Raw genomic sequence first — 72,089 nt, 5'->3', positions numbered from 1 at the left:
AATCAAAAATATATAAATATGTAAGTATCTTTGAAATTGCTTGAGAATAATTCTCTCATACACCCTCAAACTGCGATCCTTGGAAATCAAGTGTTTCTAGAAATGTTAAGAACTCTTCTGTAAGAAAAACATTAAGTAAATTCATAAAACTCAATTAAAAATTCTAAAAATATATATATATTTATATAAATATATTAAACAAAAGTATACATTTTTAAAATACCCACATAATCTAATGGAGTATTTTTTGCTCTCTTCTTGAAGTGAATTAAATTCCTTGCCACTGACAATCAAATTTAACTCCATAGATGATTCTTGTTTAAAATAGTTAAAAGCAAACCTAAAGATCAGTTTTGGTTTTCCTTTTCTTACCCCCTTTTTTTACACTTACATTTGCCTGCGTCATTCATATGCTTTTAGAATCCAAAACAATAATTACAAACGTAATCATTTGGTTTTCAAAAGCTTTTTGCATCTCACAAAAGTTAATATAGAGTCTTACAAAACTTTTAGCTAATTCAAAAAAGAATCACACATATAAAATTGAAGAAAATATTGTTTGGTAGACTTCTTCAAACCACAGAAATTTCAGTTATGGCACAGTAGGTCTTTTGAAATGTTTCATTTTTTATATATGAAGATGCACAGAAAAAGTCTTTCTGCTCCAACTCACCTTTAATAAAGGCAGAATGTAACAAAAAAATCCAGTTTCAGCTTTCTACATATGGCTAGCCAGTTTTCCCAGCACCATTTATTACATAGGGAATCCTTTACCCATTGCTTGTTTTTCTCAGGTTTGTCAAAGATCAGATAGTTGTAGATATGTGGCGTTATTTCTGAGGGCTCTGTTCTGTTCCATTGATCTATATCTCTGTTTTGGTACCAGTACCATGCTGTTTTGGTTACTGTAGCCTTGTAGTATAGTTTGAAGTCAGGTAGTATGATGCCTCCAGCTTTGTTCTTTTGGCTTAGGATTGACTTGGTGATGCGGGCTCCTTTTTGGTTCCATATGAACTATAAAGTAGTTTTTTCCAATTCTGTGAAGAAAGTCATTGGTAGCTTGAAGGGGATGGCATTGAATCTATAAATTACCTAGGGCAGTATGGCCATTTTCATGATATTGATTCTTCCTACCCATGAGCATGGAATGTTCTTCCATTTGTTTGTATCCTCTTTTATTTCCTTGAGCAGTGGTTTGTAGTTCTCCTTGAAGAGGTCCTTCACGTCCCTTGTAAGTTGGATTCCTAAGTATTTTATTCTCTTTGAAGCAATTGTGAATGGGAGTTCACTCATGATTTGGCTCTCTGTCTGTTATTGGTGTATAAGAATGCTTGTGATTTTTGTACATTGATTTTGTATTCTGAGACTTTGATGAAGTTGCTTATCAGCTTATGGAGATTTTGGGCTGAGACAATGTGGTTTTCTAGATATACAATCATGTCTTCTGCAAACAGGGACAATTTGATTTCCTCTTTTCCTAATTGAATATCATTTATTTCCTTCTCCTGCCTAATTGCCCTGACCAGAACTTCCAACCATTGTGGGAGTCAGTGTGGCGATTCCTCAGGGATCTAGAACTAGAAATACCATTTAACCCAGCCATCCAATTACTGGGTATATACCCAAAGGACTATAAATCATGCTGCTATAAAGACACATGCACACATATGTTTATTGCTTCACTATTCACAATAGCAGAGACTTGGAACCAACCCAAATGTCCAACAATGATAGACTGGATTAAGAAAATGTGGCACATATACACCATGGAATACTATGCAGCCATAAAAAATGATGAGTTCACGTCCTTTGTAGGGACATGGATGAAATTGGAAATCATCATTCTCAGTAAACTATCGCAAGGACAAAAACCAAACACTGCATATTCTCACTCATAGATGGGAATTGAACAATGAGAACACATGGACACAGGAAGGGGAACATCACACTCTGGGGACCGTTGTGGGGTGGGGGGAGGGGGGAGGGATAGCATTAGGAGATATGCCTTATGTTAACTGGCAAGTTAATGGGTGCAGCACACCAGCATGGCACATGTATACATATGTAACTAACCTGCACATTGTGCACATGTACCCTAAAACTTAAAGTATAATAATAATAAAAAATTAATAAAATAAAAAAATCAAAATCTATAGGAAAATAACCTCTTTGTCTATATTAAAGCTATGAGATTTCCAGCCTAAATAAATTACAAGAACCAGTATAGAGGCCGGGCGCTGCGGCTCACACCTGCAATCCCAGCACTTTTGAGGGCTGAGGCAGGTGGATCAAGAGTTCCAGATATCAAGACCATCCTGGCTAACACAGTGAAATCCCATCTCTACTAAATATACAAAAAAAGAAATTAGGCAGTCACTGTGGTGGGTGCCTGTAGTCCCACTTACTCGGGAGGCTGAGGCAGGAGAATGGCCGGATCCTGGGAGGTGGAGTTTGCAGTGAGCCGAGATCACACCAGGGCACTCCAGCCTGGGAGATAGAGTGACACTCTGTCTCAAAAAAAAAAAAAAAAAAACCCCTGTAAAAATACTAATACAGTGAAATCTGGACTGATATGTAAAGAAAATAACCAACAGATTTTGTCCATGGCAGAAAATTCTTAGAAATTTTGAGATTTTTAGCCTTATAGACCTAACCAAATATTTATTAGTTTGAACAGTGAGCTACTGGGATATGCTGGGATTTGAGGTTATACACAAATCTAATTTTAGAAGTCAGAAAATGTTGTAAGCAATAGAAAAGAATATGTTTGATGATCAGCTTGGCAATTGTTGAACAAACTTCATTCAGCACTGTGAGGATGTAATTAAAGCAGTTGCCCTGCAATCTATTCACTCTCTTTATTGGTAAATGGCCCAGGAATAAGACTAGAAGGAAGATGAACTGGTTTAGTCTCTTTGTCAGCTGAACTTCTGGTGAAAGAGACTACAGATATTTTCTAGGATGTAGGGAACTTATCTCTGAAATACTCTTTGCAGGTTGTTCCTGGCTGAAACAAATTCACAGATTCTTTCTTCTTGATCAATTTTGTTGTCAGTTCTTCATTTTACATTCTTTATTTCATTTATTTTATTCTGTAGCTCCAGAATTTTAGTTTGGGTTCTATTTTTTCCATCTGTCTGTTGACAGATGATAATAATGATAATAATGATAATAATGATAAAGGGGTAAGTTGATTAAAGGGAAGAAACAATTATAAATAAATATGCATTTAACATTGAAGCACCTGAAAATATAAAGCAAACATTAATATCTAGAGGGAGAGATACGCAGCAATCAATAATTGAGGATATAGGTAACCTTATTGATACTCTTGCAATTATCAATACTCCAATTACAACAATGGATAGATCATTTAGATAGACCATCCGTTAGGAAAAAAGAATTAGACTTGATCTGCACTTTAGACCAAAAGGACCAAACAGATGTATGTTCACATTTCATCTAAAGTCGGAGAACAGGTGTTTTTCTCAAGCTAACAAGAAACATCCTCCAAAATAGAACACACTTGAAGTCACAAAATGTCTTAATATATTTAAGAAGATTGAAATTGTATCAAGTATCTTTTTTGACCACAATGGTATACAACTAGAAATCAGTAACAGGAGGAAAACTGGAAAATTCAAAAATAAGTTAACATAATGCAATCCTTAACAAAAAGTGGTTTAAAAAGGAAATGAAAAGGAAAATAAAAAAATCTTGATACAAAAATGAAAACACAATGCACCAAAACTTGTGGCATTCAGTAAGACTGTGCTAAGAAGAAAATTTGTATGACAAACACCTACCTTAAAGAAAAAAGATTGCAAATAAACAATCTATCATTGAACCTCAAGGAACTAGATAAAAAGAAGAGCAAACTAAGCCCAAAGCTAATAGAAGAAAGAAAATAAGAAAGATCAAAGCAAAATAAAGAAACAGAGAGTAGAAAAATAATAGAAGTTGAAAGACATTCTGTGTTCATCAATGGGAGAAATCAATACTGTCAAAATGCTATTGAACAAAACAATCTACAGATTCAATGTAATCCCTATCAAAAGTCCAGTGGCATTTTTCACAGAAACAGAAATAAATACTAAAATTTGTATGAAATTACAAAAGACTGTAAGTACCTAAACAGATCTTGTGCAAGAAGAACAAAGCAGGAGGTACTACACTTCTCACTTTCAAGTTATATTACAAAACTACAGTAAATTTTATATACACTGGCATGAAAACAGTGACATAGAATAATGGAACAGAATAGAAAGCCTAGAAATAAACCTACAACAAGATGGTCAAAGAATCTTCAATAACATGCCAAAAACACCTAATCGAGACAGGATACCCTCTTCAATAAATAGCATTGGAAAAACTGCAGGCCCACATGCAAAAGAATGAAATTTGACAGTTATAATATGCACAGGAATAAATTGAACATTGAATTTGAAAAGGAATTTAAACTTAACATCTGAAACCAAAGAATCCCTAGAAGAAACCAGGGGAAATCCTCCTTAAGATTGACCTTGGCATGATTTTTTGGCTATGAATCTCAAAATATAGGCCAGACAAACAAAAATAAACACACGGGACTACATCAAACTAAGAGGTTGCTGCACAGTTAAAAAAAAAATTAAAAAAAAATAAATAAAATAAAATGGTCACCCATGCAATGGTAGAAAATACTTGAAAACAATATATCTGACAATGGATTAATATCTGAAACATATAAGAAACTCATAAACAGAAAAAAAAACCAGATTAGAACTTGAGCAAGAGACCTGAACAGACCTTTTTTCCAAGGTAGACTTGCACATGGGCAACACATGAATGAAGAGGTGCACAAAATCACTAAACATATGGGAAATATAAACTGAAATGAAAATGAGATGTCACATTACATCTTTTAAAATGGCCAATATAAAAAGCCAAAAGATAAATAGTGTTGACAAGGATGTATCAAAAAGAGAACACTTATAGAGTTTTGGTGGGAATGTAAATTGGTATAACCATAATGGAATACAGCATGGAGGCTCCTCAAATAATTAAAGACTTACCATATGATACAGCAATTATACTTTTAGATACAAATTTATATACCTGTGTGTGTGTTGGCTCACACCTCTAATCCCAGCACTTTGAGAGGCTGAGGCAGGCAGATTACATGAGGTCAGGAGTTCAAGACCAGAGTTGCCAACATGGTGAATCCCCGTCTCTACTAAAAATGACAAAAATTAGCCAGGTGTGGTGGTGAGCACCTGAAATCCCAGCTACTTGGGAGGCTGCGGCACGGGGAATTGTTTGAACCTGGGAAGCAGAGGTTCCAGTGAGCCGAGATCTTGATACCATTTTATATAATTTTCCTTTCATATACAAAAGAAATAAAATCACTATCTTGAAGAGATATCTGCATTCCTGTGTTCATTGCAGCATTATTACCAAAAACTAAAATATGGAAACAACCTAAGTGTTGATAGATGAGTAGATATGTAAATTGTGATATCTATCATTTATCTATCTATCTATCTATCTATCTATCTATCTATCCATCTATCTATCTACAATGGAATATCATTGAGTTTTAAAAAGAATGAAATTTGGCCCTTTGAAACAAAATGAATGAACCTAGAGGATATTATGCTAATTGAAACAAGCCAGGCAGAGAAAGAAAAATACTACAGGTACAACCATGCAAACTTGCCATTATAAGATGAATAAGTTATGGAAATCTAATGTACAATATGGTAACAATAGATAATAATAATGTAAGCTTTAAGTTCACTGAGTGTAGATCTTAAGTATTATCCTTTCCCAACACATGATAACTATGTGAAGACACGAATATGTTAATTAGCTTGATAGTTAAAATCATTTTAATATATTCTTGATGGATACAGGGTGAGAGGAGAGTGAGGTCCAAAACACTACCTGCTGGGGACTATGCTCACTAACTCGGTGATGAAATCATTTGTACACCAAACCCCAGCAACATACAATTACCCACGTAACAAACCTACACATGTACCTCCTGAACCTAAAATAGAAGTTGAGAAAAGAAAAAGAAGATATCAGTTTCCTATAGAGAGCTCCAGGTTTGTTCCAAACAGTAGAGAGGATCCAAACAGATCAAGGATGAAATATATACAAGAGTAGGCACAACTTAAACAACATGTGTAAGGCAATCAATTCTATATAACTCAGCAACTCCTAGGGTTCTTATCAAATAAAATCACTGATGTGTCATAAGTTCTAAACTAAAAACAACACAAATGCCCATCCACAGTAGAATGAATAAATAAATTACTTTTGCTTCCCACAGTGGAATACCACACAGCAATGAAACAATGATCTGCTGCTACACAAAACATAGATGATTCTCACAAATTTCAACTGAGTGAAAGCAGTCAGACTCAAAAGAATACATATAGCAAGTTTGCATTTACATGAAATTGAGGAGCAGGGAAATCCATCATAATAGAGTTCACGATAATGATGACCTTTGGTGAGTAACTGGTTGAGAAAGTGCAAGAAAGAGGGGTGTGGGAGCTGGAAATACTCCATATTTTGCTTGATTTGAGTGGTGATGGTGGGGATATATACACTTATAAAAATTATAATGCTATATGCTTAAGATTTATATATTTTTCTATTTGTAAGATATATATTAGTTGAAAAAATGCTGCAGTGTAAAGGAAACCAGTAAAAATATGCTACCTAGAATTGTAGATTTAACAAACAAGCATTTGCGTAGTCTATTAATTGGTAGTTATCAAGTTTATATTAAGCAGCATTGTCCTGAATACTTTTTAATATGTACCAGTAAGCATTTGCCTTTCTCAACTAGGGCTAATTAAAAAAAAAATTCAAAACGTCACGTTGTACACACTGAATATATATAGTTTTAACTTGTGAATTATACCACCATAAAACTAAAAATCTAATTAAAATGAGTTTGAATAAATTTTAGGAAAATAGGATAAAGAAAATTAGGAGCTTCAGAATATGCATAGGTAAAAAATAAACTGTTGATAAAAATTTTACTCTTATATTTCAGAAAATCATATAAAAAGCTGTGCTAAAAGTTTCCAGAGAGAGAGTAAATAGTTCCCCTGTAGTGGATTAAAATGAGATTAGCATTGGAGTAGTAGTGTAAAACCACAGATAGATTCTGGAGTCAGATCTCGGAAATACAATATGTTTGCTAAGTAATGTGAGATAAGCTATTTAAATTTTTAGGACCTAAACATCCAGTCTGTAAGTTTGTTGAAAAAAATAAATAGGCTAATAGAGACCTTAATTTACAGGCAGTGCTAAATTATTACCTGTTATTGGAAAACATAATAGCAGTGACATTAAAAGCTTGAGTGCTGTCGAACAATAATTTAAAAATCATTTTTTGAAGTTATATACATATTTATATTACTTTAATAATTTGTACAATATAGGAAGAAAAGCTTGCTTTGCACAGGCAACATTTTGCTAAATAATCTCTAAATTATCATGAATTCTCAATTAGTCAGATTAACAATAATAAAATTTTATTGTAGAAGAGGAACATTTTTTCATTAATATATTTGTACATACACTTAGTTTATATGTAATATTTTGTTACTTGCCTGGACTTTACAATGATCAATTCAAAGTATCAGGGTTGTCCATAACCTCAAGTATTATTTCCATATGTTAAGAACATTTCAAGTCCTTTAGCTATTTTGGAAAATACAACATATTGCTGTTTACATGTAGTCACCTCATTCTGCTATGAAATATTAGAACTTATGTCTTCCAAATAACTGTAGGTTTGGACCAATTAACAAACTTTTCTTTATTCCTCCCACCCACAGAAACTCTTTCCAGCCTCTGATATCTATGTATTATTCTATTCTTTACTTCCATGAGATTAATATTTTTAGCTTTCATGTAAGAATAAGAACATGTGATACTTGTCTTTCTGTGCCTGGCTTATTTCACCTAACGCAATGACTTCCAGTTCCATCCAACTTGCGTAAATGATACAGTTTCTTCTTTTTTGTGGACAAAAAGTCTTCTACTGTGTGTATGTATACCACGTTGCTTTTATTCATTCATCCATTGATGGACACAGGTTGATTTCATATCTTTGCTATTGTGAATAGTGCAATAAATATGAGAGTGTGGTTATCTCTTTGATATACTCATATACTATTTATAAATAGGTTGTACCTCTAGTCTCAGCTACTTGGGAGACTAAGGCAAGAGGATCACTTGAGCCCCCGAGGTTGAGGTTGCAGTGAGCTGTGATCACACCACTGCATTCCAGCCTGGTTGAAAGAGTGAGACCCTCTCCCTCCTAAAAAAAATCCTTAAGAAATATGTTGATACCTGGTTCCCTTATTTAGAATTTTGATTTAATATGTTGAGAGTGTAGCACAGATGTTGGAATAAACCTCTCAACCTGATTGTAATGTGCAAGTAAGGTTGGGAACCACCAAGAAGAGCTTTTATGCATAAAGATTCCTGTACTCTATCCTAGAACTAATACATGTGAATCTCTGGGAATGGAGTATAAGACTCAGATTTGAAAAGGTATCCTTAGTTATTCTAAGGACTGACCAGTTTGGATACTGGTTTGTTAGAGTAAAATGGTTAGGTACCTAGTATCAACACAGGCACCCAACCTTATATTAATAACTAGGAAAATAAAGGTTTGGAGCCTCTGTGTTTCTTTGTTGAAAAATCTGCTACTATTCTTAGTTCTATGAAAACAATTCAAAATTTGATTATTATCACCTTAAAAGTACAAAACCTATAGATATTGAAAATGCAATTATTTTTCTATAGGCATAGATAAAATGATTTTGTATATGTTATAAATCAGTTGCTTTATAAGTGGTTTATTTAGATACATTTTGTTATACTGGCATGATTCTCTAATTTTCTAAATATAAATGGTTCAGCCCTCAGTTATTTTTAAACTAATGAGCTGTGTTATACTTATTATTTTCAATGGGCTTTTATGATGTTTTAGGTTGCTTTTGAATCCCGTGTCCTTCAAGTGCTTTCCAACTTTGAGAGGAAGAAATTGACCACCCGGACTATGGAACTGTGTGTAACAGCTTTGAAAGTGTATTTAAGAATTAAATCTGTGTACCTTTATTTCAGTGAATTGAAAATATGTATTTTAATGACTTTCCTCAAATACAATAAATTGTTTTCTTTCCAATGGAATAGTGTTTGCATTTTTTCTTTACCTGGTTCAACACATATAGGAGAACATAACTAGATGATTACATAAATTTGTTTTTTTTGGTTTTATTATTATTATACTTAAAGTTTTAGGGTACATGTGCACAATGTGCAGGGTAGTTACATATGTATACATGTGCCATGCTGGTGCGCTGCACCCATCAACTCATCTTTTGGCATTAGGTATATCTCCTAAAGCAATCCCTCCCTCTTCCCCCCATCCCAAAACAGTCCCCAAAGTGTGATGTTCCCCTTCCTGTGTCCATGTGTTCTCATTGTTCAATTCCCACCTATGAGTGAGAATATGCGGTGTTTGGTTTTTTGTTCTTGCGATAGTTTACTGAGAATGATGATTTCCAATTTCATCCATGTCCCTACAAAGGGCATGAACTCATCATTTTTTATGGCTGCTTAGTATTCCATGGTGTATATGTGCCACATTTTCTTAGTCCAGTCTATCATTGTTGGACATTTGGGTTGGTTCCGAGTCTTTGCTATTATGAATAGTGCTGCAATAAACATACGTGTGCATGTGTCTTTACAGCAGCATGATTTATAGTCTTTGGGTATATACCCAGTAATGGGATGGCTGGGTCAAATGGTATTTCTAGTTCTAGAACCCTGAGGGATCGCCACACTGACTTCCAAAATGGTCGAACTAGTTTACAGTCCCAGCAACAGTGTAAAAGTGTTCCTATTTTTCCACATCCTCTCAAGCACCTGTTGTTTCCTGACTTTTTAATGATTGCCATTCTAACTGGTGTGAGATGGTATCTCATTGTGCTTTTGATTTGCATTTCTCTGATGGCCAGTGATGGTGAGCATTTTTTCATGTGTTTTTTGGCTGCATAAATGTCTTCTTTTGAGAAGTGTCTGTTCATGTCCTTCACCCACTTTTTATGGGGTTGTTTGTTTTTTCTTTTTAAGGCAATTTTATAATTTTTTTTTTATGATTACAAAAACTGCCTTTTAAAAATTCTTACCTGGATATCAATGCAGTTTCACATTTTTTAAATTGTAATCTTGTTGTTTTTAGTTATTTTATATTTGTCTGGCTTTGAGTTTTACAGGGTTTTAGTTTTTGGAAGTGTGAGATTTATCCCAATTTAGAAATTTGTATCCTTGCCATAATACAGTCTTTCACTTTTGTTCTCCCAGATCTTTCATCTGTCAGAACATCACTTAAAGGTGAAAATATTTCCCACATAAAATTATTCTGTTCCTTTAATGAAATTAGTTCCAGCTGTATATACTTAGGAAAACATTCTTTTTCTTATTTGATTCATTCCTATAGATACTTTCCTGAGTCTCTGATGACACCTTTACCTTAGAGGCACTGCCCAAAAACACTCCACTCTTTTGTAAAAATGCTGTTGTGGATCATAGCTTCTTACATTTTACAGCATCGTGAGGTAGAGAGAGTAAGAACATTAGAGACAGGAATTAGAAGCACGGAGAAGTGTACTCTGGAGCATCCCAATGGTGAGATATCAAATAGTTCAAGAACTATTAAAGAAGGCTAAGGAGGAATAGCGAGAAGCTAAATGAAGAAAGTATCTCAAACAGGAAGGAGTGATCAAATATTTTAGCTGTGTTGATGAGTTAGGAAAGATGAGATTTTGTGATTAACCATTGGGTAGAGCAAGCTTTGGGACCTTGATGTCGACCAACTTGGTGGATATCAGGAGTAAGAAGAGTTATTCAAGAGACTGTTGGAGAGGAATTTAATATAGTGAGTATTGAAGACAACACTTCAGGAGTCTTGCTTTCAAGGGGATGTGAGAAATGGGATGTTAATGGAGGGTAATGTAGTATCAAAAAGGTGTTTATTTTAAGTTTGATGATATAGCAGGTTTGTATGCTAATGGGACTGATTCTGTAGACAGAAAAAGCATAATGCAGGAAACAGGGGGATATTGCTGAAGCCACAGACCTGGTAAACAAATAGAAGGGTTGGTTTTAAAGATAGGCACACAAAGAGCTCATTAGTAACAGTAGGATAAGGGCAGATTATGGAGGCCCAGATGTTTGTAGTTCAGTAGATAGGAGGATCATGTCAAATTTTTGTGATATTTTCTCAGTGAAATAGGAACAAAGCTCATAAAGAGGGAGGAAGTCACGAAGGATTAAGGAAGGAAAAGGAGATGTAAAATGAATAGCTAGTAACATACGAAAGTAAACATACACGGGGAGGAGCCAAGATGGCCGAATAGGAACAGCTCCGGTCTACCGCTCCCAGCGTGAGCGACGCAGATGACGGGTGATTTCTGCATTTCCATCTGAGGTACCGTGTTCATCTCACTAGGGAGTGCCAGACAGTAGGCGCCGGTCAGTGGGTGAGTGCACTGTGCACCAGCCGAAGCAGGGGTGAGGCATTGCCTCACTCTGGAAGCACAAGGGGTCAGGGAGTTCCCTTTCCAGGGGTGACAGACAGCACCTGGAAAATCGGGCCACTCCCACCCGAATACTGTGCTTTTCCGACGGGCTTAGGAAACGGTGCCCCAGGAGAGTATAGCCCGCACCTGGCTCAGAGGGTCCTATGCCCAGGGAGTCTCGCTGATTGCCAGCACAGCAGTCAGAGATCAAACAGCAAGTCGGCAGCGAGGCTGGGGGAGGGGCGCCCGCCATTGCCCAGGCTCGCTTCCATAAACAAAGCAGCTGGGAAGCTTGAACTGGGTGGAGCCCACCACAGCTCAAGGAGGCCTGCCTGCCTCTGTAGGCTCCACCTCTGGGGGCAGGGCACAGACAAACAAAAAGACAGCAGTAACCTCTGCAGACTTAAATGTCCCTGTCTGACAGCTTTGAGGAGAGCAGTGGTTCTCCCAGCACGCAGCTGGAGATCTGAGAACGGGCAGACTGCCTCCTCAAGTGGGTCCCTGACCCCTGACCCCCGAGCAGCCTAACTGGGAGGCACCCCCCAGCAGGGGCAGACTGACACCTCACACGGCCGGCCAGGTACTCCAACAGACCTGCAGCTGAGGGTCCTGTCTGTTAGAAGGAAAACTAACAGAAAGGACATCCACACCAAAAACCCATCTGTACATCACCATCATCAAAGACAAAAAGTAGACAAAACCACACAGATGGGGAAAAAACAGAGCAGAAAAACTGGAAACTCTAAAAGCAGAGTACCTCTCCTCCTCCAAAGGAGCACAGTTCCTCACCAGCAACGGAACAAAGCTGGACGGAGAATGACTTTGACGAGCTGAGAGAAGAAGGCTTCAGATGATCAAATTACCTTGAGCTACGGGAGGATATACAAACCAAAGGCAAAGAAGTTCAAAACTTTGAAAAAAATTTAGAAGAATGTATAACTAGAACAACCAATACAGAGAAGTGCTTAAAGGAGCTGATGGAGCTGAAAACCAAGGCTCGAGAACTACGTTAAGAATGCAGAAGCCTCAGGAGCCGATGCGATCAAATGGAAGAAAGGGTATCAGCCCTGGAAGATGAAATGAATGAAATGAAGTGAGAAGGGAAATTTAGAGAAAAAAGAATAAAAAGAAACGAGCAAAGACTCTAAGAAATGTGGGACTATGTGAAAAGACCAAATCTATGTCTGATTTGTGTACCTGAAAGTGATGGGGAGAATGGAACCAAGTTGGAAAACACTCTGCAGGATATTATCCAGGAGAACTTCCCCAATCTAGCAAGGCAGGCCAACATTCAGGTTCAGGAAATACAGAGAACGCCACAAAAATAATCCTAGAGAAGAGCAACTCCAAGACACATAATTGTCAGATTCACCAAAGTTGAAATGAAGGAAAAAATGTTAAGGACAGCCAGAGAGAAAGGTCGGGTTACCATCAAAGGGAAGGCCATCAGAATAACAGCGGATCTCTCCACAGAAACCCTACAAGCCAGAAGAGAGTGGGGGCCAATATTCAACATTCTTAAAGAATAGAATTTTCAACCCAGAATTTCATATCCTGCCAAACTAAGCTTCATAAGTGAAGGAGAAATAAAATACTTTACAGACAAGCAAATGCTCAGAGATTTTGTCACCACCAGGCCTGCCCTAAAAGAGCTCCTGAAGGAAGCGCTAAACATGGAAAGGTACAACAGGTACCAGCCACTGCAAAACCATGCCAAAATGTAAAGACCATCGAGACTAGGAAGAAACTGCATCAACTAATGAGCAAAATAACCAGCTAACATCATAATGACAGGATCAAATTCACACATAAGAATATTAACTTTAAATGTAAATGGACTAAATGCTCCAATTAAAAGACACAGACTGGCAAATTGGATAAATACTCAAGACCCATCAGTGTGCTGTATTCAGGAAACCCATCTCATGTGCAGAGACACATATAGGCTCAAAATAAAAGGATGGAGGAAGATCTACCAAGCAAATGGAAAACAAAAAAAGGCAGGGGTTGCAATCCTAGTCTCTGATAAAACAGACTTTAAACCAACAAAGATCAAAAGAGACAAAGAAGGCCATTACATAATGGTAAAGGGATTAATTCAACAAGAAGAGCTAACTATCCTAAATATATATGCACCCAATACAGGAGCACCCAGATTCATAAAGCAAGTCCTGAGTGACTTACAAAGAGACTTAGACTCCCACACATTAATAATGGGAGACTTTAACACCCCACTGTCAACATTAGACAGATCAATGAGACAGAAAGTCAACAAGGATACCCAGGAATTGAACTCAGCTCTGCACGAAGCAGACCTAATAGACATCTACAGAACTCTCCACCCCAAATCAACAGAATATACTTTTTCTTCAGCACCACACCACACCTATTCAAAAATTGACCACATACTTGGAAGTAAAGCTCTCCTCAATAAATGTAAAAGAACAGAAATTATAACAAACTATCTCTCAGATCACAGTGCAATCAAGCTAGAACTCAGGATTAAGAATCTCACTCAAAACCACTCAACTACATGGAAACTGAACAACCTGCTCCTGAATGACTACTGGGTATATAACAAAATGAAGGCAGAAATAAAGATGTTCTTTGAAACCAACGAGAACCAAGACACAACATACCAGAATCTCTGGGATGCATTCAAAGCAGTGTGTAGAGGGAAATTTATAGCACTAAATGCCCACAAGAGAAAGCAGGAAAGATCCAAAATTGACACCCTAACATCACAATTAAAAGAACTAGAAAAGCAAGAGCAAACACATTCAAAAGCTAGCAGAAGGCAAGAAATAACTAAAATCAGAGCAGAACTGAAGGAAATAGAGACACAAAAAACCCTTCAAAAAATAAATGAATCCAGGAGCTGGTTTTCTGAAAGGATCAAAAAAATTGATAGACCGCTAGTAAGATTAATAAAGAAAAAAAGAGAGAAGAATCAAATAGATGCAATAAAAAATGATAAAGGGGATATCAGCACCGATCCCACAGAAATACAAACTACCATCAGAGAACATTACAAACACCTCTACGCAAATAAACTAGAAAATCTAGAAGAAATGAATAAATTCCTGGACACATACACCCTCCCAAGACTAAACCAGGAAGAAGTTGAATCTCTGAATAGACCAATAACAGGAGCTGAAATTGTGGCAATAATCAATAGCTTACCAACCAAAAAAAGTCCAGGACCAGATGGGTTCACAGCCGAATTCTACCAGAGGTACAAGGAGGAGCTGGTACCATTCCTTCTGAAACTATTCCAATAAATAGAAAAAGAGGGAATCCTCCCTAACTCATTTTATGAGGCCAGCATCATCCTGATACCAAAGCCTGGCAGAGACACAACCAAAAAAGAGAATTTTAGACCAATATCCTTGATGAACATTGATGCAAAAATCCTCAATAAAATACTGGCAAACAGAATCCAGCAGCACATCAAAAAGCTTATCCACCATGATCAAGTGGGCTTCATCCCTGTGATGCAAGGCTGGTTCAATATATGCAAATCAATAAATGTAATCCAGCATATAAACAGAACCAAAGACAAAAACCACATGATTATCTCAATAGATGCAGAAAAGGCCTTTGGCAAAATTCAACAACGCTTCATGGTAAAAACTCTCAATAAATTAGGTATTGATAGGATGTATCTCAAAATAATAAGAGCTATCTATGACAAACCCACAGCAATATCATACTGAATGGGCAAAAACTGGAAGCATTCCCTTTGAAAATTGGCACAAGACAGGGATGCCCTCTCTCACCACTCCTATTCAACATAGTGTTGGAAGTTCTGGCCAGGGCAATTAGGCAGGAGAAGGAAATAAAGGGTATTCAATTAGGAAAAGAGGAAGTCAAATTGTCCCTGTTTGCAGATGACATGATAGTATATCTAGAAAACCCCATTGTCTCAGCCCAAAATCTCCTTAAGCTGATAAGCAACTTCAGCAAAGACTCAGGATACAAAATCAATGTACAAAAATCACAAGCATTCTTATACATCAATAACAGACAAAGAGAGAGCCAAATCATGAGTGAACTCCCATTCACAATTGCTTCAAAGAGAATAGAATACCTAGGAATCCAACTTACAAGGGATGTGAAGGACCTCTTCAAGGAGAACTACAAACCACTGCTCAAGGAAATAAAAGAGGATACAAACAAATGGAAGAACATTCCATGCTCATAGGTAGGAAGAATCAATATCGTGAAAATGGCAATCCTTCCCAAGGTAATTTACAGATTGAATGCCATCCCCATCAAGCTACCAATGACTTTCTTCACAGAATTGGAAAAAACTACTTTAAAGTTCATATGGAACCAAAAAAGAGCCCACATCGCCAAGTCAATCCTCAGCCAAAAGAACAAAGCTGGAGGCATCACACTACCTGACTTCAAACTATACTACAAGGCTACAGTAACCAAAACAGCATGGTACTGGTACCAAAACAGAGATATAGATCAATGGAACAGAACAGAGCCCTCAGAAATAATGCCACTGATTTACAAGTATCTGATCTTTGACAAACCTGACAAAAATAAGAAATGGGGAAAGGATTCCCTATTTAATAAATGGTGTTGGGAAAACTGGCTAGCCATATGTAGAAAGCTGAAACTGGATCCCTTCCTTACACCTTATACAAAAATCAATTCAAGATGGATTAAAGACTTAAATGTTAGACCTAAAACCATAAAAACCCTAGAAGAAAACCTAGGCAATACCATTCAGGACATAGGCATGGGCAAGGACTTCATGTCTAAAACACCAAAAGCAATGGCAACAAAAGCCAAAATTGACAAATGGGATCTAATGAAACTAAAGAGCTTCTGCACAGCAAAGGAAACTACCATCAGAGTGAACAGGCAACCTAAAAAATGGGAGAAAATTTTTGCAACCTACATCTGACAAAGGGCTAATATCCAGAATCTACAATGAACTCCAACAAATTTTCAAGAAAAAAACAAACAACCCCATCAAAAAGTGGGCGAAGGACGTGAACAGACCTTCTCAAAAGAAGACATTTATGCAGCCAAAAAACTCAAGAAAAAATGCTCACCATCACTGGCCATCAGAGAAATGCAAATCAAAACCACAATGAGATACCATCTCACACCAGTTAGAATGGCAATCATTAAAAAGTCAGGAAACAACAGGTGCTTGAGAGGATGTGGAGAAATAGGAACACTTTTACACTGTTGGTGGGACTGTAAACTAGTTCAACCCTTGTGGAAGTCAGTGTGGCAATTCCTCAGGGATCTAGAACTAGAAATTCCATTCGATCCAGTCATCCCATTACTGGGTATATCAAAGGACTATAAATCATGCTGCTATAAAGACACATGCACACATATGTTTATTGCAGCATTATTCACAATTGCAAAGACTTGGAACCAACCCAAATGTCCAACAATGATAGACTGGATTAAGAAAATATGGCACATATACACCATGGAATACTATGCAGCCATAAAAAATGATGAGTTCATGTCCTTTGTAGGGACATGGATGAAATTGGAAATCATCATTCTCAGTAAACTATCGCAAGAACAAAAAACGAAACACCACATATTCTCACTCATAGGTGGGAATTGAACAATGAGAACACATGGACACAGGAAGGGGAACATCACACTTCGGGGACTGTTGTGGGGTGGGGGGAGGGGGGAGGCATAGCTTTGTGAGATATACCTAATGCTAGATGACGAGTTAGTGGGTGCAGCGCACCAGCATGGCACATGTATACATATGTAATTTACCTGCACATTGCGTACATGTACCATAAAACGTGAAGTATAATAATAATAATAATAATAATAATAATAAAATCAAATAAAATAAATTAAAAAAAATAAAATGATTTGTTTTATAAAAAAAAAAAAAAAAGAAAGTAAACATACCCTTAGGCAATCTGTGGTTTATTTAAGTGGTATCAGTCAATGTGGTTTTTTGTTCTTTTCCAGTTGAGTTCAGCATAGGTGCTATCACTGAATAAGTACAGAATTCAGTTTAACTGTAGGTGAGATTTCTCTATGTGAATAAAAGAGTCAGTGATGAGATGTTCATACATTTAGGAGAATGATTATAAAAGAGGGTATGGAAAGTAATCTGGGTTCAGGAGTGAAGTGAGAAAATAAAGAAGGTTGAGACAGTGGAAAATGGTATGATCAATTGTAGATTGCAGTGTGGTTGATGATGCAACAGACTTCTCGAGGTAGGAATTAGAAATATGGGAGATTTAGATTATAGTGGGTTGATTGAAATTGAAAGTGTTAGAGGATAATAGTATATAGTAGTACTAAGTATAGTATACTAAGTACAGTAGAATAGTACTAAATACATACTACCTAGTGAGTATAAGTTTTAGGATGTGAAGATGAGAGTAGCGTAGAGGCAAAGTGATGGAAGGAGATGAGTTAAAGGATTTGAGAACCCAGGAGATTGAAAGCATTATCTAAATGAATTTTGAAATCTCAACAAGAGCTGTGCTGAGTGCTTGTAGTCATTATTTTATCTTTACTACTCTGTGAGAAGACAGCACTTCCTTTTGTGAGTAATGGAAAGTTCTTTAATGTGTCAATTGTAAGATACTTTATTAGGTTTCATTATCTTTAGTAATGCATACAAAAAATAATGAGCTCATTAGGATTATTCAGTAGATATGTGAGCTAACCCCCTGTGTCAGACACCTGAGTGGTAGAACTGATGGTTTTCAAGAGGAATAGTGACTTCTCATCCCAAGTGCTTAAGCTGTGAAATATCCCACCCTATGTTTTCTGAAAACAAACGTTATATAGTGCATCCCCATAAAAGCTAACAGGAAATCACACACACACGTACACACACACACACACACACACACCATTGAAAAAGCTTCAGGAAAGATATACCCTGTACCCAACATGCACAAGGTCAAAGCAATGAAGAAAAAGTTAGGAAATCAAATAAGTCTAGAACAACTGTGACTAATATATAAAGATTTGAGGTGGTTATATCCATTTAAATGGTATCAATTAGAAAGCAAAAAAAGAGGCCAGGCTCAGTGGCCCATGCCTGTAATCCCAGCACTTTGGGAGGCCAACACAGGCAGATCAATGTGTGGTCAGGGGTTTGAGACCAGCCTGGCCAACACGGTGAGACCCCATCTCTACTAAAAACACAAAAAATATTTACTAGGCTTGGTGGTGCGTGCCTGTGGTCCCAGCTACTTGGGAGGCTGAGGCAGAAGAATCGTTTTAACCCGGAGGGGGAGATTGCAGTGAGCTGAGATTGTGCCATTGCATTCCAGCCTGGGTGATGGAGTAACATTCAAAAAAAGGTATTTTACATAAGAAATTTTATTTTATTTTTCTGTAGATTATAAAATAGTACTTAATATGGAATTTATATATGAGAATTTTTGAATATCCAAAATTTAAGAAGATGTGAGCAATTTTATGAAACTTTTCAAAGCTTAGAAAAAGGTAACTACATAAAATACCATTCTATGTTATTTATGGGAACATTAGATGAAGTAAGTCACAAAAACATGCATAGAAATTATCATATAAACTTGGAAGAAATTGAATGTCTTGCTATTGAAGGAAAGGATGGAGGTGTAAGAGATTGAGGTTGAGTGTGAGAAGCTCTGTATATATTGTATTTTTCTTAAAAATATATATCTAAATTCACATTTCTTGTTTTTCAAATGTTCACTCCAATGAAAATTCTTTTATTTTTCCTGTAAGAGTTTTTATTTCTGCTCTCACATATGCAGTGTACTATTTTTCAGAAATATTAGTGATCCTCCTTGCAAATGAAATACTCCCATCCTGTTGAATTTTGGAATGTCAAAGTGATTTGCTTTGGCTGTGAAATGTAAGCAGAAAGAGTGTTTTATTTTGGGGACTTCCGGATTGCAAAACAACATAGTATCGTAACTTTTGACATAGCATTTACGTTGTATTAGTTATTATAAGTAATCTGAGATGATGTAAAAGTTATATGGAAATACTATGTTTTATATAAAGGACTCGAGTAGTTATTGCTTTAAGTATCCATGGTGGGTCCTGGAACCAATTCCTTATGGATATGGAGGTGCAAGGAACCACTGTACTTAAACAAATAATCACTTTAAAACTTAAAACCTTTTGCATGGTGAATACAGTCATGCACCACATATATGATGGTGGTCTAGTTAATTTTATTTTGCCATACTTTTATTGGAAGTTTCCTATGTTTAAATGTATTGAGATACACAAATACACTGTGTTACAGTTGCCTACAGTATTCAGTACAATAACATGCTTTACAGGTTTGTAGCCTAGGAGGAATAAGCTATGCAATCTAGGTTAATGAAGTCCATTCTATGCCATTTGCACAGTGGCTGAATTACCTAAGGGCTTTCTCTTCAGAAAATACTCCTGTCATTAAGGAATGCATGAGTGTAGTTGGACAAATAATAATAATACAGGCATACCTTTGGCACTGTCCTAGTTCTTACCAGCATCCATGATTGCTTAAATTTGCACTGGAAAGACTTCAAAAAACAGTGATATATTAGGACAATATATTTTCAATACATGACAAACGATAACAACATAAGAAATCAAAACATTCAATAAGAAACAAATATAATAATTGAAGCAAAACTAGATGGGAAAAGGAAGAAGCAAATTTCAAGAGAAAACTCAAAAGGCCAAAAAGTGTGAAATGATGTTCAGCCTTGCTTGTAATTGGGAAAAACACAAATCTTTTTTTTCTTTTTTTTTTTTTTTTGAGAGGGAGTCTCCCTCTGTCACCCAGGCTGGAGTGCATTGGCGTGATCTGGGCTCACTGCAAGCTCCGCCTCCCAAGTTCACACCCCCATGCTCCTGCCTCAGCCTCCAGAGTAGCTGGGACTACAGGCGCCTGCCACAACACCCGGCTAATTTTTTGTGTTTTTAGTTGGGACAGGATTTCACCATGTTAGCCAGGATGGTCTCCATCTCCTGACCTCATGATCTGCCTGCCTCAGCTTCCCAATGTTCTGGGATTACAGCTGTGAGCCACCGTGCCCAGCCCAAATCATTTTTAATCTATTAGGCAACAATTAGAGCTATGATAATATTAACTTTTTGTGGGAGTGTGGCAAAAGGTACTATAACAGAATGTTACTAGAGAGTAAACTTTGACACATTTGTAAGGGCAATTTTGCATAATATGAAAATTTAAAAATATGCTTCGTTTCACATACGTTTATCTAGCATACAGAATTACCCATGTGTAAACTTGTATACAAATGTTCATTATAACACTTTGAATAAGAGCAAAAAATTTGGAAATAATTATTCATATTAACAAACGCATACATATGATCTTAATCCAGTTAGAATATTCTGTTTTATTTCAATCCTTTAAAAGACTCAACTTCTGATTCCATATAAACAATTCAAAAAAGAATGTGTTCTCCCTTTAAGCATTTGGACAAGTAAATTAAAAAATACACCTCATACTAGCCTCACCAAACTGGAATAAGCCTTTGGAAAGAAGTTGTCCTTGAAGCTTGTATCTGACATTGTAGCAGGATGAGCTACAGACAAAACCTCTCAGACCCCGAGTTATAGAAGGAAGGGCTTTATTCAGCTGAGAGCATCGGCCAGATACTGTCTCAAAATATGAGCTCCTCGAGTGCACAATTTCTGTCCTTTTTAAGGGCTCACAACACTAAAGATTTCACATGAAAGGTTTGTGATTAATTTGAGCATGTGAGGGATATGTGACAAGGACTACATGGTGGTCAGGGAGAAACAGAACAGTGCAGGGAGTTTCACAATGTTCTTCTATACAATGTCTGGAATCTGTGAATCACATCAGCTTCTAAATCATACGTTGGTATTCAACTACTGGGTTTAGGCCAACCAGGCCCAGGTCTGGTTGCTGGCCTGGTGCCAGGCTGCCTGTCTTTGGTTTTACTTCCTTGTTGTTTTTACTGAATAGAAAACAATGTAAAACAAGAGGAGAAGGTCTTTCTCTCTTCTCATTTTCTTTCTTTGAGACTTTTACTCATTTTTATTAGTGGGAGCTCTCACTTTAATGATTTATGTTCTTCTGTGCAATAGATTGATAGTCATTTATATAGGATGCTTGTGCTGAAGACTTTTGGTGAACTAAGGGAGAGACGAAGTTTTTTATGATTTGGAGAAATACAGGTATCAGACAAGGGAGCAGTATGCAGGTTCCTATTACTATTATTACCTCTACTATAAGAGTTTTAAATCCTCCTATTTCTGGGAAATACTTTCTAAACATGGTTCCTGGATTGAGTCTGTGCCAGCCTTGCACGGGTACATGTGCCAGTTTTGATATATCCTTAACTATATGCTCAACTGCTTGTCCTTTGTCATCTATGTGTAGACAGCATGTTTCATCAGATTCTCTTGCCGGGCAAGAACAGTCAAGGTTTGACTGGTTTTATTAGTAATAATTTCTAAAACAGCTTGTATCCATATGATTTGGTTGAGCATGTAGATGGGGGTCCGATATCCTCATGAGCCATCTTGTGCCTAAGTGGCGGGTCCATAGTATTGTATGATTCTTTCAGGGGGCTATTCATCATCTTTCTAACCAGTTATGGCTATGCTTCATTTTACCTGGGAAGCAAAGACTGGGAAGCATTGAAGTTCACCTGTTCTTATGGGCAGTAAGAAGAAAGATGGCTTCTTGGTGCCAATTACACACCCACATGCCCACTGGTCAGGCAGCTTAGCATTAGCTTTGTTTCTACATATCTAGCATAACCTGGTGGGGGCCATCCAGTCCTGTTGGAATTCTGGATGGAACTAAACAGTCTGCAACTTTGGAAATTTGCTGAATGGATTTCTTTCTGTGTAATTGGAACTCTACTATGTAACTGTTTTTGGGGCACCATTATACAGGTTTTGCCTAAGACAAATAAGCCACCTTACGGAATGAGAAAATATTTTTCTTTCTCTAGCTATGCATTACTGTCTAATAATTAAGACTTTTAGAACCTGAAAATTGTCAGGGTGGTTCTTTTGGGATGGGGATTCATCAGGAACTCGGTCTGTGGGAACTAGTTCTCAGGCTTCTTATGGCCATTGATGTCCTGTTACAGTCCTTCCACAAACATAATATGAAGTGACTTGTAGAGACTGGGCTACATCTTTGGCTAATTGCAAAAACAAATTTTTAGTTTTTTTCTGGAATTTCAGGTATGGGCACATTGAATTCATCATAGAAAGTGTGAAATATTGGTTCTGGTGAGCGTTTCTGAACTTCTTGTATTAGGATGCTTACACTAGAATCTAGTCCTTTTCTATCAATGCCTAATGTTATATATTTTCTTTTATTCCACTTCGGGTCTGAGGGGTTTTTGATGATCAATTTTAAAGGGTTGCAGCTCCCACTTGTGCAGGAGGGGCTGACTTTTCTTTTTTGGAGCCAAACAGGATCTAATTTGTCTGTCTTCTCAGTAGCCTAACTGTTGCAATACCAGTATTGACACATCGAACATAAATACGGTTCTTGACAGATGTATTTATTTTCTGCTGTGTAATTTTTTTCCGAATTTAGGGAACTGCACCTTATCCTCTGCTGTTTAGTATTAATAGTCGCACAAGCGTCAAATTTTAAAGTTACATTTGTGGGGACTCTTCTTTCTTCTGTTCTAGCTATCACTTTACTTGTGTCACTTAGAGAATGACCAGTACTTAGTCTTACTTCAAAGACTGTGATCATGAGGGATTTGGAGGTGTCATAGCACACATCGGGCTGGTCACTTCCTGGATTACATACTGAGTACTGGGTGTTATCATACAAACAGGTTCTTTTTGGAGTTCTTAGGCATTCATAACAGTTGTAAAATAAAAAGATCATCTTAACTTGTCCTACTTCAGTGACATGATGTATGTACTGAAGGCAGTCCTCTGTGTGGGAAGAAGTAGTGGAAGCTTTTACCACACAGGTCCATGTTATAAGGACAATAAGTCCTATGATAATTTTCCTCATGCTTTGGCCATGAGTAGGCTAGTCATCTTCCTGGTGTGACTGGAGCAGGGCTTGTAGTTGTCTTCAAGGTCACTTTACAGGGATTGTCCAGGCTTGGTTTGGTCTCCTAGGTCTCAGCGGCTGCAGGCTTCATGAGGCTGTGGTGAATCTAGGCTGGGATTTCTTTGACCTTGATAGCTGTGAGAGTGGTGAGGGTAATGTTCTAGGTCCTTTCCACTGTGGCTGCAGCGGAGCCACATTCCAGTCCTTGATCCACACATGGTCACCTGGAGATAAAGGGTGAACTGGGGAGAATCAGCTGACTGGGCACCTCTCATTTACTCAAGTTAAGATAGTCTGAGTAATTTTCCCAATGGCCTGTAGCTACCACTGTAATTCAATCTCACCTAACTCTTGGGGAGTACCTGGAAGTCCTCCCAGTATGGGAGGAGGCCTATGATACAGAATTTCAAAGGGGGAGTATGCTGTTATCTTAGAAGGGATACACTTAATTTTAAACAATACTATAGGAAGGACTGGTATCTATTTTAATCCTGTTTCTTGAGATACTTTCCTGAAACTATTTTTGAAAGTTCGATTCATTTGCTCCACATTTTCGGATCTCTAAGGTCAGTAGGCGGCATGTAACTTCTATGAGATTCTTAGTTCCTTTGCAGTCTTCCATACCAAGTCAGCCACAAATGCTGGCCTATTATTTGAGCCGATTTGTAGAGGCAGTCCAAACCTAGAGATGGAATCTCAAAAAAGCACACAGTTTACTTCAGGAGCTTTTTCAGTTCATGTTGGTTAAGCCTCCACCTACTTAGAGTAAGTACACACTAGAACCAGTAAATACTTGTTACTTCCACATTTAGGCATCTCTGTGAAGTCCACTTGAAGATCTTCAAAGGGAGCCACTCCATAGCCTTGTATTCCATGAGGAACAGAGCCCTTGCTTTGCATTGTGCTGTCAACAGGTAACTCATCACTGTGCTACTGTTGTAGCAAGAGCCAGCAAGTGTGAGATGTAGAAATACTGGCCTAACAGCTTTTCAAGTGATTCTTGGCTTCAATGGGTAGTTTCACATATAGTCAGCACTACTGTGGCTCCTAGCAGTGGTGGCACAGCTATTCTTCCATCTGGTAACTTTATGTATCTTTCCTTTATTGTTTGTCCTCTCTCTGTCTGAAAAAAATCTTTTTCCTCTTTAGAATAAGTTGCCACCAGATGAAGCGTTTGAGGGAGTAGCAGGGCTGTGACTGATGCCTGGTAAGAGTAGATGCTGCTTTTTGTGCCTCTGTGTCTGCTCGGGACTTTCCTCGGCTCACTGAGGTGGAAACTCGCTGGTATCCCCTGCAATGCATGAATGCCACCTTTTGGGGTTTCTACACTGCTTCTAAGAATTGTAGAATTTCTTGTAGATATTTTATGTTTTTTCCTCTAGAATTTAACAGGCCTTTTTCTTTATACAATGCTCCATGTACCTGAAGGGTTAGAAAGGCATATTGAGAATCAGTATAGATGTTTACAGTCTTACCTTCACTAGTTCCAGAGCCCGAGTTAGAGGAATGAGTTCTGCTTTTTGGGCCGAAGTGCTCTGAGGCAATGGCTTAGCTTCAACAACATCATCTAAGTTTACTACCGCATATCCTGCACACTTTTCTCCTTGTGGGTTGATGAAGCTGCTTCTGTCCATGTAGAACTCCTAATCTACCAATGCCTATGGCTGTTCTCGAAGATCTGGTCTGCTAGAATAGACATAGTCCAATACCTCTACACAGTTATGTTTAACAGGGCTGTCTGATACTGGGAGTAAAGTGGCAGGATTTAAAGTGTTACAGACTTCTATGGTTATGAGGGAGTTCTCACATAACAAGCTTTGATGTTTAGTTAATGTAGCATTTGTTAGCCAATGGTGTCTTTTGTTGTTCATTAGATTTACCACCGCATGGGGGGCTTTTATATTTATGTTCTGTCTAACGGTCAGCTTATCTGCTTCTTGTGTTAATATTGCCGGTGCTGCCAAGGCTCTCAGTCATGGAGGCCAGCCTTTAGAAACCCCGTCTAGTTGTTTTGAGAGGTAGGCCACTGGTCTTGTCCAGGGACCTACAGTTTGAGTTAAAACTCCTACTGCCATTTTTCTCTTTCTGACACATAGAGTGTGAAGGGCTTTGTCAAATCTGGTAATCTTAAAGCTGGGGCTGACATAAGTTTTTCTTTTAACTTATAAAAGGCTTTTCATTGTAGAGGCCTCAACTTAAAAGGCTCTCGGTCACCTCCCTTTGTTACTCCATTCAATGCTTTGGCTAGCACCGCAAAGCTTGGAATCTACAGTCTGCAAAATCTCACAGCTCCTAAATGTTCTCTTACTTGCCTCCTGGTTTTACATTCTGGTAGGCTGCAGATGACCTCTTTTCTTGCTGACCTTAGGCTGCACTCCCCTTTTCGAATAGTGAATCCTAGGTAGCTTACCTGCTGTCTGCAGATCTGAGCTTTCTTTTTGGACACTTTATATCCACAGTCCTCCAGGTGTCAAAGCAGGGCAAATGTCCTTTTTGAACACCCGACTGCCATGGAGTGTCCTAGCAGAAGGTCATCCACATACTGGAGCAAGACACAGCATAGGTGTTTAGCAGGAAACTTTTGGAGATCTCCAGCCAGTGCCTCACAAAATATGTTGGGGAAATATTTGAACCTTTGGGGAAGTCAAGTCTAAGTGTACTGAGTGCTGTTATCTGACTCCAGATGTTCCTACTGAAAGGCAAAGAGCTTTTGACTCTCAGGAACCAGCCAGATGTAAAGAAGGCATCTTTCAAGTACTGTATAGGTTGATAGTCTTTGGTCATTGGTTTAGGGACAGGTAGGAGGCAGGTGTTCCATGGAGACTGGCAAGAAACTAGAATTCTAAAGGCTTTTAAGGGTATAAGATGAGTCTCTATTCCTTTAAAGGCTTCACTTGGAACAGGATACTGCTTTTGTCTGACTGGCTGGGTCTTAGGCTTAACTTCTATGAGTACAGGGGTTTGATGGATTGCCAGCCTTGGAGGATTGTCCTCTGCCTCTACCTGGGGCCATCGCTCAGCTGGAGCCACTTTTATTTCCTGACCTGGCTCAGTTAGAAAAATATCCACTCTTCTTCCTGGGGGACTGTAAGGGCCATGATGACTCCTGTTTCTGGCAACTGCAGCTCTAAAGAGCCTTGTTTTGTCAAGGAAATGGTGGCTCTTAACTTGCTAAGCAAGTGTCTTCTTAACAAAGGCAAGGGGCAGTCAGACATATACAGAAATGGATAAATCACTTTGTGTCCTCCCACTGAGCAGGCATGCGGTAGGCAGAAATCCTGCTTGGCGGAGACTCCTGTTGTTCTAATTGTATCAATGGTCTTTTTAGATAAGCGGACCACTGGAGTGGTTACTACTGCGTGTTCAGCTCTGGTATCCACTAAAAAACTTAATGTCCTTGCCCTTTATTGTGATCCTCACTGTGGGTTCCTTGGGGGTGTTTGAGCCCATTCCCCTTCATAATAGTAGCCCCTCAGCTGGATTGAACAAAATCCTTTCATCTTGGTTTGAGGTCTTTGGTTCTGCATCACTCTGTTTTTCTTTGAGTTGGGGACATTTATCTTTCTAATGTCCTATTTCCTTACAGTAGGCACATTAGTCACACTGCAGACGTGAGTGATTGGACTGGGCATTCCTCCCAGAATTCCATTTTTTCTGCATTTTTGGGGGAATTCCTCTAAATGTCGCAGCCAGCAAACCAGCGTTTCACCTGGCCTGGCGTTCGTCCTGCTTAAGGCTTTCTCGGTGGCTTGTTGCATCTCTATTTACAAATACTTGATTAGCTCTTTCTAGTAACTGCGAGGTATTCATTCCTGCAAACCTAGCCTGTTTTTGCAATTTTCTCCTGATATCTTCCACACTCTGATTAACTAAGGCCATATTAATCATGCGCTGATTTTCAGGACTCTCCGGATTAGAAGGAGTGTACATACGATAGGCCTCACATGGTCTTTCATAGAACTGGGCTTGAGTTTCCTCCTATCCTTGGATGACTTCAGAAACTTTATTTACATTGGTAACCTTTTAAGCCCCTTTTCTCAACCTTTCAATTAATGCCTCTCGGTACTGTCTTAGCCTCTCTATATCTGATCCTTCATTTGGATCCTATTGAGGGTCCGTTCCTGGCAGCTGAATTCTTATGTATTCTTGGGGATTTTGATAATCAGCTGGGATGTGCTCCTCCAGCCATTTAGCTGCTGCCTGCAGCACAGTTTGCGTTTCATCTGTGTTAAAGAGGTACATGAGTAGCTGGTGGCAATCAGCTTAAGTAGGATTCTCAGTCTGGATAATTGTTTGAAGCAAGTCAATTAGGGCTTGAAGCTTTTCAGTGTAAGATGGAGTGTTATTTTTCCAATTGAGTAGGTCAGCAGAGGTAAAAGGGTGATACACAAAGGCATGCCTTTCTACCATGTGTCACACCTCGTCTGTCCTAGTATATTGCTCTTGCTGCTTCTCAGGGGTATTTGAATTCCCATCTTGGGCCTTAAGTGGGTCACTAGGGAAGGAGTTTTTCCTGTGGTTTCACTTTCCTTCTTGTCTACCCTGGGTGGTCTAGGGGCTGTGGGCTCAGGAGAACGGGGCCTTCCCCATTGATAAGAGGTGGGGGCACTATTGGTGTCATCTCCTGCCTTGAGTCCTCGGGCTCTGGGTCAAATAGAACTTTAGGTGCTGGCTTCCAGTGGCCGGTGGCATGAAAATTTTCCTTAACTAACTGTCCCTTTGCTACTACTACTGCTGCTGCCTGTCCTTTTAACCACTGTGGAGGATGTAAAACTAGCTGTAACTAGGAATCTCTGTATAGAAATTGATCTGGGTGCAGGCACACCATGGGTGATCAGGCCACGCTTCCAATCAGGTGGAATGGGGCAAGTTGAAAAGACTTGTCTTACTAAGTTTCAGATATCCATACTCCAAGTGCCACTTCCTTCCCGGTGTTCAGCCCCTGTGTTAATCCTCCACAGGGGACTGCTACACACTGCTCTGGCAAGGCATTCCACTGGGGCAATTTCCTACCCATGAGAGCTCTTTGGATCCCATCAATCAGGCTGGCCAGAGTCCCCCGCAGTGATCCTCCACAGGGCAGGCCTAGACTGCCTAAGGAGCTGCCTCGGCCGTCCATCAGTTATCTCACTTCCTGGTCAGGGAACCAAGAAACGTAGCAGGAGGAGTGGCAGACAAAACCTCTCAGACACCTAGAAGGAAGGGTGTTATTCAGCTGGGAGGATCGGCCAGCTACTGTCCTAAAATCCAAGCTCCCTGATTGCACAATTCCTGTCCCTTTTAAGGGCTCACAACACTAAAGTTTTTACATGAAACAGTCATGATTCACTTGAGCAAGCAAGGGATAGGTGACAAGGACTACATGCACCGGTGGTTAGGGAGAAACAGAACAGGGCAGGGAGTTTCACAATGTTCTTCTATACAATGTCTGGAATCTATGAATAACATCAGCTTCCAAATCATAAGTTGATTTGTATTTACTGGGTTTAGGCCAATCAGGCCCAGGCCTGGTTTCATGCCTTTGGTTTTACTTCCTTGTTGTTTTTACTGAATAGAAAACAATATAAAAGAAGAGGAGAAGGTCTTTCTCTCCTCTCAATATCAGCACTGGCTTGTAGAATTTGTTGCTGATTTTGACCTTGGTATTCAAGTTAACTGTTCCCTTGGTATGTGTACATATCTTTGATGTCAGTGTTTAGTACATGTGGCTTGGTCACTTCATGGCTAAAATCGTGCTTGTGGAAGACAAGTCTGGCTTGGTGAGTCTCTGTGGCCGGCAGTCTCTGATCTCTGCAGGGTATTAATGTGTCAGGGCTGAGTGTTCTGGGATTTGTGTAGAGGCTGGTAAGGGCTCCTGAACCAGTTGTTTCTGTCCTGTCGGTCTGTCAGGGTTGGAAAGACAAAGCCATAGGGCCCAGTTTCCTTTCTTAGCTTATGTTGTCTCCCAGGACACCGTGGGCTGTTACATGGCTTGAGTTGGAAGCAGTTGGCATTTATACCTGTAAATGTATTCATCATTTTAATTTATGTAAAGTTTTTTAGTATGCAGTTCTCGATCTTTAAAGAGATGGCAACAAATTTTGGTTTTCTACTTATGTGAGAACATTAGGCCCCAACAACATGTCATATTGTAAGGAAAAATAAAACTGCTGCCATATGCAAAAAAAAAAAAAAAAAAAAAAGAAACATTAATGTCTAAGAGGTCACTTAGATGATTTCCATGAGAGACTTTTTGATGTTCTTCACCAGTTAGGGTTATTATTGATAATCCTTTTCAGATTATGAATAAACAGTTTGCCCTCAAGTATTTATTCATGCTAATATTTACTTTGTAAAATGTGCTTCTTACAGGAATATAAATAGTTTCTGGAAAGGACACTGACAACTTCAAAGCAAAATGTTCTTTCAGTTGCTTTTCACCATTGGGTTCTGCTGGGCTCAGTATTCCCCAAATACACAACAAGGATGAACATCTATTGTTCATCTGTTTGAATGGCGATGGGTTGATATTGCTCTTGAATGTGAGCGATATTTAGATCCCAAGGGATTTGGAGGGGTTCAAGTGGGTATGATTCACAGTATCAATTGCAGAATTCACCGTGCTTGTAGTAAACAGTATTCTGATATTATCTGTGCAGCTTGGGCAACATTTTACTTCACAGGTAAATATTCTAAGTAAAAGAGTTTTCTGGGAAAAAAGAATACAGTATTCTTGGCAACTTTATATTTTGTTTCTGGGATAATCTTTCTTCAACAAGAGCCCTCCTATATGCTGTTAATATTTTCAAGAGATAGCTGCCTATACCAAGATTCAAGAATGTTTTATATTATTGATTAGATTCTAGAACATTCAATGATACACAATAAGACAGAATTTGGTACTTATGAAGACTGTTTAATTTTTATGTCTCTCCACCAAGTGAAAATGCTACAATTCACAACCCTTTCAGATCTTGGTGGGAAAGATACCAACCAGTTAGCTAAACATTATACACAAGATCTGGAAATGAAGATGAATTTAGAAACATGGTGACTAGATGAAACAATGTTGGGGAAAGTGAACTCTAGTTTCCTTTAAAAATAACAGATAGGAAAAAGATTTCTCTCTTTTCTTTTTTGCTCCTTTTGAGCAGAAAGTTTTCCATATTTTTTTAAAATTTACTTCATACTTTAAAAAATTAACTGTTGCCTTATGTTCAACTTTTGTAAATATTTGTGTATGTCCTCTCTATCTACTAAAGAGATAAGTTAAAGTTTATAGCAGAGTATACTTCTAAAGCAAAATATGGATTTTTAACACTTATAACTATCCATATTTCCTGGAAAGAGTTTTCTGGTGAGGAATTGTAATTCCAGTTACAATATTTGCTCTCATTTTTAGGTGACTTTTGTCTCCATCCCTAATTTTTGGGTTTTTTGTGGTGAATAGCTTGCTTCTCAATTTAATGAGGAGTAGAATTTCAGATGAAAAGCTACTTTATTTGTCTTCAAAAGCTTAGTAGAGAGTACAGGCTTTCTCCTGGTGATCGACTGAAATTTCCAAAACATTAACTTTTCCAGTCTCATCTGAGTTTTGTCTCCCCAAAATGGGCTTTTTGCATTTCCTCCTATTTATGATATTTTCTGGTTCTCTCAGTTTATCATTCCTATAAATATTTGACCAAGTGTCTAGACTGAATGTAGGTGTTTAGTTCACATTACTTTCCTTTCACAGTTGATTTTTGATCTTGTAGGAAAATAGTTATAAGATATCGTGAAATATTTTGGAGTTGTATTAACACACTATAAATTTAATCAATAATTCTTTAAATTTCTACCTCTCTGTAAGTCACCCTGAAGTAGAAACTTTGCTTTCTAGGTTGGTATTTATGTGGATGCTGTAATTAATCATATGTGTGGTAATGCTGTGAGTGCAGGAACAAGCAGTACCTGTGGAAGTTACTTCAACCCTGGAAGTAGGGACTTTCCAGCAGTCCCATATTCGGGATGGGATTTTAATGATGGTAAATGTAAAACTGGAAGTGGAGATATCCAGAAGTATAATGGTGATATTCAGGTAATTTTTTTTTGTGAGAATGATCTGAATAAGGATTGATACATGCTTTTTCTTGTAGGCATGCAGCCAATTGAACTTCACTTTAAATACAAATTTAGATCTCTTAGGGACACAGGTTAACAAGTTTGACTACTTTAAGAAACTCAAATCCATATTTTAAAACCTTTAAATATTGATTTAAGATTTTAATCAATACACATTTGCCCACTTTTAAAAAGCTCCTAACCCATTGAAAAGCTCATCGACTTTATTTCCTAAGTTCCCTATTTCCCATTAGAAAATATTTCCCAGATACATCTATAGTAGAATGTGAGCATCCCCAGTGCCCAAAGCAAGGAAGTCACTATAGAATATCTATTGAGGAATCACGGAATAAATGAATAATCAAATGGATTCTCAGGTGAAAAATGACATTTTATGAATCAATCATAACATTTTTACCTCAACAGGTCAGAGATTGTCGTCTGTCTGGTCTTCTTGATCTTGCAATGGAGAAAGATTATGTGCCTTCCAAGATTGACGCATATATGAACCATCGCATTGACATTGGTGTTGCAGGGTTCAGACTTGATGCTTCCAAGCACATGTGGCCTGGAGACATAAAGGCAATTTTGGACAAACTTCATCATCTAAACAGTAGCTGGTTCCCCGAAGGAAGTAAAGCTTTCATTTATCAGGAGGTACATCAATACATATATGCATATAAAATATCATCTTATTCATTAGAAAATTCATGGCAGATTCAAGTAAAAATGCAATTCCTGTAGGATAAGGACTGAGTCATTTCCTTAATACAGTGTTCTTTAACCTCCTCTTCTTCACATGCAGCATATATAATTTTTTATCACAACAGGTTTTATGTAGGTACACAGAATGTAGCATACTCATAATAGTTATGTCTTCATTTCCTTTGGAAAATGAAATGAGATAATATTTATCAAGAAATGTCAGTCAGATAGTAAATGTTGTATTTATGTGAGCTGTTATTATTATCACTGATGTGCAAGACTAAAAATTACATAAGTATTCTCACAGGACAACAGGTAACTTTGACATTATATTTCTTTCAATATTATAGTGTATTCTTTATCAAAAAAAGAACATAAGAATATTACCTGTTGAGATAATAAGAACAAGAAAACTGTTTTGAGCGTTTCATATAACAAATAGGACCAGGCATGGTGGCTGGTGCAGGTAATCTCAGCACTTTGGGAGGGTGAGGCAGGAGGATTGCTTGAGGCCTGGAGTTTGGGACCATCCTGGACGACATAGCAAGACCCTGTCTCTAAAGAACAAAACACAACAAGACTAAAACAAATCAGAAATAGCTGAAAGCTATTTTTTATATAATATTAACTTATTGGTTAAAATGCTTTAAAGTCCTTATGCAAAATGTTATTTTTTCCTAAATTTTTACTAGGTAAATTATCTGGGTGGTGAGCCAATTAAAAGCAGTGACTACTTTGGAAATGGCCGGGTGACAGAATTCAAGTATGGTGCAAAACTCGGCACAGTTATTCGCAAGTGGAATGGAGAGAAGATGTCTTAAAGTAAATAAATACAACTTTTCTCCTGAATGCTTTCATACATCTATTAGTCATACTACCCCAGTGTGAGTTATCTTCTGGAACATTCTTATTCAGACAACTATCAAGGAGTCAGTTGTTAATGATAAGTATTCTAGTGCCCTAAACTCTAATCAATCATCTTTTGTATTTAGAGTGTCTGTCACAAGACTGTATGCCTAGGAACGCTAAACATACCCTAGGAGTTTTTGTCTAAGTACCAGATGAATATACTGAATTTGACTGATGTTTGCATATAATCTTTTAAAGCCGGGTTATTATTAAAATGATCCTATCATTTATAAAGTATGTACAAAGTGTCCATACTATAGAATTTACATATATTATATGAATTGAAAATATTAAATTTTTTATAGTTCAATAACAATACAGTATTGAAGCCTTATTTTAATCTAGTTTGACATTCTGTATAATGTGATATGGATATTGATCCTTCTGGAGTGCCTCTAAATTATAATGTGCTGAAACCTCTGAAAGGAACTGTTTTAATAACAAAAATCTTAGATTTCTAATATGAATATAAGTATTCCATACATGTATAAACAAATGTGGACTATATATGTAGATTACACACATGTGAGTGTATGGGGTGTGTGTATATATATGTGAGCGTGTGTTTGTGTGTGTACATATGTATATATATCTTACACAATAAACATCAAATTAGAGAAAGAATTTAATCTTCAGATGCCATGCCATACAGAAAGAGATGCACAGTTAAGTTGCTCTCAAACTATTGCGAAATGATACATCAACGTATATCTTATTTTTCAAAAATAGGAACAGGGGAGAAGGTTAGGGTTTCATGCCTTCTGAGAGAGTGCTTGTGTTTGTGGATAACCCTGACAATCAACAAGGACATGGGGCTGGAGGAGCCTCTATTCTTACGTTCTGGGATGCTAGGTAGAAAACCAAGTTCTCTATTTTTTTAACACATCTTTTAATGATGGTAAGAATATTCTGATATTCTATGACAATATAATTATGTAACTTTCAGACTGTATAAAATGGCTGTTGGATTTATGCTTGCTCATCCTTATGGAATTACACGAGTAATGTCAAGCTACCATTGTCCAAGACATTTTGAAAACGGAAAAGTAAGTTTTAGAGTTGTTCAAAATATCCTTTTCTCAAGAAAAAGGAGGCAATCTTCTTCTAACTTAATATGACAACTATTAAGTATTTATTTATTCAACAAATATTTAATTAATTGTAAACCTGATACAGGGCTGTGATTTTAGTAATGAAGGTTATATTAAAGGCATACACTTTATATTCTCCGTTGACAAAGAGTATGCAAGCTTTTTCAGAGATATGAGAAACATGCCCCTAGACTGCAAGGAAAAAAAAACCTTAAAAATAGGAGCTAGACACGGGGAGTAAAATATATACTTTGAATAAGTACCTACCTCAGGGTTCATAGGAAGTTCATGCATGTCAAAACTTGTAGAGAATTTAAAACATCATCTGCCCATAGTGAAAACAACATAAATGTTTGTTAAATACTTTTAAAAAGTTATATGGAATACCAAGTAATGATTCAGTTGAGCTGAGTCAAATAGGGAAAATAACTTATAAGAGGAAGGAAATGATATGTACTAAAGAATAGAAATTTAGAGAGTATTACAAGAAAGGTAAGAATGAGAATAATATTTGGGAGTATCATAAAGACATCAATCTGATGAGTAGTTTCAAAAACAAACAGAGAAATAACATTGTAAAGATATTTGGAAAGCTAGTAGAAGGTTTTCTTTTAAACTAAAGGGTTCAGAAACAGCATCATACAGAGATTTCATATCCAAAGCAGAAATTCCTCCTTCCTATGAGACACATGGATATCTAGCTAGCTTTTTTAAAATTCCTTTCAGTTTGAGAAGTGTGCTACTTTGTATAGCAACTGATTATATGGTTAAAGAGCTTTAATATGGGATGGCTGGGTCAAATGGAATTTCTAGTTCTAGATCCCTGAGGAATCGCCACACTGACTTCCACAAGGGTTGAACTAGTTTACAGTCCCACCAACAGTGTAAAAGTGTTTTACTGGGTATATACCCAAAGGACTATAAATCATGCTGCTATAAAGACACATGCACACGTATGTTTATTGCGGCATTATTCACAATAGCAAAGACTTGGAACCAACCCAAATGTCCAACAATGATAGACTGGATTAAGAAAATGTGGCACATATACACCATGGGATACTATGCAGCCATAAAAAATGATGAGTTCACGTCCTTTGTAGGGACATGGATGAAATTGGAAATCATCATTCTCAGTAAACTATCGCAAGAACAAAAAACCAAACACCGCATATTCTCACTCATAGGTGGGAATTGAACAATGAGAACACATGGACACAGGAAGGGGAACATCACACTTTGGGGACTGTTGTGGGGTGGGGGGAGGGGGGAGGGATAGCATTGGGAGATACACCTAATGCTAGATGACGAGTTGGTGGGTGCAGCGCACCAGCATGGCACATGTATACATATGTAACTTACCTGCATGTTGCGCACAGGTACCATAGAGCCTAAACTATAATAATAATAATAATAATAATGATAATAATAATAATAATAAAATAAAAAAATAAAATAAAATAAGAGCTTTAATATTTAGAAAGTGTACCTTTATATTCAGCCAACTTCTTATAATTTCTACTAATTGGTCTTATTTCTGATGTTACGGGTCAGAGAGTATTTTTCTTTTCTCTATTGCTATAACATTTCCACTTTGCTAGGACTGCTGCATGCTAAAAACTCTTAGTTTTGTTCACTTTTCACCATATGATATGATTCTAAGGTCAACACTGAAAAACTTCCTAAGGTTACTCTGGATTTTTTAATGAAGATTTTTTAAAGTGCCAGTCACAAAAACATAATATTAAAAATGTGGTCAATTTATAAATAATGTTCACATGTATTGTTTTGTACATTTATCTAAAAAGAAGCATGAATGATTCTAATATTTATTCAGCACATGTCATGTTCAAGGCATTTTCACATATATTACTTAATTTTTATAGCAAAAAAAAATTCCAATTTTACAAATGAGGAAACTGAGACGCAGATATTATGTATGTTGATTAAATTTTCTCAGCTACTAGTGATAGAGCCTATGTTTTAATCCTGGTGTTTCTAGTACTAATGCCTTTCCCATTTCAATGACACTGCATGGCTTACAGTGATGTTAAGAAGCTCTTGCAGGCCAGGTGCAGTGGCTCACCCCTGTAATCCCAGCACTTTGCAAGGCCAGGTGAGAAGATCAGCTGACCTGAGGAGTTCAAGACGTATGTGAGCAAGCTAGCAAGACTTCTTCTCTACAGACAATGTTAAAAATATTAGCTGGGTGTGGTGGTGTGCACCAATAGTCTTAGCTACTTTGGAGGCTGAGATGGGAGGATCGCTTGTGCCTGGGAGATCAAGCCTGCAGTGAACTATGATCATGCCACTGTACTCCAGCCTGAGTGACAGAGCAAAGAAGCCTTTGCAGTGCCTTGGAATGAAAAGGAGAGGATAAAAATTTGTTACCTTTGTTTGAAATATGGCAAAAGAGAACCAGAGGATAGAGAGATGATGAAGACCCAGTAAAGGGCTGTAAACATTAATGAAGGCATTGGTGTCTAGATAAAGTCACTGAATGCAGAGATACAAGTAACAGGATAGGTTGTGTTTGGTGTAAAGGAGAAGGAAGAGGTAAATATATGTATATTAAAATTTGGCTTTTTCCCCACTAATTAAGGATGTTAATGATTGGATTGGGACACCAAATGATATTGGAGTAATTAAAGAAGTTCCTATTAATCCAGACACTACTTGTGGCAATGACTGGGTCTGTGAACATCGATGGTGCCAAACAAGGTGAGAATATGTATTTAGACATGCTCTCTAATAGTAAACTTTCCATAACATTTTATTTAAAACAGTTGAAGTTTAAGAATGTCAACGATTTATATGGTATTGTGTTTTTAGGAACATGGTTATTTTCCACAATGTAGTGGATGGGCAACCTTTTACACACTGGTATGATAATGGGAGCAACCAAGTGGCTTTTGGGAGAGGAAAGAGAGGATTCATTGTTTTCAACAATGATGACTGGTAAGTAAACATCTATTAAAAATAATATTTTGTACCAGTATGTTCTTGGTTTATTCTTTTTCTTGTCTGTTCATTGACTTTTATCATATCTGAAAAATCATTTAGTCAGTGGAGCAAGAAGACAATAGAGATCAAAAATGGCAGAAGCAAAAGGATGATGGCTGTTACTCTTTCGTTCTCCTGTTTTCATAAGGGCTTTCTGTTGTAAGCAGAATCCTTTCTGTGTATCCGCATATGTTCACCTACACATGCCTCAAAACACACAAAGTAATTAATGAAAGAATTGTGAAATCATTAAAAGAACGTGTCTTATAATCCTGCTTTTTTAATCATGGAAAAATGCTGGCTCAGTACTAAAATATCTTTATTTCTAACTCTTTTTTCTCAATGACTGCTCTACCTAGTTTTTTGGTATACTTTCTTCCCTTCTCTGTCTCCTTGTGATAAATAACGTTTTTAAAAGATATGTATAAATAATATGGATCTTGTGGTTAGTGATTTGCTTCAGGAGATTTGAGTTTTAGTTCTGAATCTTCTCATTATTGGCCTTTCATCTGTGATTCTTATATTCTTTCATGTAGTATAAATGATTCCCTAACATATAGCTCAGAAGACCTCCTTGCAAACAGTTGAATTGTCTCTGTCCAAAGCCAACTGATACTCATACTGAGCTCATTCTAGTATAAATTATATTTCACTGATGAAAAATAAATAAATACATAAATATATAAGTCAAGTTGATCTCTTTCCTGCCAAAGAAAGCCCATGTCTAGTTCTTTCATTTCTTTCTTTTCTGGATGAATGTACCAAAGTAAATTTTTGTGAAAAAGCTTTATATTTCAAACTATCACTTCTTCACAGAAAAGCTAGGTTGTTTCTATGTACACCCCAAATTCTTTTTGACCTCATGGGATAAAAAGGAGGCTAAGAAATAACTCTTTAAATTTTTAAAAGTAATTGATATTAAGTTCTGTTGAGAACAAATTTGATTTTACCTGGTAGCACTTTTACCAATTTGTGACCATTCCTGCCAATCTTCAGTGACATTCTTCAATTTTGATATTTTGGTAGTATTTTCATTACTGACCAGGGAATTGCTAGGTTTTCTGTAAGGTTACTTTTGGTCCTGAGAAAGCTATTTCCAGCTACTAGAGAGGCATATGGGTGTTCTTCTTAATGAGACTTCACTGCTTAGGGTTGTACAACAAAAAGTTATGCTGTTTATTTGTCTTACTCTATATTCTTGATTTTCATTGTATTGAAGTTAAATCTGAAACTTTTTTTACAGGTCATTTTCTTTTATTATTATTATTATTATTATTACAAACAACCCCATCAAAAAGTGGGCGAAGGACATGAACAGACACTTCTCAAAAGAAGACATTTATACAGGTCATTTTCTATAACTTTGCAAGCTGGTCTTCCTGCTGGCACATACTGTGATGTCATTTCTGGAGGTAAAATTAATGGCAATTACACAGGTATTAAAATCTATGTTTCTGATGATGGCGAAGCTCAGTTTTCTATTAGTAACTCTGCTGAAGATCCATTTATTGCAATACATGCTGAATCTAAATTATAAAATTTAAAATTAAATGCATATCCTCAAAACAATAGCCAAGTGTGTCTCTTTTCTTACATGTACAGTAATACTTAAATTTCATTAATTTTTAGTAAAAGCTCTAATTAGTAATCAACTTGAAAAATTCAGAAAAAAATCAATAGTATTAAAATCCCACTTAAATATTGAATAATTATAAGATAATTGCAGTCAGCATGTTGTTATGCTTTAGAAGACTGACTTCAACCTATTTAACCTATGAACTCAGAAAAACATCTTAACCAATATGTTTGTTGTCATTAGCATCATTTACCTTTAATTTCTGTCATTCTATAATTCTTCAAATGAGTATTTTTATCAGATTAATTGTTAGGGATAGCTGGTTTAATGTTGATTCCCATGCAAAGTTAGGCCTGTTGTATGGTTTTCATAATATGCAAGTACTTTTGCTATTAATAAGGTTAAAAAATAGAAGAAACCTAAATTATACGATCTACAGTTCTCAATTCTATTGAGCTCACTGGGATCTTCTCCTACTTTATAGTCTTTCTTCTTTTTCATTTTTTTCCTAATTACTTAGACTTAGTGTTTACGACTTTTTGTGCTTTTTCTTATTCTACAATATAGATATTTATTTAGGGCTTTCATGACACTTTGTAGTCTGAGTTTTCTTCCCAATTCTCTACCTATTCATTCTTCTTCATCTTGACTTTAAATATGGAATGCATTAGGGCTCTCATCTATGTTTCCTTATAACTCTCAGTTGTTTTGTTTATGCTTAAATGAGAACATAGAGGCCACAACTCAGAAACTGTCTATTCTATTCACCTATAAATTGTCCCTGCCACAAAGCATATTCACTGTGCATTGGTACCACTTCGGCTCACTGCACCTTGGGCTGCAGTTTCTACCACTTGATTGAGTCCAGTGATTTAGAACATACACACAAAAAGTTGCAAGAAGCAGGTTTATTGCTTACGAATATGCATCAAGTGACACAGAAGCCTGGGGTTCATGAGGAGCCAGCCTCCCAAAATTCAGACCTTTTGCCAAGGGGGGTGGAGTCTCATTTGCATATGCCCTATTTGTACCACAGCTGAGGGACCCTTGAAAGAAGCCTGCCCCGTGTTTTATAACCCAGGCATCACATGATACACTGGGCTAAAGCACTTAAGGAAATGCTGTTCTAAGAGACACAGTAAGAGAATCTGAGACTTATCTCAGGATGTTGCATTCCCAGCTCATTCTACAGCTATTCTTGAGAAGCACAGGTTAAAGCGGGGGAAAAACTGGGTTGCTCCAAGGCCACTTGGAAAGCTGTCCTGCATCTTCCCCTAGCATTTTCCTTTTTTTCTCCTATTATAATAAAGAAAGTAAACCTCATTCTAAGAAAGGCTATTTTCTCTGCTTATGGTAATGATACCATTCCATTTTTATCTTTTGGATGACTTTAGATTATCCTCCCTCTTTTGATTTAGCAGCCTTTCCCTTTCTTCTGCATTAGTCATTCTGGATTACATGTATTACAGTCTTGCAATTAAAAACATCAATGACCGCCCTCAGATATTCTTCTGGGTATAATTCTTTGCTCATTTTCTTGTCTCCTCTCCTAATTAAACATCGCTTTTTATCACACTGTCTCCACGTCCTCAGCCTTGGTCATTATTTATCTCTCTACTGTCCAGTTTTCACCATTGTCACTTCATTCAATCTGCTCTTGTCAACATCATCAATGACATTTATGTTACCTGTCCAATATGTTTCTCTATCCTCACCTTAAACCACTTCATAGCAGTATTCAAGATGGTGGGTCACTTTCTCTTTCTATCTTCCTTTCATCATGTTATTTTACTCTCCTGGATTCCTTCTGTCTCACTGATTGCAATTTTTCAGGTTTTTTTTTTTTTAAACTGGATCATCTTATTTTGTTCCACCTAAGTCCTAACTTTTATCTATTTCTCTTCTTTATCTTCTCTTCTCTAGGTGATTGGAATCTTTTCCATGCATTTTAAACAAATATTTTCTGTGGACACCTAGGTATCTTCAGTTCAGAACTTGGACTTCAGTCTCATATTTCCATCAGATGCTTGTTATCACCACTTCCATGTTCCACAGACATGGAACCTTCATTTTTCTTTCCTTGCATAAACCTTTTACTACATTATTTTCTTACTGCTTAGAAACCCAGGATATTTTCTGATTTCTCTCTCTTAGCTCAACTTTATCTCTTCATACAATCATTAACATGAACTATTAATTGTATCTTTAATATATCTCTTCATTTATTTCACTTCTTTTGTGTCCTCTATCACCCCTTTATCCAGGTCACAATTATGTCTTCTCTGCACTCCAAAACAACTCTGCAACTGGTCTCCTATTTCCATTATTTTGCTCTCTCCCAACATTTTACTAAAGACCACAACATTATATTCATACAATTTAAATCCAATTAAAATGTTAATGCTTAAAACTCTTAAATTTTTATTGCGTTCAGAATAATTCTAACTACTCATGGCAGCCTACAAAATCACACCTTATCAGACATGGACCTCATTTCTATTCTTTTCCCTTGACAATCCCATAGCCTTAGGTATTCTGGTCTTTCACCATTTTATTAAATATGCCATGTATTTTTATTCTATGTTGTGGAATTTTTGTATGTTTTTCTCCACTTTTTTGGAATCCTCTTAACTGAGTTATTAGCATGGTTGGCTCCTGTTTTTATAAGTACTCCCGAACTCAGGAACTAGCATTACCATTTATTCAGTCCTGCAGTTCAGAAATCTGGGGCTCACATTTGAAAACCTCTTCTGTTTCATTTCCCAGAACCAATCAAAGACTGAATACTCTACATGTTTGCCTCCTATTTCTTCTCTATGTTCTTTTCTCTTTCTACTTCTACCGTCTACCAATCTTTTCTTCCATGACCAAAACCTATTTTACCTCTAGCGATATGGTAAAAAGACTATCGACTCTTAATTGAAAGCCAGACTTATTGTTTGTAACAAATGCATTGCAGAATGTAAGCAGAGAATGTAATCACAAGCCAGGGGCTGGGAGCACTTCATATTAGTTTCTTAACATGTCAGAACCTCATTCTTTCATTTTTATAAGAGAGTAACCAGAGAGCCACTTTAAGAATTTTTAGTGGTTAGCAGAGGAGTAGAGGAGAGTGCCCTTGATACACAGGTAGTGGTGAACCTGTATCTTCATCCCTAGCAGGAGAGAAAATATAAATATTAGAGACATAAGCTAGCAAGCTTCCAAAAGGATATTTGAAAGGGGTTTTATAACGGGATATCAGTTTTTGTACAAGGGAATTTGTTCAAGAAGTTACAGAGCTTTTCTTGAAGAATAAAACATCAAGCATGTCTATTAGTTGAAATTTTAACTTTTAGAATAGCTTACGAGCACTTATGCTGATTATTGAGGGGTTGACTGCAACATCAGCATCCACTTCAGTCCTTTCTCCAATGATTCCATTATCTACCATGCAATCCGAGTGATCTTTTCAAATCAGAAAACCACCACCAGTTACCTTAGGATAAAAAGCTAAAATTCTTATCAGGACTTGTAACCCTGTACTTGAAGTCTTATCTCACTCAGTTCTGCTCTTTAATTTCTGATCTCTAACCATGCTAGTCTTTTAGTCACTGCAGCTCAACAAGATCTTTGTAGTTCTTTAATTTCAATTCAAGAGGCATTCTGCTCTTTCTACTTGGAATGTTCTTTTCTTACCTCTTCTCCTAAATAACTCCTGTTCATCATTCAAATCTTTTTTGTTTTATTATTATACTTTAAGTTTTAGGGTACAAGAGCACAATGTACAGGTTAGTTACATATGTATACATGTGCCATGTTGGTGTGCTGCACTCATTAACTCATCATTTAACATTAGGTATATCTCCTAATGCTATCCCTCCCCTCTACCCCGACCCCAAAACACGCCCCGGTGTGTGATGTTCCTCTTCCTGTGTTCATGTGTTCTCATTGTTCAATTCCCACTTATGAGTGAGAACATGCAGTGTTTGGTTCTTTGTCCCTGTGATAGTTTGCTGAGAAGGATGGTTTCCAGCTTCATCCATGTCCCTACAAAGACATGAACTCATCATTTTTTATGGCTGCATAATATTCCATGGTACATATGTGCCACATTTTCTTAATCCAGTCTATCATTGATGGACATTTGGGTTGGTTCCAAGTCTTTGCTATTGTGAATAGTGCCACAATAAACATCCGTGAGCATGTATCTTTATAACAGCATGATTTATAATCCTTTAGGTATATATCCAGTAATGGGATGGTTGGGTCAAATGGTATTTCTAGTTCTAGACCCCTGAGGAATCGCCACACTGACTTCCACAATGGTTGAACTCATCTACAGTCCCACCAACAGTGTAAAAGTGTTCCTATTTCTCCACATCATCTCCAGCACCTGTTGTTTCCTGACTTTTTAATGATTGCCATTCTAACTGGTGTAAGATGGTATCTCATTGTGGTTTCGATGGCCAATGATGATGAGCATTTTTCATGTGTCTTTTGGATGCATAAATGTCTTCTTTTAAGAAGTGTCTGTTCATATGCCTTGCCCAATTTTTGATGGGGTTGTTTTTTTGTTTGTTTTTTTTTTTATAAATTTGTTTGAGTTCATTGTAGATTCTGGATATTAGCCCTTTTTCAATGAATTGATTTCAAAAATTTTCTCCCATTCTGTAGGTTGCCTGTTCACTCTGATGGTAGGTTCTTTTGCTGTGCAGAAGCTCTTTAGTTTAATTAGGTCCCATTTGTCAATTTTGGCTTTTGCTTCCATTGCTTTTGGTGGCTTAGACATGAAGTCCTTGCCAATGCCTATGTCCTGAATGGTATTGCCTAGGTTTCCTTCTAGGGTTTTTATGGTTTTATGTCTAACATTGAAGTCTTTAATTCATCTTGAATTAATTTTTGTATAAGGTGTAAGGAAGGGATCCAGTTTCAGCTTTCTACATATGGCTATATGGCTAGCCAGTTTTCCCAGCACCATTTATGAAATATGGAATTGTTTCCCACTTTCTTTTTTTTGTCAGGTTTGTCAAAGATCAGATGGTTGTAGATACATGGCATTATTTCTGGAGAGCTCTGATCTGTTCCATTGGTCTATATCTCTGTTTTGGTACCAGCACCATGCTGTTTTGGTTACTGTAGCCTTGTAGTATAATTTGAAGTCAGGTAGCGTGATGCCTCCAGCTTTGTTCCTTTGGCTTAGGATTGACTTGGCAATGTGGGCCCTTTTTTGGTTCCATATGAATTTTAAAGTAGTTTTTTTACAATTCTGTGAAGAAAGTCATTGCTATATTGATGGAGATGGCATTGAATCTATTAATTACCTTGGGCAGTATGGCCATTTTCATGATATTGATTCTTCCTACCCATGAGCATGAAATATTCTTCCGTTTGTTTTTTTCCTCTTTTATTTCATTGAGCAGTGGTTTGTATTTCTTCACATCCTTTGTAAGTTGGATTCCTAGGTATTTTATTCTCTTTGAAGCAATTGTGAATGGGAGTTCACTCATGATTTGGTTCTCCATTTGTCTGTTTTTGGTGTATAAGAATGCTTGTGATTTTTGCAGATTGATTTTGTATCCTGAGACTTTGCTGAAGTTGCCTGTCAGCTAAAGGAGATTTTGGTCTGAGACGATGGGGTTTTCTAGTTATACAACCATGTCATCTGCAAACAGGGACAATTTGACTTCCTCTTTTCCTAATTGAATACCCCTTATTTCCTTCTCCTGCCTGATTGCACTGGCCAGAACTTCCAACGCTATGTTGAATAGGAATGGTGAGAGAGGGCATCCCTGTCTTGTGCCAGTTTTCAAAGGGAATGCTTCCAGTTTTTGCCCATTCAGTATGATATTGGCTGTGGTTTGTCATACACAGCTCTTAGTATTTTGAGATACATCCCATCAATACCTAATTTATTGAGAGTTTTTAGCATGAAGCGTTGTTGAATTTTGTCAAAGTCCTTTTCTGCATCTATTGAGATAATCATATGGTTTTTGTCATTGGTTCTGTTTCTTAATTCAAATGCTGATCCTGTATGAATTATTATTCAGTATTAGGTCAAGTCCCCTGATTACTGTTAGCAATCTCTGTACTTCTGTTCACTCAGCATAGTACTGTGGGAAATATTTGCATTGTTCTTTATTGAATCCTTAGTGTCAGGACATTCTCCAGAGTGTCTTATGAAGAGATCAATAATTATTTGTAAAGTGAATTGAGATAGTAATAAAAGAGAAAAATAAGAGAAAAAATGTATCTATTTTTGAGAAGGAGAACATTTTTAATGTAGATGTGTCCCTGGAACACAGACGTTTCTCTTATTTTTTTTCCAATTTCTTCTCAAATTTAATTGATTTCTGGTTAACCCTGATTTCTCAGGTCATAAAATCATGGAGAAATCAAGTACTTTGGCAATAACCCATCATGTTTTCAAGATTTGTAAGCCATAACAGCAGTAAATTCTTTGGTGAGCTACACTCCTAGTAAGTCAATGAGGAATTCTTAAAATATTATTGGGAAAATGATGCCACATTCATCTGAATATAATAAATTTGAAATTCATTTTTACTATGTTCTTAGAACTTTGTAATACTAATTTGTAATAGCAGTTTCATCCTTTAGATATTTCATTTTATAGATGGATCTAATTCTGCCTGTGAAATTACTGAGTTATTTCCCTATTCTTATTAGGGAAAATAACTCTTTGTGATGAAAATCATTACTATGTATAATTAGACTTTCATTTACAAGTCAAACTGAACCAATGAACTTACAATCATGGAATGTGTCTAGTCACAGGGAATGGCTGGGGCATTAGCTCAGTACCTTTCCAAAGTGAGCTCATTATTTTGATTATTACTATCATTATTATCAATCAGCTTCCACATAAATTGCACCTAAATGCTAGCTCAATATGATAGCTTCCAAAATGACACTGATTTTCTGTAAGTCAAATCTTTAAAGAGATCACTTTCCGTTTTAGAAAAATGAGATTTTTTTTTTTTGGAAAAGATAGAAAAACCTCTAACCATTTTAACCAAGAGTTTTAGAATACTTTGTTTTTATGAATATATAAAAGCAAATTCCTTCTTTTATTTTGAAAGTGACTGGAAAATATTTCGCAGTCTTACTAAGGGCTAGTTAAATGAGTCTCAATTTTTCTTCTGTTTTGTTTGCTCTTGCAACTTTCCTCACACACACACAAAGGTAGATACAAAAAAGTCTACATATAACAGATGCAACTTATAATTTTTTGGTAAGAAATCATAAAGGTTTTCCTAAATGATTTTTTCTAAACCTTTATGATTTCTTACCAAAAAATTATAAGTTGTATCTGTTACATCTATCATTTAGGAGTGCAAATAAAGACAATACTTAAGAAAACAGTAGGAAAAGTGATATATTAAAAGGTTTTAAACAGCTTTCACAAGAAATTGAACAGATGTGCAAATACACAGTATACATTATCTATTTGCTCATTTTGTCCTGTCCTTCAACATAAACTTTGAAGATAAAAGAAAGAAGTGTGACTCAGGGTCACTTATGTAATCTGTTTTTAGGCAGAAACAGGTGTGTTGAAAGGTTTTTAGGTAAAACAAACACCTAAAGTAGTATTTATTATTAGACTTCAGTAAAGTAGTATTTATTATGTTCCTATAATTGCAAATTTGCCAAATGTAACTCACTATTTTTTCTTTAATATTTTCGAAGATATTTTTGAATAATTATTATATTTTCACAATCAATTCAGTAGACATTTTTGAAAAACTTATCTGAATCTAGTTTTCTCATCTGTAAAATTTAAACAATATATATACTCTCTCAGTTTGTTGTGTTAAATGAGAAACCATATATGGTATACTAACCACTGGTTCTGGTTAAATGCATACCTCCTCATCTTTTCAGTAAAGATATGATGGTTGGCCAGGCATGGTGGCTCATGCCTGTAATACCAGCACTTTGGGAGGCTGAGGTGGGCGGATCACTTGATGTCAGGAGTTCAAGACCAGCCTGGCCAACGTGGCAAAACCGCATCTCTACTAAAAATACTAAAATTAGCTGGGAGTGGTGGTGCATGCCTGCAGTCCGAGCTACTCCTGAGGCTGAGGCAGGAGAATGGTTTGAATGGTGCAGGGAGATTGCAGTGAGCCAAGATCATGCCACTGCACTCCAGCTTTGGCAACAGAGTGAGACTCCATCACAAAAAATAAAAAATAAATAAAAAGTAACTGTTATTCTCAGTACTTTGGGCCAGCACAATACTGATACTCTCCTACAACCTAAGTCAAAGAAAAAAATCACAAAGCATTGGAATTGGAGCAGAAAGTAATATATTCTTGTTTGATATTTTTCCATATTCAGTCTGTGTGTGCTGTTACCTGAAAGCTAGATGACACAAAATGCTGTCTTAACTTTAGTGTTGTTTGTAATTTAGTTCTAGGTCACAGAATTTGTAGGAAAGTCTAATTCCAAAACTTTAGCATCAAGTTTATTATGCTCAGGTATTATCATCAGATATCTTATTTGCTCTATGGCCTCAAGCAAAGATTAAATAAATCTCTACATTACAGTGAAGACCCACATCAACCAATGCAACCTATATTTATTTTTTGCAGCATTCTTTTAGGTGTTTTGAAACATGGAACCCATGTTTAAATACAGAGGATAGTTGGCAAGGCAAAACATAACTATATGATGTGTTACTAAGAATACAGAGGAATAGTGAAAGCGATGTATAATAAAGTACAGAAATAGGTTGTTTGATTTCAAAGGAAGGAGAGAGTACATATGCTGAAATGGCCTGGGAAAGCCTAATGAAAAAGGAAGGTCTTGAGATGGATAAGAGAGTTTTGTAAGGAAGAGAAAGGAGAGAAATTTATTGCAAAAGAAGAAAATGTATGACAAAAGCACAAAGGAATAAAGGAGATGAGTGGCAGAGAATAGATCAGTTAATCAGTGAGGCTAGAGAAGCACATTTATGGAATATTAGTGAAAAATATGATGAAAAGATAGAATGTCACCAATAATAGAAGGATCCATTTTCTATCAAGACTTTCCATAATTATATGTTATCACTGGAAAATTCTAGGAAGTAACTATCAGTCCCTTTATTAATATTACTACAGAATTAACTTATTCAGTTATAGGGTACACTACATTTATAGTTTACTTCCCTCCTCCCCCAGCCTCCAGCTTTGTAATTTAAATGAAACTAAATTCCATCATAGTTCACTCACTAGCACATAGGACTGCCAACCTCTGAATGGATTTAGATTTGCATGAATCTGTATTTGTCAATGCTTACTCCAGGCTTCTATTGGCATATGTCGAAATAATTGATTGTTATGACAACCTGCTCCCTGCTTACTATTTTTATACCATGGGGAGGGAAAAAATAGAATTATCCCTTGATTTAGCTGTCAGTCAAATGACAACTCAAGCATGCTATAAAATTAAAGAAAGCCCCACATTCTAACAGGAACTGATGATTTTAGTGATACTGCTCTCTTTGTAGAAGAAATAAAGTGTTTTCCTATCTTATGATGAATATCACTATAATACATTAAAATATAGAATTGCATACAGCAAAATATCCTGAAGTGGGCCAAAATATGCCTCTCTACAGTATGCCACTTTGGCATAATTATTTTTTTTGAGCGGAAAGCAATTAGCTCTCTGACTTTCACCTTTCTAAAAGCAAGACATAAATTTCAATTTGTAATGACATCTCCCTCTAGTGTACTTGTAAGAAGATTACTCCATAGACAACTCTTAATAGCTGATGAGTTATCTGCATAAGAAAACTTATTAAACAATCCTTATTTAGAATACATTTCTTCCCCCACTTTCCCATAACTTACTACCTCCACCAAGCAGCCCTAAACTTCTCTTCTTTGACTAGTCTAAGATATAAACCCCAAATCCTAATTGCCTCTTTGCATCACATTTCTTGGTGAATTTCTATGTGTATGTACGTAATTAATTGTTTTTTTTTTTCTTGTTAACCTGTCTGTGACCCATTTAGTTTTTAGAGTCCCAGACACTGAACCTAGGAGGGAAGAGAAAAAGTGTTTCTTCTTTCCTATGGCTTAGGCAACCATGAATGGACAGGCAGGGCATCCCACTTTCTCCAGAGGCTGCAGCTGAATTGAGATCTGACAAAACTGATGTAAAAATTTTACTGAACCAGATCCTGGAATTTTGCCTACAAAAATGCGGATACAGGACTCTGTTTTTTCTTTTCCAAATTCAGATATGCCAGAGAAAAAAATTATAAGAATTAGTTCTTTGGAATGTGATACTGGTGAATTTTCTCCTGAGTATCATTGGTTATTGACCCTTTCACTCCCAGGGAGAGCTTTTGTTTCCTGTGTGTCTCATTTGGTGTCTTGAGTGTTTGGCTTGGTTTTCCTCCTGGTGGCAGTGTACACATAGTTGGGCTTGCTGTACAGACAGTCAGTCATCAGATGGGATGCCCTGAGAATTTGTAGATGGTCAGATAGATATGCAGGTTGCACTGTCTTGCTACTGATGTTCTACCAACCCTCTCAGAGGGTTTGTCTAAATTTGTATTTCTTTTGACTATTACTGGGAGGAACTCCATATCACAAAGACTTCATTTTTGCACTCTCTTTGTGGATATCTCTTATTTTCTTGGCTATCTACATAATTAAATATGTTTTTCCCTCTCTTAATAATCTTTTATTTATTTAAAAGTGGTGGGTTCCCATGGCCTTGGGCATCTCTGCTTCTGTGGCTTTACAGGGTATAGCCACATCCTGGCTGCTTTCCCTGGCTGGTGTTGATGGTCTGCTGTTTTTCCAGGTGCACAGACAAGCTGTTGGGGAATCTACCATTCTGGGAACTGGAGGAAGGTGGCCCTCTTCTCACAGCTCCACTAGGTGGTGCCCCAGTAGGGATACTGTGTGGGTGCTCTGACCCCATATTTCCCTTCCGCACTGACCTAGCAGAGTTTCCCCATTAAGGCCCCACCACTGCAGCAAACTTCTGCCTGGACCTCTGGGTGTTTCCATATATCCCGTGAAATCTAGGGGGAGGTTCCCAAACCTCACTTCTTGACTTTTGTGCACCTCCATCTCAATATTACATGGAAATTGCCAAGTATTGGGGCTACCACCCTCTGAGGCAATAGCCTGAGCTGTTCTTTCACCCCTTTTAGCCATGGCTGAAGTGGCTGGGATGCAGAGCACCACGTTATTAAGCCACACACAGCTCAGGGGTCCTATGCCCAGCCCAAGAAATCACTTTTCCTCCTAGGCCTCTGGGACTGTGATAGGAGAGTCTGCTTTGAAGACCCCTGACATGCCCGGGAGACATTTTCCCCAATGTCTTTAAGAATAACATTTGTCTCCTCATTACTTATGCAAATTTTTGCAGCTGGCTTGAATTTCTCAGAAAAAGAGATTTGATTTTTCAATCTTACAAAGCTGCAAATTTTCCAAACTGTTATGCTCTGTTTCCCATTTTAAAGCTGAATGCCTTTAACAGCACCCAAGTTACCTCTTGAATGCTTTGATGCTTAGAAACTTCTTCTTCCAGATACACTAAATCATCTCTCTCAATTTCAAAGATTCATAAATCTCTAGGGTAGGGGCAAAATGCCACTAGTCTCTTTGCTAAAACATAAGAAGAGTCACCTTTGCTCCAGTTCCCAACAAGTTCCTCATCTTCATCTGAGACCACCTCAGCCTGGATTTTGTATCATTATTAGCATTTTACTCAAAGCCATTAACAAGTCTCTAGGGAGTTCCAAACTTTCCCACACTTTCCTGTATTCTTCTGAGACCTTCAAACTGTTCCAGTCTCTGTATGTTACACATTTCCAAAGTCACTTACACATTTTTGTGTATCATTTTAGCAGCACTCCACTCCTGGTACCAATTAACTGTATTAGTCCATTTTCATGCTGCTGATAAAGATATACCCAAGACTGGGAAATTTAGAAAAGAAAGAGGTTTATTGGATTTACAGTTCCACATGCCTGGGGAGGCCTCACAATTATGACAGAAGGTAAAAGGCATGTCTCACATGGCAGTAGACAAGAGAAAAGAGCTTGTGCAGAGAACATCCCCTTTTTTAAAACATCAGATCTTGTGAGACTTATTAATTACCCCAAGAAGAGAACAGCATGGGAAAGACCTGTCACCATGGTTAAATTATCTCCCATTGTATCCCTCCCACAGCATGTTGAAATTAAAGTTGGGATTTGGATGGGGACACAGCCAAACCATATCATGGGGGTTGGAACTTTTTATTGTGAGTATGTCTGCACAAGTCACCTGTGTAGATTTTCTTATCTGTGTGGCTGTGGGCATGTCTTAGTCAAACCCCCTTATGCAATATCTATGACTATAGTTTGATTTTTTAGGCTGTTCTTTTGTTTGAATGAATTCAACTGAGTACCCATCCTAACCGCCTGCCTGACTGGTTTGTTTATTTCTCCTCTCTCATTTTTACTCACAGGAGTGGAGAGCCTAACTGCTGTTAGTGAGGTGGTGTGATGCTCTCTACTTCCTGCTGGAAAGGGGCATTGTATGGGGAACATCAGCTGGGGTTCCTTCTGGGACCTTTCTAAGGGTCCTTGGAAGAAATTCATGTCCATGTATGGTTTCATTTGCATCAGCATTTATAGCTGATGGACTTTAGGCAAGAAAAAAAATGGGTTATTAGAGGACACATATAAAAATGAAACAAGGTGATAGGTAATGACAGCTCAAAAATCTCAAGGCTTCAGCCATGTCCAGATAAATGGTGGCTATAGTTATCCCTGCTAAGATTCGGGTGCATGGGGCTTTGCTTTGGTTAACTTCCTTGGTTTTATTTTCTCAAACAAAGAAATTTCCAGGTTATGGGTACCCTGTATACTCCCATAACCTGGTAGGATTTGCAGGATAATAGCCCAAAACTAGAATATTGATCCAGATTTTTACACTACTTATCCCTTTTTTATTTTGAGTTGCAGCCAGAGATTGCTGGTTTGTTTACAGGAATAAGCAGAGTTAGTCTAAAATGTAGGTGATATGGTTTGGCTTTGTCTCCACACAAGTCTCTTCTTGAATTGTAGCTCCCATAATTCCCATGTGTTGTGGGAGGGATCTGTGGGAGATAATTGAATCATGGGGGGTGGTTTTCCCCATACTGTTCTCAAGGTAGTGAATAAGTCTCAGGAGATCTGATAGTATTACAGGAGGAAGTCCCTTTCATTTGGTTTTCATCCTCTTTCTTGTCTACTTCCAAGTTTTTGCCTTCCATCGTGATTGTGAGACCTCCCAAACCATGTGAAATTGTGAGTCCATTAAGCCTCCTTTTTAAAATAAATTACCCAGTGTCAGATGTGTCTTTGTTAGGAGCATGAGAACAGACTAATAGAGTAGGAAAAACTTAAGAACAACTAATGAGATTAGAATTTAATGACAAGTCTATGATAAGTTTTCAATCAAATTTTTCTCTCTCCAGTCCTCATTTTTGTTAGAAACAAATCATGATAGTCATTTTGTTAAAAACAAATTATGACTGAGTTGTTTGCAATGTAAACATATGCTTATACTTGGCTTGATTATTTGCATAAAGTGCAGCAAAAATAATTATTTTTGCAGTCTTTTAAAATAAGCTTTCATGGAACTTTGTTCCACAAGGGATCTCAGATAGGACTTTTTTAAAGCCAAGCCCAGCCATGAGTTTGTACCCTCAAATGCCTATGAGTTGAGTGAATTCCTCTCTTCTTAAGGTCACAAGAATATGTGGTTCCTGGGACTGCTATATAGTGACATTCTTTACTCATCACAGATTAGAAACCCTGTACACAGATTATGTAGACAAGGTAGGAGGCCACATTTCCCAATGGGCTTTTATTGGCTCTGTAAGTGAAGCTTGATTCCTCAAAGAGAAGCATATCCATCCAATCAAAGCCTTGGTAAAACAACCAGTTTCTCCAATTGTGTCATGTTGCAAAAGAAAATGGATTCTTACTGCACTGGTGCAAATAAATATATTGCCATAAGATAAGAATATTCCCAAATAGTTTCCCAATTCTGGAGTAACTTGGCAGAGAGAAACAAATATGCTCCAAATTTTGTTAACCAGCATACACCTTACTTAATTCTTAAAAGCTGTAGATAGCTTAAAAGAAAGGTTTCCTTAACTCTGAATTACAAAACAAAGAACAGCAATGTTTTAAGCAAAAAATAAAAAATATTATTTCAGACTTCTATTAGTTTAGTTAATGCAGTTAACTCCTGTCTGATATTCATAAATAGTTAAGCTCTTCATCACTCTTGTATGATTTCTTTTATTCTCATATCATGATTTCCAATGTTATCAGAAACCTGCATTTGTGAGCACATTGTAAAATCCTACAGCTGATATTAAAACATCTTTTGAAGAGGATTAAAACAAGACAACATTTATCTGTAGATGACAAAGTGTTCAGGTTAGTTACAGTTAAAAACATGACTGGCAAAGATATTTGGTTATTTCTGTGGTTTGCAATAACTTAATATAATAATCCTAATTATGATCCATAGCATATACTCAAGCATTAGAATTTTTAAAATCCCATACAGTTTTGGAACATTTAATATTATCACTAAAATATAACCTGAATAAGGTTAAACATAATTTTGGCAATCCCACTTACATGAACATGTCAAAAAATTCTCTTTACCTCTCTTCTGGATGCTTCAGGGCCCTCTGCAGCATACAAAAGCTAGGGTTCAGGAGAGAAAACTTTGAATGTGAAGTTTTATTTTCGGAAGCCTGTCAAATGTTACAGGTTTAAAATACTTGATTGCATGAAATACAATTCCAGGTAACACATGAGTTATTTATTTTGGCAAAAGGATGACTCAGAAATTTTAAAACTAGGCAACAACCTTTACTCATTAAGAGGGAAGAATTCACTTTCCAAACAGTTTTTCTCCTGTCTACTCTTTTCTCTCTTTGGCAGTCTACCAACAAGGCAAACAAAATATTTCATTATTCTTCTCTATTACATGAAAAATATTTACAAGGGAAAGGAAGCCAAATTTTACCCTTACATTGGTTTCAAAACAATCCTTCTTCATTGGCAAGGTTTACATTTTATGCCTTTATATAATCTTTATGACAAACAAATTTTACTGTTCTTACACACCTTGCAGGTAAATTTATTTTTAGTTGTCTTATTTGCATGTTTTAATGGTAAATCTTAGCAATTTTTAATGTTAATGTAAAACCTGGTAAGTTGTTTTAATTATGTACTAGGTGCAGATAAATTCTGATTTTTTCTATCATATTTAGGGTCATGGTTAATTTCATATGTTCCCAGGCCTTACCAAGTTGTAAGATAGGCAGCATACAACCTTGTAACCTTTGGCAAACCTGGTATCTAACTTACATGATTTAAACTTTCTGTTTACATTTTGATAACATTTGCATTGTACCGATTTAATCTTTAAGACAGTTTCTATTTCTTAGAGGTTAAAGTCACATAAACTAAAAGACATTACAGTTTTAACTTTCCTCTAAAATATTTGATTTAAGTGCTTATTTTGATTTAAGTGCTTATTTTTATTTAAGACAATCAATTAGAGCTAAGACTTTTTCTTGTCCCATTTCCTAATTGAATTATTAGCTTACCAGTGGAGCACTTTAAGAGCAAGGATAGAAAACTGTGAAATTTCTAGGGACTAATCAACTTGTATAGCTTTAAGACAAAAGCAGATTTTGAGCGGACTTTATCAGCCTCTAAATTCTGGGATTCCAAGAGGAAAACAGAGGTTTCTCCCAAAATGGAATCCATCGTGCCTTTTCTGTTTTTCCCAAGAAGTTTCAGGCCAGCAAAATTTATCTTGGGTGCATTAAGAGTGGAAAGACAGAGTGGAGGACAGTAATTCAGTCAACAGAAAACTTTTCAAGAAAAACAGAATCCAAGAAGAGAAAAACATAAAGGCCTTTTAAATATACCTATAACATGAATATCCACTTTTAATCAAGCTGAGCATTATTTAAGAAAATCCTTTGAAATCTGCTGTTACCTGACTTTAGCCAAATCAAGCAGGTAATATTTCTGGCTTTTGAACTTTACCAAAAGTAATATCACAGGTGAAACAACAACTCTTAATTAGCTTATAAGTTAACCACGAGTATACAAGATATTTTATAAGTGGTGGTAAGCAGCTTTTACCAGATCTAGAACCATTAAAGACAATTCAGAGAAAGGAAGATTTCAGAAAGGAAGTTAGAGTTGTTCATGGAGGAGGAAGAGAAGATTAAAAGTCACACAGCAATTAACTTGTATGTATTCATTACCCAAGCCAGGAATGAACCTCATCCACCATTGTAAAAAGGCAATGGCTAAAAAGTACTGCCACATGGTTACAAGTTATGCTCAAGGACATAAAACAAGATGGAGGTTTGCAGCAAAGTATGTTACTAACCAGTTTACAGGAGTGACTTGAACAGTGAGCTCATGGAATCCCAGGCCTGGATTCCATTCCAAGGTACCCTCTCTTTGATTTTTTCTTGTATTTTCTCTCCTTTTCCTGAGTCTCCTCCTAGTACCTCTTATGAAAGACTGGGGTGGCTACTCTTAGAAGATTTTTTAAGGTGCCATCTGGTCCTATAGCCTGTTTCTGTAGCTTCGTTCAAATATCAGGAGCTGCTTGAGTAAACCTGTCTTTCAAGATGAGCTGTCCCTCAATTGAATTAGGAGATAGGGAAGCATGTTTTGCCAAAGTCTCTCTCAGCCTTTATAAAAAGGCTGAGGGATTTTCATCTAGGTTTTGATCTATCATGGATAGCTTAGAGTAGTTAACAGGTTTGGCTCTGGTCCTCTGTAAGACCTCTACCATATACATCTGAAAGTGTTTTTATTTTTCAATAATCTATGGGCTTAGTAGGGTTCCAATTAGAGTTTTCAAGGGACACTGCCTCTTTTCCTACTGGGAATGGGGATTCTGCCGCTTTCTCACCCTCTTTCCCTTTTTAACTGGTTATAGTAGACATGCTGTTCGTCCCTAATTTTTTTCTGCTACCTGTAGTGCTGCCTGTCTCTCAGCAGCAATTAGGGTTTAAGAGGAACATAACATCCTTCCAGGAGAGTTTAAATACTTGGGTTATATCCTGGAAGGCCTCTATACATGAGTGAAGTTGGCACTTGCCCATAGTGAACTTCAGGCTCTGAAGTCTAAAGAATAACCAGGCTACACTCAAGGGGAATGCAGGCTTGAAGATGGGTTGTTACCCATGCAGAAAAAGAGGGGAGTAGAAGGTGTCCCTTAGTCTCCTTTCAACTTTTGAAGTTACCCAGGATGAAGGGAAAGATTACAGGGGTGTCCCTCTTCTCCTCTTTCCTCCCATCTCCTTTGGGTCCTGGCAACCATCATAGGTGCCACCCATGGATGCAAGCATGAATTGCACCCATGGATCTGGAGGTGCTAGTTGGCAGGAGTAGTCATGCTTACCACAACAATGCCTCATCTCACTGCTCTTCTGGGTTCCTAGGCCTCCCAGGAGATTGTACAGTAGAGAAAGTGGGTGAGACACTTTAACAGAGGGACTGTTTTAACCCTATTCCTGCTTCCTCTAGCTATGGCCCTGGAAAAGCAGTGCATTCCCAGAAAATTTTACCTATTGCCTTTTAAACATAAAATCCCCTTTCTGATTAAATGCCAATGTCGTTGGAAGCAGAACAGGTGTCTCAAAAGAACACATGGATTTAATGGCTGTCCTCCTCCTGATGGATTTAATGGCTGTCCTCCTTCAGTTGGCCAAAGGGCCAACAAGACTCTTTATGGAGAAAAAAATCATATCTCATGAAGTGGTGCTGTAGGTTCTGAAAAGTTAGGTAAAATCTGTGACTCTGAATTTTTTCCAGGCAGAAGTTAGAAAGAGAGGTTTGGGGTTTAACAGGCTGTCTCTATATATGCCTCCCAGCAGTAGAAAATTAACTTGTCTCATTAATAAACTGTTTGAATTCATTCAGCAGTGCTGAGGTTTTACATGAAGGAAAAGCAACTAAAATGGAGAGGGATGAGGGTATTCACTCGGGATGAAATATCTTTTCATAGAGTTCCATGAATGACTGTTATTGTGGGACAAAAAGCACTTACTAGGTGAAGGTTTAGACTGAAATCTTGAAATCCCCTGGTATTTTGAGTTTCTGCTTAGCCTTTCCAAAGGAATAAAATCAGATATGTATCCATCTCAGTGAGCAAAGGGGTGACTCTGAGTAGAATGGGAGGAAGGTTTGTTCTAAGCAGTTTCCTGCTCGAATTTTCCCTAGTGATTTCAGGGGCCCAATACATTGTCCTTTCATACATCTGACAAGGAATTAATAACCAGAATATCTCAGCAGCTCAAACAACTCTAGAGGAAACATATCTAATAGTTGGATCAAAAACAGGGCAAAAGATTTGAATAGACATTTCTCAAAAGCAGACAGACATATGGCAAACAAGCAAATGAAAATGTGCTCAACATCATCGATCAGAGAAATACAAATAATAACTACAATGAGATATTATCTCACCCCAGTTAAAATGGCTTTTATTTAAAGACAGGCAATAAGGAATGCTGGTGAGGATGTGGAGTAAAGCAAAGCATCATACACTTTTTTGTGGTTATGTAAATTTGTACAGCTGCTATGGAAAACAGTTTGGAGATTCCTCAAAAAACTAAAAATAGAGCTATTATGTGATCCAGCAATCCCACAGCTAGGCATATTCCAAAAAGTAAGAAAATCAGTATATTGAAATGATAACTGCACTGCCATGTTTATTCCAGCCCTGTTCACAATAGCTAAGACTTGGAAACAACCTAAATATCCATCAACAGATGAATGGATAAAGAAAATGTGGTTTCAGCTTGAAAAAAATGAGATCCTGTCATTTGCAACAACATAGATGGAACTGTATATTATTATTTGAAGTAAAATAAGCCAGGCCCAGAAAGACAAACATCTCATGTTCTCACTCATTTCTGGGAGCTAGAAATACAAACAATGGAACTCATGGTCATAGAGAGTAGAAAGATGGTTACTAGAGGCTGAGAAGGGTGGATGGGAAGCAAGTGGGAATGTTCAATGGGTATAGAAAACAGAAGAATGAATACGACCTAGTATTTGACAGCACAACAGGGTGACTATAGTCAATAACAACTTAATTGTACATTTTAAAATAAATAAAAGAATATAATTCGATTGTAACATAAAGGATAAATGCTTGTGGTGATGGATAACCCATTTACCCTGATGTTATTATTACACATTGTCTGCCTGTATCAAAATATGACATAGGCCCTATAAGTTTATACACCTGCAACATACTAACAACAATTAAAACTTTAAAAAGGTGTATCCTTCCCAGTGAACCGACATATTTTACACTGATAATTTTTAAGTTATCATAGTGTGTTGGAATAATCACAGCTTTGGAAAGAAAAAAATTATAGATATAAACTTTCAAAGATACCAGGAGATATAGATCTCTCTTTCTTTAGTGGATTAAAATATGCCATTTGTTATCAACATTACACTGACAATTTTTAACACAGGACATATTCTGGAAATGATATGATTATAGGAGTTATAGGAAAAAGCAATTTTTCATACTGTGATTACCTATGCTATGAGGAAAGGACATATTTCCTCTATGATGTCTAATTTAGCATAATTATTGTTTTTAAACTATATTTAGATTTAATTAAGTGATACACAAACAAATTACTTCTAGTAGTAAGAAGATTTTTAAAAATGTTTTGTGTAAGATGACCATGTAGTAAAGAAGTTTACAAACTTACTTTTTAACTTAGAAAAATAATCTCACCTTCTTGCCCCATGGAAAATTGAAATGTTATGTGGAACCCAATGTAGAAAAACTCTCAGTGAGGTTTTTTGTCTTAAGTTTCAATGGATTGAGATGAGATCAGTGCCTGTTCCACCTTTTTCCTCCCTGTCCTAGCAGGCTTGAAAACATTTATAAAGCCATAAAGTATTGCCTTCAAATTTAAGTATAGAAAATAAAACTTAAAATGTGATATTTTTATATATTTTATTTTAATATCTTACTTGGCAAATGTTTTTGAAAGGTTAAAAAATTAAAATTTTTGAAAGAGTACTGTGAAATAATCTAATCACATGTGGAAATTTTGTTACTATTTCCCCAAGCATTTTTTGTACATTTAATGAGTTGAATGTAACTCATAAGTAGTAAAAAATGTTTAATATTTAATTTTTGGCTGCAATAATATTACAAAACAACCTTAGATTCTCGGTAACTTTAAACAACGTATTTTTTTCTCCCAAATCTCTAGGTTATTTAAGGGCAGTTCTGCTTCATATTGCAGTTTTCCTGGGCTTTACTCCAGACTGTGTGTGGGAGTTAGGTCTCATCTATTGTATCCCTATACATCCCAGTTAGAAAGGCTAACAAATTTCTTTGTACTTCAGTCAGCTCGATTGTATTTGTCATTCAAAAGCCAAGGCAGCCAAAGCATTTATTCTAACACCAATTGCTTCTTTTTTTTTTTTTTTTTTTTTTTTAGATGGAGTTTCACTCTTGTTGCCAAGGCTGTGATGCAATGGCACGATCCTGGATCACTGCAATTTCCGCTTCCCGGGTTCAAGGGATTCTGAGACGGGATTTTTTCGTGTTGATCAGGCTGGTCTTGAACTCTCGACCTCAGTTGATCTGCCAGCCTCAGGCTCCCAAAGTGCTGGGATTACAGGTGTAAGCCACTGCACCCAGCCTAACTGACTGCTTCTTTTGTTCTGTAGTCTTTTTCTAAAACTGTTTTTCTCTGAACTCACTTTCACCTTCTCTGACACATACATGTCCCTCATGTTGCTTTATGTCTCCAGGGTCTTCTATTTCCTTATAATCTTAATTGTTCATCATATCCTTGACTGATGAGTAATTAATCTGTTATTCTCCCTGAAAGTGCAGCCTTGTTGAATAGAATGTGTTCTTTAAACAGCAGCTTTGTCTCTTTAGTGAGGTATTAACTTCCACATTTAGGTGAAAATGAGTTCTACGTTTTATGTTTCATTGTGTGTCTAAGACTGACACCGTTTACTACTGTGGCACTTATAGCTTGCTTTCAATGTCTCCAAACTCTCTATCTGAAAGGCTGGGTACCATATCTCATGTCTGAACATATTCTCCAGAATCATGCAGTACCAGCTATGTTCCTTCTGTGTATTATGGCTTCCGAGGTGCCTGTTAAGCAGCCAGGCGAAATTGCCTTTTAATCAGTATAGGAACAGTCTCTTTCCTGCTGATGCTAATGCTTTTTGTAAAAAGGCCATGCTGTATTGAAGTTCTTCTTTCAGGACAAAACCACTAATGGAACTCATCTACCTACTGGTGGGTGGAATCTCTTCATACGCCAAAGTCTCATTTTGTTTGTGAAGAATCTCTTTCCCTCAACAGTGATGTGCTACGTTAGGTCTCAAATCATAGTTGCATTTTAATCCAAATTTATGACAAAGATTTTCAGTTTGTATGCATAATTTCCTTCTCTGGCCTTAACCATCAGTCTGTGGACTTGCCAGGCAACAGCAACTACAACAACAACAATCTGAGGTCAAGAGACACTATTTAGATCTCAGAATCATTTGTTGTCCCTTTTCCTTTGATAAAGTTTTGCCTTTCTTTCTTTATGAGTTTTTTTTCCCTAATGGTTTCTCAATCTCAAGAAGAAGAAAGTTCTTGACTCTTGCAGTCTTTCTCATTAGTTGAATTATACCATCAGCACAGCTTCTGATTATGTTGAGAAATCCACCGTGAAGAAAGAAAACATTTCCGATTACATGGATTAAGTTTCTTGGATTCTTATAGGCATTAAACTTACTTCTAGGTTACAACCTCATCATTTTGTCTTATTCTCAGAACAAGAAATATATTACAATATACACTACCGTATATATATATTGCAGTTTACATGCTATATATATATATATATCTATATGTATGTATTACAGTAAACCCTCTAGGAAAGCAGGAACACTTCAGAATTCTCAATGAATCCATCATTAACTGTTAGTAATGACAACACTATTAGAATTATTTCAATAATCACACATTGTTATGGTCTGAATGTGCACCCCCAAATGTAATATGTTGAAATTCTAACACCTGAGGGCATAGTATTAGGAACTTGGGAGTGGAACTCTTTTTAGTGCTATTATGAATAAGATGCTTGCCTCTTCCAGCAAATGAGGACACAGCCACAAGTTACCCTCTGGGAACTAGGAAGTTAGTCTTCACCAGACACAAAATCTGCTTGATTTTGAATTTAGCCTCCCGAACTGTGGAAAATAAATTTCTGCTTTTATAAGCCACTCAATTTATGGAATTTTGTTATTGTGTCCCAAATAGATGAAAACAGACACATTATTTACCTCCTCTTTGGAATCTCTGGGGTTGTTGATTTAAACTTGCTTTAGTGCGTGATACTGCTCCAAGCTCCCTGTCCTCCAGCACACACCTATAAATAATTCTGCTGAAAACTGACATGTTTCACTCAGTCATCCAAATGTATTTACAATGTTGTCCAAATATATAGCACTTGTTACAATGTTTACATATTAGACATATTTTGAGATATGTGCCTTAACAGAGTGCTGTGATTATTATTAATATTTAGTAACTTATCTTACCAGACCTAAACTCAAAGTTTTTCACAATGGCAATGCCTTATTTGGGACTTATTTGGGACTGAATGTATGAAGATCTTACAACGAGTCCAAATTGATTTCTCTGTTAGTCTCGCAATAACATTAAAGCCACAGAATTGTCTGCTCTGTTTCTTGTCTTGTTGTAGCTGCTATTCTGTGATTGGACACATTACTAATATCTATTAACCTTAGAATAAAAAGTCATATTGAAATTGAAGAGGAATATTGGAACTTTGCTAAGAAAGAATGCTTTTCAGGCACAATGAGATCTAAAATGGAGCCTCTGTTCCTGGAGGTATATTTTACAAAAATTCAGTGTCACTATAGGAATTCTGTACCCTTCTGTCTTAGACACCTGTATTCCATCAATGTCAGTCCTCTCTGTGTTTTAAATTGACTAGGATTTCGTTTTCCATCTTTCTGTTTGACAAGAATTCTTTTGCTGAAAATTTACTATTCATGTTCTTTTAACTCATTAGAAAGAATATTTAGAGTCTTTAGTGACAAATGACATGGTATAAATGAAAACACTGACATTGTAATTGAGAAATACTAATTAATTAGGAGAATATTAATTAAAAACAATGTTTTAATATTTCTATCACAAATTGACAGCAGTAAAATGCAAACCACCAGCAATGTATAATTCTAGATATGAGAGGTAAAAAGATAAATTAGGTATTGCATTTTCTCCAGAAAACTTATCATTTAGTGGAAACTGGCCAATAATTTCTTAGGCCTTAGGATAATTTTACCTTTGATTATCTAGTTAATCCAAAATATATAAAAATATTAACCAAAAGTATATATTTTTAAAATGTCTACATAATCTAATGCAGTATTTTTTGCTCTCTTCTTGAAGTGAATTAAATTTCTTATCACTGACCATCAAATTGAACTCCATAGATGATTCTTATTTAAAATAGTTAAAAGTGAATATAAAGATCAGTTATGGTTTTCCTTTTCTTACCCTCGTTTTTACACTTATATTTGCCTGTGTCATTCACACACTTTTAGAATCCAAAACAATAACTAAAAATGTAATCATTTACTTTTCAAAAGCTTTTTGCATCTTTCCAAAGTTAATATAGAGTCTTACAAAACTTTTAGCTAATTCACAAAAAAATCAAACATTTATAGTTGAAGCAAATTTTTTTTTTGGTAGACTTCTTCAAACCACAGAAATTTCAGTTATGGCATGGTAGGTCTTTTGAAACTTTTCATTTTTTATATTTGAAGATGCAGAGTAAAAGTATTTCCACTCCAACTCCCCTTCAGTAAAAATAGAATGTAACAAAAAAATAAAAATCTATAGGAAAATTACCCTTTCATCTCTGTTAACACTATGAGATTTCCAGCCCAAATAAGTTATAAGAACCAGTATAGAGGCCAGGCTCTGTGGCTCATGTCTGTAATTCCGGCACTTTTGGAGGCTGAGGCAGGTGGATCATGAGTTCAGGAGATCCAGTCCATCCGGTTAACATGGTGGAACCCTGTCTCTACTAAAATACAAAACAAATTAGCCAGGCATGGTGGTGGGTGCCTGTCGTCCCAGGTACTCAGGAGGCTGAGGCAGGAGAATGGTACATACCTGGGAGGCAGAGTGTGCAGTGAGTGGAGATTGCGCCCCTGCACTCCAGCCTGGGAGATAGAGTGACACTCCATCTCACAAAAAAAAAAAAAAAAAAAAAAAAAAAAAAGGACCAGTGTAGAAATACTAATACAGTAAAAGGTGGACTTATATATAAAGAAAATAACCAACAGATTTTGTCCATGGCACAAACTTCTTAGAAATTTTGAGGTCTTTAACCTGAAAGACCTTAACAAATATTTATTACTTTGAATAGTGAGCTACTGGGATATGCTGGGCTTTGAGCCCATGTACAAATCTAATTTTAGAAATCAGGAAGTGTTGTAAGCAATAGCAAAGAATATGCTTGATGATCAGCTTGGCAATTGTTGAACAAACTTCATTCAGCAGTGTGAGGATGTAATTAAAGCAGTTGACCTTCAATCTATTCACTCTCTTTATTGGCAAATGGCCGAGGAATAAGACTAGAAGGAAGATGAACTGGTTTAGTCTCTTTGTCAGCTGAACTTCTGGTGAAAGAGACTACTGACATTTTCTAGGATGAAGAGAACTTATCTCTGAAATACCCTTTGCAGGTTGCTCCTGACTGAAACAAATTCACAGATTCTTTCTTCTTGCTCAATTTTGCTGTTGATTCTTCATTTTACATTCTTTATTTCATTTATTTTATTTTTTAGCTTTAGAATTTTAGTTTGGGTTCTATTTTTTTCGATCTGTCTGTGGAATTTCTCAATTGGTTTGTGTTTTGTTTTTTTGAAGTTTTAGTTGAATTCCTATTTATTCTCTTGTAACTAATTACTCTCCTTTAAAACAATTATTTGACAGGAAAAACTGTGCAAAAATACAAAAATCTACAAACTTCTTGACAAAGAATTCAAAATAATTATTTTAAAGAATTTCTGAATTTGCATCAAAAGTTTGCTAAAGAGCAACATGAAAGCACAGAAAAGTATAAAACTCATTGATTAAGGTAAATATATAAAAAGTACAGAACACTCTAATAGTGTAGTAGTGGTGTGTAAATCTATTTTATTGCTAGTATGAAGGTTAAAATCCAAAATAATTATAGCTACATTAATTTGTTAATAGATATAGAATATTAAAAATATATAATGTGACACCAAATGTATAAAATATAGTGGGCTGAGTAAAAGTATAGGGTTTTGAATGTGATCAAACTTATCAGTTTAAAATAGTTTGTTCCAACTACAAGATAGTATGTATAAGCTTCATGCTATTCAGAAAGCAAAAACTTATAGTAGATACCCAAAAGACAAAGAGAAATCAAATCATGTCACTACAGAAAATCATAAAATCTCAAAGAACAACAGCAAGGGAGAATTAAAGAACAAAAATATGTTAAAAGGCTGAAAAGCAATGAACAAAATGTCATTTGTATGTTCTTACCTATCAATAATTACCTTGAAGATAAATTCATTCTATTCTACATTCAAAAGCCAGAGTGGCTGAATGGATTACAAAAGGAAACTCAATGATATACTGCCTACAAGAGACTCACTTCAGCTACAAGGACACATATGGTGTGAATTTAGGGGATGAGAAAATTTGATATTCCATGCAAATTAAAACAAAAAAACAACATGGATAGCTATCCTTATATCAGGCAAAATATACCTTAAGATAAAACTCTAACAGGTGATAAAGATGGTCATTATATAATGATAAAAGGATGAAACAATTATAAATAAATATGCACTTAACATTAGAGCACTTGAAAATGTAAAGCAAACGTTAATATCTGGAGGGAAAGATACACAACAATCAATAATATTAGGGACATACGTAACCTTATTGACATTGTTGCAATTATCAATACTCCAATTACAACAACGGATAGATCATTTAGACAGACAATCTGTAAGGAAAAAAAAATTAGACTTGATCTGCATTTTAAACCAAATGGACCTAACAGTTGTATGCTCACATTTCATCCACAGACAGAGAACAGGTTTTCTTTTCAAGCTAACAAGAAACATTCTCTAAAATAGAGCATACTTGAAGTCACAAAATGTCTTAATGCATTTAAGATTGAAATTGTATCAAGTATCTCTTTTGACCACAATGGTATACAACTAGAAATCAATAACAGGAAGAAAACTGGAAAATTCAAAAATAAGTGAACATAACATAATTCTTAACAACTGGTGGTTTAAAAAGGAAATAAAAAGGAAAATAAAGAAATCTTGATATAAAAATGATAACACAATACACCAAAACTTGTGGGATGCTGTAAGACAGTGCTAAGAAGAAAATTTGAAATGACAAACACCTACATTAAATAAAAAACAAAGATCTAAATAAACAATCTATCATTAAACCTCAAGGAACTAGAAAAAAAGAAGAGCAAACTAAGTCCAAAGTTAATAGAAGAAAGATAATAAGAAAGATCAAAGCAAAATAAAGAAATAGAGAGTAGAAAAATAATAGAAATTGAAAGATATTCTGTGTTCATCAATGTGAGAAATGAATATTGTCAAAATGCTATTACACAAAGCAGTCTACAGATTCAATGTAATCCCTATCAAAAGTCCAATGGCATTTTTCACTGAAACAGACATAAATCCTAAAATTTTACGAAATTACAAAAGACTATAATTACCTAAAATGATCTTGAGCAAGAAGAACAAAGTAGGAGGTACCACACTTCTCATTTTCAAGTTATATTATTATACTACAGTATTATATATATATTTCAAGTATATTATATATATTTCTATATTTACTTAACTACAGTATAATATATATTTCAAGTTATATTACTAAACTACAGTAATATATATATGCATATATATATGCATATATATATATATGATACTGGTATGAAAACAGTCACATAGAAGAATGCAACAGAATAGAAAGCCTACACCAATATCATCAAAAATCTTCAAAAACATGCCCAAATCACCTAATGGAGACAGGATAGTCTCTTCAATAAATAGCGTTGGAAATATTGGAGGCCCACATGCAAAAGAATGAAATTGGAGTGTTATGCTATGCACAGGAATAAATTGAAAATTGAAAAGGAATTTAAACATAGCATCTGAAGCCAAAGAATCCCTAGAAGAAAACAGGGGAAATCCTCCATAACATTGACCTTGGCATGATATTTTGGCTATGAATCCCAAAGTATAGGCAAGATAAACAAAAATAAACACATGCGACTACATCAAACTAAAGGTTGTGGCACAGTAAATAAAGAAAGAAAGAAATAAAAATAAAAATAAAATAAATAAAAAGTCGCCTATGGAATGGTAGAATATACTTGAAAACAATACATCTGATAATGGATTAATATCTAAAACCTATAAGAAACTCATAATTAGAAAAAAATAACCTGATTAAAACATGAGCAACAGACCTGAATAGACATTTTTTCAAAGGAAGATTTACACACGGCCAACACATGAATGAAGAGGTGCACAAAATAACTAAACGTGAGGGAAATATAAACTGAAATCAGAATGAGATGTCACATTACATCTTTCAAAATAGCTAATATCAAAAAGGCAAAAGATAAATAGTGTTGACAAGAATGTGTTGAAAAGAGAACCCTTATAGAGTTTTGGTGGGAATGTAAATTGGTACAACCATTATGGAATACAGCAAGGAGACTCCTCAAATAATTAAAGATGTGCTATATGTTACAGCAATTATACTTTTAGGCATAAAAGTATATACCTGTGGGTGTGTTGGCTCACACCTGTAATCCCAGCACTTTGAGAGGCGAGGGAGGCAGATTACCTGAGGTCAGGAGTTCAAGACCAGAGTCACCAACATAGAAAAACCACATCTCTACTAAAAAACACAAAAATTAGCCAGGTGTGGTGGTGGGCACCTGTAATCACAGCTACTTGGGAGGCTGCAGCAGGGAGAATTGGTTGAACATGGGAGGCAGAGGTTGACATAAGTCAAGATTGGGTCATTGCACTCCATCATGGGCATCAGAGTGATAATGCATCTCAAAAAATGGATATATACCTTTTATATACTTTTCCTTTTATATACGATAGAAATAAAATCACTATCTTGAAGAGATATCTGCATTCCTGTGTGCATTGCAGCTTTATTCACAAAAAACAAAATATGGAAACAATCTAAGTGTTGATAGATGAGTAGGTATGTAAATTATGATATCTATCATCTGTCTGTCTATTTATCTATCTATCTACAATGGAATACTATTCAGTATTAAAAAGAATGAAATTCTGCCATTTCCAACAAAATGAACGAGCCTAGAGGATATTATGCTAAGTGAAATAAGCCAGGCAGAGAATGAAAAATACTACAGGTACAACCATGAAAACTTGCCATTATAAGATGAATAAGTTATGGAAGTCTAAGGTACAACAAGGTAAAAATAGTTAATAATAATGTATGCTTTAAGTTCACTGAGTGTAGATCTTAAGTATTATCCTTTCCCAACACATGATAACTATGTGAAGACATGAATATGTTAATTAGCTTGATTGTGAAAGTCCTTTTAAAATATACTCGATGGGTGCAGGGTGACAGGAGAGTGAGGGTCAAAACACTACCTGCTGGGGACTATGCTCACTAGCTGGGTGATGAAATCATTTGTACACTAAACCCCAGCAACATGCAATTACCCATGTAACAAACCTGCCCATGTACCTCCTGAACCTAAAATAGAAGTTGAGAAAAGAAAAAAAAAAGATATCAGTTTCCTATAAGGAGCTCCAGGTTTGTTCCAAACAGTAGAGAGACAAACAGATCAAGGATGAAATATGTAAAAGAGTAGGCACAACTTAAACAACATGTGTAAGGCAATCAATTCTATATAACTCAGCAACTCTTAGGTTTCTTATCAAATAAAATCACCGATGTGTCATAACTTCTAAACTAAAAACAACACAAATGCCCATCCACAGTAGAATGAATAAATAAATTACTTTTGCTTCCCACAGTGAATACCACACAGCAATGAAACAATGATCTGCTGCTACACAAAACATAGATGATTCTCACAAATTTCAACTGAGCGAAAGAAGTCAGACTCAAAAGATTACATACAGCAAGTTTCCATTTATACGAAATTCAGGAGCAGGGAAATCCATCGTGATAGATTTCACAATATCGATGACCATTGGTGAGTAACTGGTTGAGAAAGTGCAAGAGAGAGCGGTGTCGGAGCTGGAAGTCATCCATATCTTGCTTGATTTGGGTGGTGGTTATAGGGATATATACACTTATAAAAATTATAGTGCTATATGCTTAAGATTTACGTATTTTACTAGTTGTAAGATATATATTAGTTGAAAAAATGCTGCAGTGTAAAGGAAACCAGTAAAAATACGCTACCTACAATTGTAGCTTTTGTTTATCAAAAAAGCATTTGAGTGGTCTATTGATTGGTAGTTAGCAAGTTTATATTAAGCAGCCTTGCCCTGAATACTTTTTAGTATGTACCATTAAGCATTTGCCTTTCTCTACTAGGGCTAATTAAAAAAAACTCCAAACCTCACATTGTACACATTGAATGTATATAATTTTAATTTGTGAATTATACCATCATAAAACTAAAAATCTAATTAAGATGAGTTTGAATAAATTTTAGGCAAAACAGGATAAAGAAAATTAGGAGCTTAAGAATATGCATAGATAAAAACAAAACTGTTGATAGAAATATTATTTATATATTATATATTATATATTATATATTTATATATAATATATATAAATAATATTATTTATAAGTAATACTATATATATTTCAGAAAATCATATAAAAAGCTGTGCTGAAAGTTTCCAGAGAGAGAGTGAATAGTTCTCCTGTAGTGGATTAAAATGAGATTAGCATTGGAGTACTAGTGTAATACAACAGATAGAGTCTGAAGTCAGATCTCAAAAATACAATATATTTGCTAAGTAATGCGAGACAAGCTATTTAAAGTTTTTGGACCTAAATATCCAGTCTGTAAGTTTGTTGAAAAAAATAAATAAGCTAATAGATAACTTAATTTATAGGGAGTGCTAAATTATTACCTGTTACTGGAAAACATAACAATAGCTTGAGCGTTGTAGAACAATATTTTGAAAAATCATTTTTTGAAGTTGTATACATATTTATATTACTTTAATAATTTGCACAACATAGGAAGGAAAGCTTGCTTTGCACAGGCAACACTTCTGCCAAATAATATCTAAATCATCATGAATTCTCAATTAGATTAACAATAATAAAATTTTATTGTAGAAGAGGAATATTTTTTCATTAATATAGTTGTACATACACATAGGGTAAATGTAATATTTTGTTACCTGCCTAGACTTTATAATGATCAAGTCAAAGTATCCGGGGTGTCCATAATCTCAAGTATTATTTCCATATGTTAAGAACATTTCAAGTCCTTTAGCTATTTTGGAATATACAATACATTGCTGTTTATATGTAGTCACCTTACTCTGCAATGAAATATTAGAACATATGTCTTCCAAGTAACTGTATGTTTGGACCTATTAACAAATTTTTCTTTATTCCTCCCACCCACAGAAACTTTCCAGCCTCTGGTATCTATCTCTAATTCTATTCTCTACCTCCATGAGATCAATATTTTTAGTTTTCATGTAAGAATAAGGATATGTGATACTTGTCTTTCTGTGCCTGGCTTATTTCACCTAACACAATGACTTCCAGTTCCATCCATCTTGCTGTAAATGAAAAAATTTAATTCTTTTTTGTGGACAAAAAGTATTCTATTGTGTATATATATACCACATTGTTTTTATTCATTCATCCATTGATGGACACAGGTTGATTTCATATCTTTGCTATTGTGAATAGAGCAATAAATACGAGAGTGCGGTTATCTCTTTGATATACTAATTGATTTTCCTTTGGATAAACAGCTAGTAATAAACAGCTTGCACCTCTGGTCTCAGCTACTTGGGAGACTAAAGCAAGGGGATCACTTGAGCCCCTGAGGTTGAGGTTGCAGTGAGCCATGATCACTCCACTGCATTCTAGCCTGGTTGACAGAGTGAGAACCTCTCCCTCCTAAAAGAATCCTTAAGAAATGTGTTGATGCCTGGTTCCCTTGGTCAGAATTTTCATTTAAAGTGTTGGGAGCATAGCATAGATGTTGGAATAAACCTCTCAAACTGATTCTAATGTGCAACCAAGTTCGAGAACCACCAAGGAAGAATTTTTATGCATTAAGATTCCTATACTCTATCCTAGAACTAATACATCTGAATCTCTGGGAATGGAGTATCAGAATCAGATTTGAAAAGGTTTCCTTAGTAATTCTAAGGACTGACCAGTTTGGATACTGGTTTGTTAGAGTAAAATGGTTAGGTACCTAGTATCAACATAGGCACCCAAACTTATATTAATAACTAGGAAAATAAAGGATTGGAGCCTCTGTGTTTCTTTGTTGAAAAATCTGCTACTATTCTTAGTTCTATGAAAACAATTGAAAATTTGGTTATTATCACCTTAAAAGTACAGAACCTATAGATATTGAAAATGTAATTATTTTTCTATGGGCATAGTTGAAGTGATTTTGTAAATGTTATAAATCAGTTTCTTTATAAGCGGTTCATTTAGATAAATTTTGTTAGACTGACATGATTCACAAATTTTCTAAATATAAATGGTTCAGCTCTCAGTTATTTTTAAACTAATGACCTGTGTTATACTTATTATTTTTAATGGGCTTTTATGATGTTTTTAGGTTTCTTTGGATTCCTGTGTCCTTCAAGTGCTTTCCAACTTTGAGAAGAAGAAATTGACCACCTGGACTATGGAACTGTGTGTAACAGCTTTGAAAGGGTATTTAAAAATTAAATCTATATGCCTTTAAATCAGTAAATTGGAAATATATTACATGTTTTGTAATGACTTTCCTCAAATACAATAAATTGTTTTCTTTCCAATGGAATAGTGTTTGCATTTTTTGTTTACCTGGTTTAAGACATGCAGCAGAACATAACTAGATGATTACATAAATTTCTTTTTAAGGCGATTTTATAATATATTTTATTTATGATTACAAAAACTGCCTTTTAAAAATTCTTACATGGATATCAATGCAGTTTCACATTATTTTTATTGTAATCTTTTTTGTAATTATTTTATATTTGTCTGGCTTTGAGTTTTATTGGGCTTTTGATTTTTTGGAAGTGGGGGATTTATCCCAAAATAGAAAATTTTTATCCTTGCCGTAATACAGTCTTCCACTTTTGTACCCCCAAATCCTTCATCTGTCAGAACATCACTTAAAGGTGAAAATATTTCCCACATAAAATTATTCTGTTCCTTTAATGAAATGAGTTTCAGCTGTATATAAGTAGGAAAACATTCTTTTTTTCTATTTGATTCATTCTTATAGATACTTTTTTGAGGCTGTGATTACACATTTACCTTAGAGGCACTGCCCAAAACGACTCAGCTCTTCTGTAAAAATGCTGTTGTGAATCATAGCTTCTTACCTTTTACAGCATCGTGAGGTAGGGAGAGTAAGTACATTAGAGACAGTAATTAGAAGCATGGAGAAGTGAACCCTGGAGCATCCCAATGGCGAGATATGAAATAGTTCAAGAACTATTAAAGAGGACTAAGGAGGAATAGCTAGAAGCTAAATGAAGAAAGCATCTCAAACAGGAAGGAGTGATCAAATATATTAGCTCTGTTAATGTGTTAGGAAAGATGAGTTCTTAGGATTAAGCATTGGGTAGAGCAAGATTTGGGACCTTGACTTTGACAAACTTGGTGGATGTCAGGAGTAAGAGGAGGTATTCAAGAGAATGTTGGAGAGGAATTTAATATAGTGAGTATTGAAGACAACACTTAAGGAGTCTTGC

At 36.2% G+C, this 72,089-nt stretch overlaps 1 pseudogene; it reads left to right on the top strand.

The window, feature by feature from the left end:
* Positions 1-30,037: 30,037 nt before the first annotated feature.
* Positions 30,038-38,964, top strand: LOC100458172 (pancreatic alpha-amylase-like; annotated as a pseudogene).
* The last annotated feature ends 33,125 nt before the right edge of the window (positions 38,965-72,089 follow it).

This window comes from Pongo abelii, chromosome 1 (assembly GCF_028885655.2).
Source record: "Pongo abelii isolate AG06213 chromosome 1, NHGRI_mPonAbe1-v2.0_pri, whole genome shotgun sequence".
NCBI classification, from domain to species: Eukaryota; Metazoa; Chordata; class Mammalia; order Primates; family Hominidae; genus Pongo; species Pongo abelii.
Note: the sequence above shows the minus strand (reverse complement) of the source record. Positions and strands in the feature narration are given on the sequence as shown.